A 72,089-nucleotide genomic window follows, 5' to 3' on the forward strand; every position below is an offset into this window, starting at 1 on the left:
GTCTTGTTGTCTATTGGTTAATACTTCAAGGAGGCCTCAAAGGAGACAAGTAACTTGCTCAATTAGTAGTTTGAGTTTAGAAAGACGAAGCGTTCGCGATGAACTAATGAGAGAGATAATTGAAAATAAAAAGTGTCATGATATTATACGCATGGGGCCTGGAGCTTTTTTAGATTTGTGTGACATGCTACGTAAAGAAGGTGGCCTCCAACCAACACAACGAGCAACGATTGAAGAACAAGTTGCCAAATTTCTTTACATATTATCACATGGTGTAAAGCATCGGGAAATATCTTTTTTTTTCCGTCGCTCTAATGAGACTATAAACCGTCATTTCCATGAAGTATTAAGATCTGTGATACAACTAGAAGAGAAGTTTCTGAAACAACTCGATGGATCTCAAACTTCAGTAGAAATACTCAACAGTTCTAGGTTCTTCCCATATTTTAAGGTAAAAAAAAACATTATTATACTCTAATAGCTTAATTGTGGTATATATAAAGATTTTAATATATAGAAGTAAGTACTCAACAGTTTTAGTTCTTCCCATGTCAGGATTGCATTGGGGCAATTGATGGAACACACATTCGAGCAAAAGTTCCTATTGAAGACGCAGCAAGATATCGTGGTAGAAAGGACTACCCAACACAAAATGTGCTAGCGGCATGTACATTTGATTTAAAATTTACATATGTTTTGCCTGATGGAAGGAACCGCGTCGTACTCAAGAATTTTAAAAATGCATTAAGTAGACGCGATAAACTAAAAGTCCCCCAAGGTAATTTTGTTAGAAAAAAAAATTTAGCCATTAGTGTATAACAACATAATGATGCATGTCATTCCTATAGGTAAATATTACCTTGTTGATGCTGGATTCATGTTGAGGAGCACACTTCTTGCACCTTATAGAGGAGTTCGTTATCACTTAAAAGAGTATTCAAGAAATCCACCACAAAATCCTAAAGAGTTATTCAACCTTAGACATGCATCCTTACGCAATGCAATTGAAAGAGCATTTGGAGTCTTGAAGAAAAGGTTTCCTATAATAGCAAGCTCAAATGAGCCGTCTTATGGAGTTCCAACCCAGAAGAAAATAATTTTAGCATGTTGCATTTTGCACAATTACTTACTTGGGGCAGATCCGGATCATAGAATTCTTCATGAGGTGGACGAAGAAATTTTCAACAATCCTGAACCCCATGAACAGTTTGGTGTGCAAAGAGAGAGAAATAATGATGATGCTGCCCAAGGAGAGATTTTAAGAAACTCAATAGCAACTGATATGTGGAGGGATTATACATCCAACCCAACTTGATGTTATTCTAAATTTAATAATTGTAGACAAATGCTTCTATTGGATTTCGAACTATGTCTTTGTTTTAATGGGCTGATTCTCATTAGAATTGTTTTATTATTTAATTTTCTTTTTATGGACTTGTCATTTTGTATTTGATACATTTAATTTGCTTGGGATAAACTATTGAATGAGTTTTGATTGTGACTTGAGAATGTGATTCTTCTTGTGAGTACAGTGATTGTATCAATGTTGCGTTACCTACATAAGTTGATAACTTTGGTTATATCACACTTTTGATGGTGTTCAATACTATATAGTTTCTTTATTGCGGGTCATGCAATCTGATTGGATTCTGATCTTTGATTTTTTGTGGTTTCGACGTCTGAGTTTTTTTTATTCCTTATTTGTTTGCATTTTCTGAAATGCAATTATAGATCTCTGTCAATATATATTCTGAAACTTGTTAAACAAGCCCACTGCATTCTGATGGTTTTGTTAAATATATTTATTTGCTCAAATATTTTTTTTTAGGTTCAAATATGTCAGAAAAAAGGACTATTGATGATGTGGTTAAGAAAGATAGAGAATATTGGACAGCTGTTATGGATGATGCGCTTATTGATGCACTCTTGCATCAACATCATCTAGGTAATAGAAATGGTTCAGTCTTCACCACACATGCCTATGACAATATTGTGAAGGAATTGCAAGAAAAATTTGAAAAACCAATAGACAAGCAAAAGGTGAAAAATCGCATTAAAACCATCAAGTCTAATTGGTCAGACTGCTATGATGTGTTTAAGAATGGATTGAGTGGTTTTGCTTGGAGTCCAATCACCAAAATGTGGAGTGCTGAACCGGAAGTTTGGGAAAGTCTAATCCAGGTTTGTCACTTATACTCTAGGAGTTCATATTGTTTCATTGAATTCTATGGTTTTTTTTTTTTCATGTTATATCAGTTTACAATAGGGTAAACTGATATGTTGTTTTTAGATTCAAATAGAAGGTATATATCATTACTCAGTAGGAGGATAAACATAAGCCAACTTTAGGAAGTTGATCCACAATTTCCATGTAGTAATGCTAATTCAAAATGTCAAGAAAGATATTCTTGCATGTAACAGTGTGCCTGCTTGCTACAACTTATTTTTTCAGCTTTTTGAAAATGGGGTTGTTTCAAAGAGCCATACCTAGATAAAAAGGAAGCTTAAAAATCTGTACTTTGTTTGAAATCACATGGTGAGGCAACTGCATTTTACATCATCCAAATGGGTTTAAGATAGAATACCAACAAAAAATTCTAGGGTTACAATAGCCCCAACTTTTATGAAATTTCATTTATACATGCACACACTCACACAGACATATGAATGACTGACTTATTTGCATTGCTTTGTAGTCATGCCAAAGTAACTTTTTTTTATATATGATCTGTTGTAGTTGACTACATGGTGGGACAACCGCATTTTAAATTGAGCAAATGGGCATCCCCTAATAATGAAAACTGCTGCTCTGGAGAAGAAAAAAGAATCTATGCAAGATTAAGTTTTATAAATTTCTGTTTCCTCTTTAACTTCTTAATATCTTAACTAATTTTTGAAGTTATCATTTTATATTTTGACATGCTTGTTGAGTTATGAACTTATGATTAGACAATATCAAACATTCCATGCCATGTATATTCTAACTCAACCTTGGTCCATATAGAGCAAGGCTATAACCATACTTGAGATTAGTAAGTGCATATATAGCAGGGCAAAAACCATACTTGAGATTATTACTAATGATACTGAATTTCACATTACTAACTTGAGAGTAGTGACCTTATTTTGTTGTCATTTTTTAATAGGCTAAACCTAAAGCAAAAGAGCTTAAGAACAAACCAATTCCAAACTACGACAAATTGGTTGAGCTTTATGGAAAAGATAGAGCAACTGGGGAACAAGCTAAAACTGCATCGGAGATGAGGCAACGGTGGGCTACTTCAATCGGAGAGAGCTCTATGGAGAACATTGAAGATATTGATCATTTAGTTGCTCAAAATGAAGTTACTTTGGAGAGCTATGATAATGTGGGTGATAATAATGTGGGTGAAGCCTCCTCAAAAGCCAAAAAGAGAAAAACATCAAAAAATGAGGACATGGAACAAATTATGGGAGCAATTCAGAATGTTGCTTCAGCAATGAAAGATGAAAATTTAATTTTTAAGAGGAGCATGGCACGTCTTCCCATTCCTGAGCAAGAAGTGTTTCATCTCTTGGATGAGATAGGAATTGATTCTAGATTGCAAACAAGGGCTTATCTCTATCTTATTAAGAGTCCAGATATGTTGAGAGCTTTCATTGGCTATCCAATGGAGAAGCGCAAGGAGCTATTGTTCACAATGATGTCTGATTCTTAAATTTCTCTAACAGTTAGATAAGTAAATGTTCTAAGACAGTTATGTGTTAAAGTTAATGCTTATTGGGTTTATACTGTTTTTGTTGTTCTTTTAGAGGGTTCTACTTTATGACCTTACTATTGCTGGTGTTGTGTGTTGTTTTAACTGTTAAAGTACCTTATATGCTTTATTGTGTTGTTGGGTTGGTTCTGGTTCTTGGGTTTTTATAGTGTTTTGTTGGTTCTGATTGTACGAGTACTGTTACTTTGGAGTTTAGGGAAAGAATTGTTACTGATGGTTATGTTAAAGCTTTTAGTGAATATATTCAGTGAATTATTTTCCATTTTCTGACAACAATAACAACAGCTCATAAACCTCTTTTGCTTTTTGTTCCAAGAAAGAAAGAAAAAAAAAAAAAGATTCATACTTTTTAACTCTATAAGCTGTACAGTTTTAGGCCATTCCCGGGACCATCTTTTTAATCAAAGTCCCATCAAATTGCTATTTCTTTCTGATGAAATTTAGAGCCCACCAACCCAATTTGTGACACTTTCATGATTGTGTGCAGTGCAGGTTTGAGTAATTAGACCATAAGTTGTAAAAAGCTCAAATGGATACACTGTCTAATTCTAATGATTATGATTTGGGTTATCAGCCTTCACTCTCTTCAGTGGATCAAAATGATCATTCAACCTCAGAAAAAAAAAAAAAAAAAAATTTTCTTATTTTAATTATTATCAATTTAGGATGGTTTTTTTTAGTACAATAAAAAAGGAGAAAAAATATTTAATCATAGACCAATGTTGATTATTTAATTCACATAAAAAAAAAAATTATCAAAAAAAAATATTGCATGCTATAGTCATAATTATTTAATTTAACAAATTAATCATAGACCAATATTGCAAGTTCTTTTTAAATAGGGGTAAATTTGTCAATTTAAAAATATTTAATCATTTCCTCTCCTCTCCATCCTAATTTTTAAAACATCCAAACAAGGGGAAGGGCTAATTACTCCCTTCCCCCTTACTAATTATAAAAACATCCAAACAAGGTGGAGGGTAATCATTCTCCTCTACTCTCCTCCCCACTACTCCCCTCCCCTCTACTCCCCTCTACTCTCCTCCCTCTCTAAACTCCCAAACAGGCCATAAATGCCCTGTAACGCTTCACTGTTGTATCATATGTCTCTAATAATTTTATTTAAAAATTCACTGCTGTGTCCTATGTTATAATCCTATTGCTTAAAATTTAAAGAGGAAAAAAAGTAAAGGTTTTGCAGGAATGTAGCAACCCAAATAATGTGTAATTTGTAGTTTATCTTTTAGAAGTTTGGGGAATGATTGTACTATTTTATTTACCTAAGTCGATTTACGGTTTGATATACATGTACGTTATAAGTTCTTTTTGCAATAATTTAATAAGAAATGAGAGGCTTGTAGGCCTTTTATATTTACGGTCAGCCATTAACAAATTCAGTGTAAAAATAAATTAAATTTACTTGTGCAATTCATTTCGTCCACTCGATTATTTGAAAATTAGGTCTAGTCAACAATATCTCTGTGCACCTGTTAATGTCGAATTTTTTTTTTTTGAGATATAGGTATAACATGCACTTGAATCTTTTTCTCTATAGATCTCGAAACACGTTATGTATGAAAGGATGTCAATTTAATTACCATGCCCCTGGCAATGTCGAATTTTATAATGCAGTAGATTGGTCTAATAATTAGTATTCTTATTTTTTACGTGGCACCAGTAGACGCTACCAAATTGCCAACAGCAAACCCCCACCTGGTAACGAACCCCTCAAAAGTCAAATCCAAAAGCATAATAAAGGTTTAATTAACCAGCCATTCATTTACAGATAAAGATAAACCAAATTTTCTCGTACACACAACACTTTTAAACAGTGTCATCAAATCAAATCAAATAAAAAAAAAGAAAAACGACATGCCGGCGACGGAGGAGGAGGACGCGTGGGTGTGGAATCAGATAAAGGCGGAGGCGAAGCGAGACGCGGAGGCGGAGCCAGCACTGGCGAGCTACCTTTACTCGACGATACTGTCGCACTCGTCGTTGGACAGATCGCTGTCGTTTCACCTCGGCAACAAGCTCTGCTCCTCCACGCTCCTCTCCACTCTCCTCTACGACCTCTTCCTCAACGCCTTCTCCTCCGACTCCAACCTCCGCTCCGCCGCCATCGCCGATCTACGCGCCGCCCGCGAGCGTGACCCTGCCTGCGTCTCCTACTCCCACTGCCTCCTCAATTACAAGGGCTTCTTGTCCTGCCAGGTCACCCCTCACTTTTTTTATTTAAAAAATGAAAAATGAAAAAGAAAATCACCATTTCTCTTATTTATTTATTTTTGAGTTGAACCCATTAATCAATTTAATATCTTGCTTCGCTTTGTTACATAAAGAATGATTATTGGTTTTAAATTATTATAGATTGGTTTTAAATTATTATAGATTAGGTATGATAAAGTTTAGTTACAAAATTAATTGTAATTCAGTACTACAATCTTATTCAATTTTTTTTTTTATTGGAGTATAATTTTGGCTAATCTACGGTAGGATTATATTTTCTTGTTATATCCTCCATATTTGTAAAATTTTAAAAAAATTAAAGACCAATAACTGTATCATTAATACATTATTTAAATTACAAGTTATGGTAGTTTAAAATTATGCATAAAATATAATCTTATAAATTATATATTAAATAATATTCGATCTAAATTGACACTGTATCAAAAGGTTAGAGGCCAAATTGACATAATTGAAAAGTTAGAGATCAAATTAAAGTATGATGTATAGGATATGAATCAAATGTATAGTTTACCATATATAATAATATTAATGATATTGAGTAAGACTGTAGCGTTAGGCTATAATCAATGTTATAGTTAAACTTTATCTGATTAGGGATTTTTAATGGATAATGGATTTAATTACATATATTTGTCTTATTTAGGGTGAAATTTTATTTTTTGCTAATCTAAAAATGTAGTTCTCTTATTATTAAATTTATTTATTATTAAAAAAAAGAGAGACCAAATTGTAATATGCATCTTAAAGTTTGGGATAATTTTCATTTTATCCCCTGAAGTTTCGAATTTTGGATCTTATAAAACTACGTCGATGTTGAGGTGTCACTTAATAGACACCTCATCATGGTGTATGAATGAAAGGGCTTAAACCCGAACAATATGTAATGTATAAGATACGGATATGTAATGTATAAGATACGGATCCAAAAATTGAAACTTTTATGGACAACATCAAAATAGCTACAAACTTTAAAGGTATAAATTGCAAAAAAAAGAAAAAGAAGAAGAAGAGAGAGTAGGTTTTGTATCATATAAGTAAATTAAAACTAGCCAAGAACCTTGTAGGTCAATGCTTTCCTTAGGAGAACCAAGTTCGAATCCTCCTCCCCCAATGTTGGAGGTAATGAATTATATATTTTTTTAATTAATTAGTTATAGATTATGTCTGTCTTTTGAAAATTTAAAAGAAAATTTAATATTCATTTACAACGATAATTACTACTTTTTAGTATGAGGAAATGTCTTGGTAGAAAAAACTTTAGGCAGATTTAATTGGTTTGTAGAATGTGGAATATAGAATGTAGATGAGAAGAATGTTTGCTAATAGTGGAAAAGATTGTTGGAAACTCTGTTAAATATTGTTACCAGCGAAGAAAACTAAGTTCAGTGCACTTTTGTTGGCTTATTTTAGAGTTTATACTAGTGATTAATTGCATCTATGTGTTTGGAAGCAACACAGACTATGTAGTTTATTAGTTAATAGTTTAGTGCATTGTTAAAAGATACATTTTCTTCTTTGTGGGTTTGTTTTAAAATTCAAATGACCGTTTTCTGGGACATCAAGCAAATGATATTTTTTGCTTTAAGAATGTGAGTGATTACAATGATCTTCTTCTTTTTAATTTGTTAATTAATATATTTTTTAAGCTGTGTAGTTTTGTTTTTGTATGTACTTTTTAGGCTCACAGAGTGGCTCACAAGCTATGGGCAGAAGCACGGCGGCCACTAGCACTGGCGCTTAGCTCCCGAATAGCTGATGTGTTTGCTGTTGATATACACCCGGCAGCAAAAATAGGGAAAGGGATTTTGTTTGATCATGCAACTGGCGTGGTGGTGGGTGAGACAGCAGTAATTGGGAACAATGTTTCGATCTTGCATCATGTCACCCTTGGTGGGACTGGAAAGGTTGGGGGAGACAGACACCCCAAGATTGGTGATGGAGTGCTGATTGGGGCAGGTGCAACCATTTTGGGGAATGTGAAGATAGGGGAGGGGGCAAAAATTGGGGCAGGGTCAGTGGTACTGATTGACGTGCCACCAAGAACAACAGCAGTAGGGAACCCAGCTAGGCTGGTGGGAGGAAAGGAGAGGCCGTCAAAGCATGAGGATGTGCCTGGAGAGTCCATGGATCACACTTCTTTCATCTCTGAGTGGTCAGACTACATAATTTGAGAGTTTGTTCCAGTTAATGTCACATGGAAGCTGTTAGGTAGTTCCATATTCAGTTTGTTTTCGTTTGAACTCCACTACATTTTGCTGGGTTTGAGACTGAGACCCTTGTGGATGAGGCTGTCTTTGTGAACTTTGTAATTTTTTTGGATTGAAATGCAGGCTTGGTTATTGTAATTGAGCTATGAATTAATCATTCATCTGTTCTACTGATGATACTGACCTGCAGAAATACCATCCAAATTTTTTTCCCTTTTGAATGGTTAATCAAGGAATCACCTTTCGGTCAAGATTTTACCCAAACACTAGACAAAATCTAATAAGTTATCAAGGACATTTCTTGAAATTGTATGTAAACCATTCTCGTATGCATGAAGAAGCATCATCAAAAGTCAAAACATGTTTTATAGAACAGTTTCTGAAAATAAATCCAATTAGGAATGATTGCATGAAAATTGTTTTCTAGTTTCTGAGTTTTCTTATTATTGTCGACAAACGGTTCTTTAAAAAATTACTAGGAAACATGAAATGAAAATACTACTAAGAAACAAGAAATGGGTATGGCAATGTTACAACACTCAAAAACTGTAAAGTTGGGTTTAAGTTAGACCTAGTGTAGATTTATTAGGTTATTGTACTTGAGCTATGAATTAATCATTCATCTATTCTACTGGTGATACTGACCTGCAGAAATACCATCCAAATTTATTTCCCTTTTGAATGGTTAATTAAGGCATCACCTTTAAGTCAAGATTTTACCCAAACACTAGACAAAATCTAATAAGTTAGCAAGGACGTTTCATGAAATTGTATGTAAACCATTCTCGAATGCATGAAGAAGCATCATCAAAAGCCAAAACATATTTTAAAGAACAGTTTCTGAAAATAAATCCAATTAGGAATGATTTCATGAAAATTGTTTTCTAGTTTCTGAGTTTTCTTGTTATTGTCTACAAACAGTTCTTTGAAAAATTACTAGGAAACATGAAATGAAAACACTACTAGGAAACAAGAAATGGGTATGGCAATGTTACAACACTTAAAAAACAATAGGGTTGGGTTCAAGTTACACCTAGTGCAACTTTTTTTTTAAAATTTTTTAGAGAGTTTCAATTTATGGCATCCACTTCTGATGATAGCTCTTTTTATCATCAGATCAAGACACCAATCAGTTTTTGGTATAGGCGGGGATTGAACCCCAGATCTCTTATACAACCATCAGAGACTTTACCATTTGAGCTAACTAGAACCCACCACTTAGTGCAACTTTAAGCAATACTAAACCACTTAATATTTTTTTAATTTGATGCATATTTTGACAAATCGACTGTTGAATTACATTATCTTTATATATTTTTCATGCTTGAAAAATTTCAAAGAAATCAAAGATCCAAAGCCATGCTATCAATCAATTGTTTAAATTTTTTTTTTTTTTTTGTAGTTTTAAATAATACATAAAAGATGAGTTTATAGGTCGAATGGTAAATAATATCTGATTGGCATGAAAATTGGCATGCATGTTAAGAACATATAGAACATGTAATCTAATGATGAGATTTTTAAAATATGAATTCAATAACAAATTATTAGGTGTAACATTGCTTAGAATTATACTAAGTGTAACTTTAAGCAATGTTACACTACTTAATATATTATAATTTGATGTGTAATTTGACAAATCTACTGTTGAATTACATTATTTTTGTATATTTTCTATACTTAAAAATGTTTTAAGGAGATCAAAAATTAATATCATGCCATCAGTCAATTGTTTAAATTCAAGTTTTATAGTTTAAAATAATGCATAAAAGATGAGTTTATGGATCGAATAATAAATAACATCTTATTTGCATGATGTAAAATAATAAAATATATCAAATATGCCCATATTGTATATGCAAGAACGTATTAATCTAAGTACAAGAGTTAACCTACTAATCATAAACTTGAATTTGTATTCTATTGCAGGAAAACCTTCTATAAAGATGGTTCTCCACATTTTTCAATGTTTGGTAGTACACAAAAAATCAATCAATGGAAAACAATTTTTAGTCAACGGAAAACTCTAATATAAATAAAGCTTATTTTCTATAAGTTATTTTCCAAAAAACTTTTTTGGAAAACAATCTCTCTTTCACTTATTGCATCTCATATAAATATTATATTCTTCTGTAGTCGCAGGAAACATAATTTTTTGGCGTCTTCTCTCTCTCACGGTAAGCTCTCTTACTTTTTTCTCCTCTTTGCCTTTTCTCCAATCATATATTCTTTGCTTTGAATTTCAAGCTTGATTTTTTTTTTCTCTAAGAAATTTTCGGTTTAATGGATTTCAAGCAAAAGTTACTTCTTTTCGCACATAAAAGTGCAAAAAAAAGAAAGAAAAGAAGATGAAGAAGTAGAAAGAATGAATGAAGTAAAAGACAAACATTTTAAACATAGTGTCTATATTGCTCTAAATTACTTTTACATGAGACAATATTTACGGTAAATTAATAATATTGTTATATAATGAATGATAATTGTCTAGGAGAATTGCATTTGTTGGTAGATACATTATGTAGAGTGATGATATATTATGCAGATACATTATACATTATGTAGATACCCATATAAGGATGAGACCCATTGCTTTTTATGCGCTATGTATGCAGGGGGGGGGGGGCTTAATGTATTTGAGGGTGTAAGTGCTCAGAAAATGAAGGCCCAAGCTTACTAAGAAAAGTGATGCCTTTTCCTACAAATCAAGCCTAAACAATAGAATTTCTATAGAGAGTGGGTAAACAATTCAAGTGCAATTCAAAGCTAATTTCAAGTCTAAGGCCAAAGAGCTCAATGCAATAGAGAGATGTAACTCAAGTAGTTGCTAAAAATAGTGCTCTCTTCAGGTTTGCCCGAGGACTTGTTTCTTATACATGAGTATTCCAGAATTTACACAAGGTCTCACACTATTTTCTTTACTATTTCTTTGAGGAAAGATGTTCAACCCTTTTTCTGGGAGGTTCCCCTCCCTTATATATTTTTCTTACTTGCATCCTAACCCTCCACCTGTATGTCTCATGGCTTTTCTCAAGATGCTTGTCCCATCAAAGTTTTACTAAAGGTGGTAGAAGGGGTTACTAATAGTGAAGTCACTGTTTAGGTGTCACTTCTTCATTAATGCAGCTAATAAGGTTGTTGCAAGATATTCAATGTGGAAGGAGGAGGTATACCTTTCCAGGAAGCTTCTCCCTACCATCTTTGCCCTCCTCATGGTCCTTTTTCTTCTCCATGTGCTTTCACAAGACACTCACTATCTTGTATTGACTCCCATCCTCTAGTTGGCGAAGTCCTCGGAGCTGATATACTTCTTCGGGTGGGACTATGCAAGATATTCCGTGTTCTAATCCTCTTCGGTCCTTGGACCTCCCATAGAGGGCTTTAGGCAAAAATTGAAATTAAGGCCCTTTATATATTTAAATATGATTTAAAAAAAAATTAAATATTACTTAAATTTTATTATCTTGTTTTAAATGCAAAAATTACTACTAATTAACATGAACTACACAAATTTTTTTTTTTACAAAGTCTATATACAAAAAAAATTGACAAAACTTTTCACATTTGTTGATGTGACAGATTAACAGTGGTAATTAAAAAAATGATGTTAGTGATAGACTTAGATAAGAACCAGTAAAAGTTCCACTAAGAACTAATAAAAGTTTACCAACTCAACTTGTGAAAAATGTTGTGAATTTTTTTATATTGCTTCTTTTTCTTATTTGAGAAGTGCTACATTTATAATATTTTTACAACAAATCCTAAGTGTTAAGTTATTATTGGTTCTAATTTGAATTCATCATTGAAATTAATTTTTTGTCATTAATAATAGCAAGTGTTGTGAAAAAAGTTGTGGATGTATCATTTTTTGTTCATTTGATAAAAAATATTATTTTATTTATTGAATAATATTTGAACTTAATTAATATTATTATTATGAAAAAAATAACACTATTGATTAAAATTTGGGGGCCCTAGGTGACCCCAACATTTGCTTCTAGTATAGAGTCACCTCTATATGTGTGTACTGTTCATATATATGTGTGTGTACATGTTATTGCCCATATATATGAACAAGATGAGTGGTAGAGATCATGAAAATTGAACTAATTTTGATTGTATCTATTGTCAAAATTTTAGTATGAAAACCAAATTGATTAGTGGTTTTTTATTTATATTGATTACATTAGTTGGTTTACATAATACACATGTTTTAAATTATACAAGAAATATAAAAAAAAAAATTGCATACCAAATACCAGAAAACATCCTCAAGCTTATTTTTAAGGTCATTACCAAACATTGGAAAATAAAATAATTATCTAAAAAATGCTCTTTGGAAAATGAACAATTTTCTAGAAAAAGAAAAATTTTCTAGAAAATGTTAAAGCTAAAACAAATAGAGCAGTCATGCATGGCAATACCCATTGGTAATCATCAAAGAATATTTAACACATTATTCATTCAAGTATATATTTATTTAAGCAATTATGAATACAAAAATAATGAAATTAAAAGAGAAATCAAATATTATACCTTGAAGAATTTAATTTTGATAAAGGGATATTTATTTTTAAAAAAAATTTCTAGAAAGATTTGCAGAATTTGGATATTTTATAGGTTTCTTGCTTGTAAAATACTAAAATCAATTGGGAGGGTTGTTGTTCTCATAAGGAGCATGTAACTAACTACTATATATATATAAAAGGATCATGTAACTAAATTTTCCACATAAACAATGAGCACAAAGGCCGTGAGTAGGGTTATGCTGAGCACAGGCGTTGGCTCCAAGTTTTCCAATTTTCCTACCTTGATTTGATAAAGTTTTCACAATTTTAAAAGTACCAACTTTGTGCACTTCGTTTGTTGGTTTTACCCAACTCCGCTTTGCATGTTCTTGGTATCATCGGAACGCTCGTGCAACACACTTTCTGGAAGTACAACCTTTACATAATTTGCAATGTACAAAAAGTTATTCAATATGGAAGTAGGGTGGTCCAAATAGGGAAATTTTCAAAGTTGATTTTTATTGTTTTTGAGCAAACTGAGTTCTAACAATTTGAAGATGATATTGAGCTGCCTTTTTTTTTCCTTTTTTTTCTTTTCCAAGATGTACATAATCGCTTCTATTTTATCAAAGTACCAACTTTCTGGACCATTTTGTGTGAATTTTGATAAATTGGTGCTCAAAGAGAGCACCAAAACTAGAAACTCTGGAAAGTAGTAATAAACTCAACTTTATGTCCCAAAATTTTTACTTTGGTATTTTCATAAATTCTCTTTGTTCAAGTGAGACCTTTCCAATGTCACATTATTTGTAACGACCAAGGTCATTTGATCATGATTTAATTGAGATTAAATCATGATCAACCTTTAGGACAATGCTTCTCAAAAAAGGCCAAGTGTTTGGCAAATTTTCATTGTTTTAAAGATATCTTGCACGTTAAAGACCAATGAGTAGTCGTTTAAAGAGAATTCAATTACATTTTATAAAGGCTTGAATTTATCCCAATCGAATGGTTAGATTTTTGATGTAGAACAAACCGTCATAACCTTTATGGACTCCTAAGCGCGCCCAAAATCGTGCAAGATAAAAAGGCACTTGTAGAAATCATTTGGGCGACGGAGTCGAAATCGCATGAAATTTGGCAGGCTGAAGCTCAATGGTCTTCTGAGCAATAGTCGTCGCTTTGCCACAAGTTGCTCCTTGAAAATGGTGAATTCCTTCATTTATGCCCCAAAAATTGCGATTTTGCTGTTTATGATAATTCTTGTTTCCTTAATAATGTTTTACTCAAAAGTCAGAATAAAATTCCGCTTGTTTTGAGATGACCCTTAAGGTTAGTAGTTTATAATTCTTCATTTAACTCAATTTCATAATTATTGGTAAATTTTAATATTTTGTCACCTAATCGCATAATTAGTGCGAATTAATGTTTCAGACTTTTTTCTTAGTATTTTTATATTTTGTAGCCGTCAAAGGTAGATTAGATTATTATTAATAAAATTACTGAGTTTATCTCCTTCTGGATTCCTATTTATCTTCTTGTGAATTTAGGGAACCTCTCGTGGGCTCAAGGTTTACTACCCTAAAACAAACAGTTTGGTTTTTATCTATTAAAGAGAACATCGTGTGTATTTTCTTCAAGTTTTTGCAACATCAATTTTTGGTCGAACTTAGGAAAATTGTTTTTTTGGTGTGATATGATGGAATTTGGTGGCAAAATGAATTTTCATTTTATTATTATTATTATTATTATTATTATTATTAGTCAATCCGGTCAAATTTTGGTCAATGAAGTCTATTTTAGTCATTTGGTTCTTGATCCATGATATTGGCTAATCCGACCTTCGATTGAGATAAATTAATCTAATTTTTGACATTTAAATAATCTCAAGCTCAAAAATATAATTTTTGGAATTTGTAAGCTTAGATCAAGATTTTTGCTCGTAAATCAGGGGTGAACAAAATACAGTATTTGATACCAGTGCAAAACAAGCAGTGACCAACTATGATGGCTTTTTTGCATCCAAATGAATCGATAGCCCAGTATCTTAACTCAAAGAACACAATGTTGTAGCTATATCAACAATCTTGATCACTTGTAAAAATGATGGAATTCTAACAACTTCCACGTCATTCCTAATATGCAATAAGGCTGGAAGGCAAATCACCTACAACCTAGGAAAAAGAACACATATTAATCATATATTAAGTGAAAGATAATATAACATATATAAATAAATAAATAAAAGTTCCAACAGAGTTAGTTTCTCTAGTGGTTGGCATAGCTAACTCTAATGTAAGAGAAGGGAACCTTAGGTTAAACCCCCCAAGGTTGCATTTTTTTATTTATGTATATTGTTTTTTATATATTTATTTTTGTATATGTTTATGCTTATGTTAATGTTTTTATTTATTTTTCTTTATCAATCAATTTTTTATTTTGAGAAACTTATCAACCAACTTTTTAGTTTTGGATTGAATAGGAGAAAAATATATTTGGGCATAGTTGAAATTACCTTAGTCATCATCAATTACATGAATTTTCTAGTTATTTAATAAGCAGGATTTGAATTCATCCACCAAATTGTACAAATATATGAGCTTAACGTTGTACATAAGTAATATATGTAATTATTTTTAATCATATGCAAAATATATGTATATATATACTTAAAGACGCAACAACATGCATTGAAGCTGAGTATTTTCATTCCTAACCAAATTATTAGGAATATTAAAGTAAATAGAATGGTGACGATGGACTTAGCCATTGCCCATTGCTGCCATTGTAGTTATAAAACTAGGTAGCTATGATGGATATACTTCAAAGTTCAAGGTGAAGGGTGTTAAAAAACAAAAAACAAAAAAAATGCATATTGTTGACCAATAAAAAACCCCTGAAAAGCTAGGCATAAGGCCAGATATGCTTAACCAATTGACTATCAAAGGATCAAAGCAGTAATTATATCATCCCCTTAGAGCCACTACTTTTAATAGTCTGTAATAACAATTTAAACTAAGTAGATTGCGTTTGTCTACATATTTGTTCATGCATCCTCAAAAAAGATAATTTACCTAAACATTACCCAATTCAATTTTTGGATGAATTTCTTCTCCTTAAATCTAAATCTTATGTAAAATGTATCGATGATAATTTCTATGACTTTTATTCTTTATATTTACCTAACAATCATTTTAAGTGAAATTTTGGTACCTTGACTCGGTTTTTGAGAGATCTAATCTACAAAAATACATGTGGAGATAAAATCAAGACTATTACTTCTCTTTTAGCCCCTTAACATATTTTTTTTTTTTAAATCAAAATTAAAAACCAATCCAACACACCAAAACTTAGTACTACTATTATATACTATTTACTTTTAAAAGAAGGCTTCAAAACATGTGAATGATTAGAATTTTAAGTTTTAAAAAAAATTTATCGAAAAGGAGAGTTTCAAAAGTTCTTTAATATATTAAGATATAGGTGATATAATAAAATGATAAAATTTTAATCCTTCTAAGAAAAAAATATTATATATAAAAAAAAAAAAGCTAGCCTAGTGGTTGCCATACTTGACTTTGATTTAAGAGAGTAAAGACTTTAGATTCTGAATCCCACTTTTTCACAATTGTAAAAAGTTGTTATGTTTATGGTCATATTTTTTTCTTTGTTTATAACAATCGTTTTTTTTTTTCCATGATATAATATATAATAGTTTATTTTTAGAAAATTTATGAATTCTTAAATTACTGTCCACCCGAGATTGAGACTTCAACTTGTGGAGAATTTTTTCGGATCAAGCTATTAGTTTTGGGTTTTTTCTTAGAAGATACCAGTTTTGGATTAGATAGGAGAAAACTATTTTTGAACATAGCCAAAATAGTTACTAGTCATAGATTAAATTTGAAATCATCTCGACTTACATGTTAGCCACCGATTTCTAAATGTCTCCACTTGCTTAGCTTTTTGATTTGGAGGCAATTATGACACATTGTAGTTGTGGTTATCATTTCCAACTTTCCAATTAATTACTAGACAAATTGTTATTGTGAAAGACTGCGCCCCCAACATATTAAACTTTGATTGGGCCAAACCCGTGTAGATGAGTGGAATTTCGTTGGTGCCTTCAAAATTTCAATTTGACTTATTTCTTCCCCCCCTCCCCCCCCCATATCAAGGGTTTACATGAAATCACCAAATATTTTATTTAACAAAAAAAAACTAAATAAGAAAAACTTCACTTTGTTAATTTGAAGAAATTAATATACATCAATTGATTAGGGCATTACTTGACTTTGGCTCTAAATACATTCGCCAATCTACGTGCCACCCATAATTTGACCCTACTTGCATCTCCTACTCCCACTACCTCCTTATTTACAAGGGCTTCTTGTCTTTCTAGGTGACTCTCTTTTTATATAAAAAATTCACCATTTCTCTATTAGCGTGAAAATTTGTCTCGCTCAAAGTGAACGGTTATTTTTTATATATAGATAAAAGTGAATATTTATTTTTCATGAACCTGACAATATAGATTTATTAGATAAGGAATAATAACGGATTTGATTGCATATTTGTCTTATACTACACTCTAGAGTGAATATTTATTTTTCACAAATTTAAAAATGTAGACTCAACTCATAAAAGTCGCTTGTCTCTTACAGTTGAGTAAAATATCTAAACCATAGATTAAAATATTATTATATAGAATGATAATCGAAAATCAGTAGGCTAGAATGCCTCGGGCTAGGGTGGCGGATGTACGACCTGAAAATGAAAGAAAGTACTATCAAGGGTGACCAGTATAATCCGGCCAAGGACTCTCCAGCAATTAAGTCAGTTTCTAGATTATAAGAATGAGAAACTGTGAATGGTAAAACTTACCTTAGGTGAATGTGACTTGATTCTTTTATAGAGAGTTGGAAGTGGGTCTACTTGTTCGGATCCACTATCATCGTAGGAGATGTGTAGAGTTAACTGACAGTGGCCCAATGACTCTCCTCAAAAGTGAAGGCCTTGCTTGGGAGAGATTCAAACAAGTGGTAACTGATAAAGACATTACCATCTGCTATGATATGTTTGTGAAGGAGTTTGAACGATCCACTATTCATGACCTTTTCAAGGTATTTTAACTCGTCCTTAATCTTTTTAAAGATTTGAGCTTTTTTTTTTTTTTTTTTTCTCACGTCCATGCTCTTGATACAAGCCGTGTCAAAGTTTATGGTGGTGTCCAGGCAAGCTTATGAGCTAAACAAGGATAAGGTTAGGCTTGAGGAAAAGATTCATAACATGGAGAAAGAATCAAGCCACATGTTGGGGGAGAAGATGAAACTGGAAGCTGAGGTGACAGAGTTAAAGAACCTAGCTGAGGAGTTGAGGACAGATATAGTGGAGAAAGATACTCGTCTGGATCACCTTCAGAAGTAGAATGAAGGGCTTAGGTTGTCCTTGAGCCAAGCCAAAGATGAAGTGATCAGGGAGTTCAAATCTTCCAAGGAGTTCACCGACCTTTTGGATGAGAACTATGTTGTGGGCTTTGAGGATTTTCATATGGATGCCCTTGAGTCGTTTCTTGGGGTGGACTTTGATTTCATCAAGTTTCATATTGCAGCTGAGAGTTCCTTATTTCAGACGAGTTCTGGGGATGTGAACATTGAAGACGATGCTTCCACTCCTCACCCTACTAAGGATGGCTCAAAGTCTAAAGGAGATGCCCCCAGTGGTTTATCCCCATAAGTTTAGTTTTAAGCAAAATTTGCTTTCTTTTTTTTTTTTTTTTGGAGGGTCCGTTGTTTTGGACTATTTAAATATCTTTAAGTACATTACCCCATCCATGTTTTAGGGCAAGGTCTCATACAATTATCTTTTCTAGGCTTATTACTTTAAAGGGTTTTTGGATGTTGGTCGTCTACCCTTAGTTTTATTTATGAATGCATTTTCGTCTATATTTGAATGTTTGTTCTTGGTTCTATTGCCAATTTTAATAACCAAGTATTTTTTGTCCATAGTTAGGATTTTACCTTGGAATGGCTAAATATTTTCCTTGTCCTTATCTTGGACTTATCTTTAGAATTTCTAATTGGCTGAGTTTTCCTTCTCATCCATAGTTTAGATTACTTAGTGGTTTGGACATATGCCGTCCGTAGAAATTCTTTTCGTGTTACATGCATGCTTTCCTTTGTCCTATGTTATTGAACAAGTGTACTGGGAGGTGTGTTCCTTCCCTTTATACTTGTATTTTTACCTTAAGGTTTTATAATAGTTTACCTTTTACTTGTCTAAGGATAGCTCATGACGTTACATCTCTACGTCTAGAGATTTTAGATGTCTTTTTTATGGACTTTAATTTCATAGAGAATCATCAACACTTAAGTTAGAAAATTCATATTGCTTTTTATACAATAAAGGGCTTTGTACATAACATCATCCATAGACATCATTCATGTCAATACCTAGCTCTTTTTTAGGGAATTTGAATTGCTTTATATACAAAAAGACTTCATTCATGACATCGTCCATAGCATTTGCTAGTAGCTAGTGCTTTTTAGGGAATTCAAATGCTAAAAAATATAAAATACTACTAGAAAACATAAGTGTTGAATGATAACATTAATAGACTACTAGTGGTCACTAGCAATCTCTAGTTTCGTTTATGCTGACCTTTTTCTTGACTCGTCCTCTTTACTAGTAGTACTTTCTCAATTGCTCCACATTCCACGAGTGCTCTAGCCTTTGTCCATCCAAGGCTTCTAGGTAGTACGAATCTCGCCTTTTGAAATTGATGACTTTGTATGGTCCTTCCCAATTAGCCCCAACTTTCCATGAAGGGGGTCCTTAGTAGCCAGGGACACAATTTTCAAGACGAGATCCCCAATGTTGAAATGCCTTGGTTTTACTAACGCATTGTGGTGCATAGTCATCAGGTTCTTGTAACACGCTACCCTCTGCTCCATGTCCACCCTAACCTCGTCAATGAGATCGAGGCTTAGAAGGACCTGTTTCTCATTTTTCTCATCCTTATAATGGGTCACCTTGCAGCTAGTCAGACCAACCTCCGCAAGTATTACTGCATCACTTCCATATGCTAGCTTAAAAAGAGTCTCTCCATTGGGAGTCCTTATGGTCATTCTGTATGCCTAAAAGGACATTGGGTAATTCATTTGGCTATATCCCTTTTGCCTCCTCAATTTAAGTCTTAATGATTTTCAACAAGGATAGATTTGCAACTTTTGTCTATCCATTAGCCTGTGGGTGGGAGAGTGAGGAATAGTGATTATTGATTCCCAATTTCTCGCAAAACTCTTTGAAGGATGTATTGTTAAACTAGTGTCCATTGTCTAAGACGTGAATCTTAGGGATTCGAAAACGGCAGATAATGTTCTTCTAGATGAAACTTCTAACGTTTTGCTCAGTGATCTTTGCCAACGGCTTTGCTTCCACCCATTTGGTAAAATAATCGATCCCTACCACCAAGAACTTCATTTGCCTTGTCCCCATGGGAAAGGGGTCAAGTATGTCAAGTCTCCACTGGGCAAAGGGCCAAGGGGCCATAATTGGAGTGAGGTATTTAGACGATTGTCTTGGTATATTACTATAGTGTTGACATTTTTCGCACACTTAGACATAAGCTTTAGCATCTGCCTACATGGACGACTAGTAGTATCTTGTGCGGACTATCTTATGAATGAAGGATCTGCCCCCTAAATGGTTTTCACAGGCTCCTTTATGGACATCTCTCAAGACATATTGAAACTCATCCGGAGTCAAACACCTCAAATAAGGTTGAGAGAAACCTCTCTTATATAACACCTCATCCATAAGGACAAACCTTGTTGCTCTTACCCCTTAGCTTCCTTGCTTCTTCTTTATCCTTTGGGAGGAGTCCGTCTTTAAGATAAGACATGATTAAAGTGGTCCAATTGGCTACCCCATGTATTTGATTCACTTCTAGAATGTATATACTTGGGATGTATTGGACTTTAATTTGATTACCCACCATCTCGTCTGCAAATGCTGCCTTGGCTAGGACGTTTGCTTCCGCATTTTCCTCCTTTGGTATCCGTTGAAACTGGGTTGTTGTGAAGCCTTTAAGGCACTACTTAACTTTGCCCAAGTACTTCTTCATTTGTTCTTCATTGGCTTCACATGTTCCATTTACTTGGCTTATCACCAACTGTGAATCCCCTTAGTCGAGAACCGAATTTGCTCCAAGTGATTTAGCTAACTCTAGACCCTGAAGTAAGGCTTCATATTTAGCTTCATTGTTAGTCGTCTGGAATTGTAGATGGATGGCATATTCTAGATGATCTCCTTTTGGTGATGGCAACACTATTCCAACTCCTTCTACATGTTGTGTAGACAAACCATCCACATGAATGACCCATTACTTTGCCCCTAGTCTCCACTCTGTTGATCATAAGCAAGAGTAAATTCAGCAATGAAGTCTGCAAGGCGTGGGCTTGAGCCTGTATTGCTTTCTTTAGCCGATATCTCATGTCAAATTCACTAAGTTCCACTACCCACTAGATCAATTTTCCTGCGGCTTCCAGCTTATTCATAGCCTTCTTTAATGGGTGGTCTATCGAGACGTTGATGAAATAAGCCTGAAAATAAGGCCTGAGCTTTCTCACTGCTATTACCAATGAAAAGCTAACTTTTCTATTGATGGGTACCATCCTTCAACTCCTCTTAAAGCTTTACTGGTGTAATAGACGAGTTTCTGTACCTTCCCTTCTTCTCTAACTAAGGCTAAGCTTATTGCATAGGGGGACATTGCTAGGTATAAATATAACTTCTTACCTGGTTTGGATGGGCTTAACAACGGAGTTGAAGTGAGATAAGCCTTAAGGTCTTCAAACGCTTGTTGGAATTTGTAAGTCCATTCAAATGCTCTCCTTAACACTCTGAAAAATGGTAAACACTTGTCAGTAATTTTTTAGACGAACTTATTAAAGGTTGATACTTGTCCAATGAGGCTTTGGAAGTCTTTGACATTTTTGGGGGCTCCATATTCAAAATCACTTGAATTTTATTAGGATTTGCTTTAATTCCTCTTTGTGAAACTATAAAGTCAAGGAACTTCCCTGATGCAACTCCAAAGCCACATTTGCTTGGATTTAGCTTCATCTTTTATCATTTAAGTGTGTCGAAGGTCTCTTGAAGGTTGTCCAGGTGTTGTGTCTCCCTCGCACTTTTGACCAACATGTCGCTCACGTACACTTCAACATTTTGCCCAATTTGTGGACGAAACATGTGGTTGACTAATCTTTGATAGGTAGCCCCTGCATTTTTCAGGCCAAACGACATTACTTTGTAACAAAACAAGCCTTGGCTTGTGATGAAAGATGATTTCTCCTAGTTTGCCTCGTCCATCTTAATCTGGTTGTATCTTAAGAATGTGTCCCTAAAACTCAGCAGTTGGTGTCTAGTTGTTAAATCCACCAATTGGTTAATGTGTGGAAGAGGATAACTATCCTTGGGACACGTCTTGTTTAAATATGTAAAGTCTATGCACATCCTCGATTTTCCATTAGCTTTTTTTACCATTACTACATTAGCTAGCCAATTAGGGTAGTAGACTTCGCGGATGAACTCTACTATTACCGATTTCTGAACTTCTTCTTTGATGACATTATCTTGTTCTAGGGCAAACTCTCTCCTCTTCTAACGGACTGGTTTGTGAGATGGGAATACATTTAGGCAATGAGTAATCACATTTGTGTAAATCCTGAGCATGTCTTTGTGCCTCCAAGAAAAAACTTCTGTGCTCTTCTTGAGGAATTGGACAAGGTCTTGCTTAGTCTTCTCTTCTATGCTTGTCCCAATTTTGGTAAACGTTTTAGGGTTAGACTTGTCTAATGGTATGTCTTCCAATACTTCAATTGGTTTAGCTATTGTTCTTCTTTCTTCAATGTTCATCGTTTGCATCTGCTCATCCATTGCCAACATCGCCAAGTAACACTCTTTAACAACTAGTTGGTTTCCCTGTACTTCCTCAATGCCATACTTCATTGGGAATTTGACAGACAAGTGATAGGTGGAAGTTGCGGCCTTCCAACTATTCAAAGTCGGTCGTCCTATAATGGAATTATATGAGAATGAACAGTCCACAACAAGGAAGTTCACTTCTTTATTGATTTGTCATGGGTAAGAGCCAACCACGACTGGCAAGGAGATAGTGTCTACTGGTAGAACCTTCATTCCTCCGAATCCAATCAAAGGCACACTCACTAGACGAAGTAACTCTTTGTTGATTCTCATTTGTTGGAAGGCTGGATAGTAGAGAATGTCCACTGAACTCTCATTGTCTATTAACACCCTTCTAGTTGTATAATTTACAATTACCAAAGTGATGACAATCGCATCATCATAGGGATAATGTAGTCGTTTGGCATCTTCGTCCGTGAAAATGATTGCAAGCTCGTCGTCTCTGATCAGTGGTCGTCTAGTTAGTTAAACATTCTGGACTACCCACAAGTAAGTCTTCTTAGCTTTGGACGAGCTTCTAGTTAATATACCCTCTACAATGACCTTTATTTCTCCAAGAGGCTGATGCACTGGTTTTTATGCTTTGTCTTTCATTGGTTGCCTTTCGTTCTTATGGTCTTGTCCAAGAAAATTTTTCAACTTTCCTACTTAATGAGAACTTCAATTTGCTGCTTCAAGTTGTAACACTCGTTTGTATCATGTCCGTGGTCTCAGTGGAAATGATAGTACTTACTTTTGTTTTGCTTGCTAGGATCTCCTTTCATCTTCTCAGGCCATTTTAAGGACGAGTCATCTTTAATCTGCATCAGCACTTAGTTAAGCGGGGTATTCAGGGGAGTGTAGTTGAAGTATCATCCCAAGGACGACACTGCCTTATTGCTATCTCGATCATTTTTTCCCCTTATCTTAGCCTTTTTTGGACAAGGGCCTTGCTCTGGATGATATATATAACTAGTTTCCACTCATTCAGCCTTCTTCTTCTTCTTGGGAATAATAATGAGTCCAAGATAGGCATTTTGAATTTAGAGGGTAGGGGGTGACTTGTGATGGACGTAATGAAAGGAGAGTCAATCTTGTGGACAAGGTCATCCACGTGATTTGGTCTCCTCATGGAGTCCTTCATCTCCTCCATGACTCTTTTCATTTGATTCATTTCTCTCTCCAAATGTGGTACCGTACGAGTGACAGTACCTCTAGATTGATCTCTTCCTTTAGCATCATTCTCAGCCCCTCCATTCTCTGAAATTTTTCCTTGTTCTTCGCTGCATTACTGCTGACTTTGCCTATTAATCTCTCTAGTTAACTCTTGGTTTATTGCGTTAGTTCTGCCATCGTAGCTGCCATGGACTGCAACTATTATTGGATGGAAAGTGGTGGTGCTAGTGCACGGTTTAGGTGGCTGAAGGCATTTCCACTCTCCTGGTGTTCTGGACTAGTGGCCATCGACCTAGTCCGAACCAGGCTACCTTTTTGTCTTGGAAAGCAAGAATGTTAGCACTTTGAAACTTTGCTCACTTTGCTCGCCATAAACAGCGCCAACTGATGATACTCAAAAATCAGTAGGCCGGAATGCCTTAGGCTAGGGTGGTGGTTGTATGACTTGAAAAGAAAGAAAAGACTATCAAAGGTAACCAGTGTAACCCGATCAAGGACCCTTCAACGGTTAAGTTAGTTTTCTCTCTAAAACACAAGGATAAGAAACTGTGAATGGTAGAACTTACCTTGGGTGAATGTGACTTGATCCTTTTATAGACAGTTGGAAGTGGGTCTACTTGTTCGAATCCACTACCATTGTGGGAGATGTGTGAAGCTAATGGAAAAAAATGGAGAAGATAGAGTACATGGAGCAAATTACGAGGAATCCTCTCTACGTTTTAGGAATAGTACACCATGGTTTGATTATATGGAACCTTTGAAAAGTTCTAAATTCACTAAGCGAGATCTTTGCCAGATTTTGAAGGATATGGAGGAATATTGGACAGATCTCGATAGATCCGGCCAAATCTGTCAAGATCCAGCAAGATTTCGACCAAAATTTGGCCCCCTATAGTGAACCCAAAACTGCCTGATATGCACCCGAAACTGACAAGACCCAATCCGGCCAATTCAAAGCTCCACACGGGTCAGTTACGGGTTGTGATTTCTCCCACCCAAGTCATTTGGGTCGAGTTTGGGTTGGGCACAAACCCGACCTGGGCCGACTCATGGACACCCCTACCTGTGACGCTTCCCTTGGGTTTCTTTCCTCACAAAACCTTCTGGATGTGATCTGGCCATGGACGACCACTATTGACAAACTACTTCAACTTGAACCCCATCAATATCTATATAAAAATATAAATGTGTTATATAAAGAAGTAATTTTAGTATCATATAAGGAATTAACGGGGTTTCAAATCATCCTTCTTATTGTTGTAATTATCTAATTATAAAAATAAACTAGAATGGGTTTTTAATTATAAATTACTATCCATCTTTAAAAAAATTAAATAATCATTTACAATGATAACTACCTTTTATAATGAGAAAATCTCTTGGTAGAAAAAAAATAATTAGTCAGATATAAACTGGTCGTTGATTGGGAATGTAGAAGAGAAAACTCTGTTATATGTTGGTTTTGCTTTTGAAGCAAAACAACAAGAGAGTAATGCGGTTTATTTGTTAGTTTAGTGCAGAGTAGAAGATACCTCTTCTTCTTTGTAGGTTTGTTTTAAAATCCAAATCATAGTTTTTTTTTGACATCAAGCAAATGATGATTTTTTAAAATCTTTTTTTTCTTTAATAATGTGTATGATTATAATAATCTGATTCTTTAGTACAGATTTTGTTTATGTAAGTACTGTTTAGGCTCAAAAGCCGTGGACAGAATCACGGCGGCCACTAGCACTGGCACATAGATCAGGGCCGGGTTGGCGTTGATTGATATGCCACCACGGGAACCCAGCAAGGCTGGTGGGAGGAAAGCATGAGGATGTGCCTGAAGAGTCCATGGATCACACCTCTTTTATTTCTGAGTGGTCAGATTACATAATTTGAGGCTTTGTTCTACTTAAGCTGTTACGTAATTCCTTGAATATTTTTTTTGTTTGAACCCCACTACATTTTGCAGGCTGAGTTGTGAATGAGGCAGGCCTTCAAAAATCTTCTGTATTGAAATACAGGCTTCTTTTATGAGTGATGGGTTTATCATTCATCTATCTACTGGTGTGATACTGACTTGCAGAAACGCCATCCATAATTTTTTCCCTTTTGAATGGTTAATTAAGGCATCACTTTTTTAGTCAAAATTTTTATTTAAACAATAGACAACATCTAATTAGACATTTCCTGAAATTGTATCTAAACTATTCTCGAATGCATGAAGAATCATCATCAAAAGTCAAAACATGTTTTCGAGAACAACTTTTCTGAAAATAAATCCAATAAGGAATGGTTTTATGAAAATTGTTTTCTATATTTCATGATGTTATCTACAAACCACAAGCAAATTTAAAAATTTGTAAGCTTTTGTTCCTTTATAAACACTCGAATAATAGGCTCAATGGACTTGAAAGATTCGTTATAAACTTAGAGATTCTGAGTTCTGTCCTTTGCGTTATCAAATTATGCAATTTTCAGGATATCTCTTGGATAGAGTGTATAAATAGTTATTTTATCAATCAATTAGTTAAATTTAAGTTTTTATAGTTTAAAATAATGCATAAAATATAAGTTTATGAATTAAATAGTAAATAATATTCAATTGGCATGAAAAATAGCATAAATATTAAAAATATATAGAACATGTAATTCAATAGTAAGATTTTTAAAATATGAATTATATAACAAGATATATACATCCTAGCGAGCGACCTGTCGTTTACTCAAAATTTCAAGATCCTGACCTATGACCGAGAGTAGATATCAAGCAATATATCTGCACCTAGAAGCTCTGTTCCAGAAACTATCCATTTTCCATTTCCAAAACCTTCTCTCTCTTCTCTGATATCACTTCCATTTCCAAACTTTGCAAATCGATGGCTTCTCTATTATCTCTTCAGGGCTCTGGAAACTCTATTATCGCTTCCCACTTGAGACCATTGGCTCAGCTCTCTCTCAACCCCACACCATCCAAACCTCTCTGCACCTACGCACTGCCCAATGCCAACAACTCAAAGGCCTATCGCCGCCACAGTGGTGGCGTCTCTCACCGCCAAAGCACCAACACTCAGTACAAATCCCACCCTGAACCTTCTTTACAGTCACAGAGTAACAGGAAGAAGAGCCACTCCAATGAGCAAAAAGTGAACGGTGATCAGCTTAACGATGAAAATGAGAGTAACCCATTACGCGGTGACCCACCAAATGTTGATTTGATGGGTTTGTGTGAGGAGGGAAAGGTTGAACAAGTTGTGGAGTACATGGGTCAAGGTGTTTGTGCTGATTATGGAGTTTTCTGTGCGTTGTTGGATTCGTGCGGGGATTCGAAGTCGCTTCAAGTTGGGAAGAGGGTCAATGAGTTCTTGAAAAGGTCTCCGTTTCGTGGTGATGTCGAATTGAGTAATAAGTTGATTGGGATGTATGGGAAATGTGGGAGTATGAGAGATGCACGCCGAGTGTTTGATAGAATGCGCGAGCAGAATATGTGTTCATGGCATTTGATGATTAATGGATATGCAGTGAATGGGCAGGGTAATTATGGATTGTTGTTGTTTGAGGAGATGAGAAAGGCGGGGTTGCAGCCCAATGGCAAGACCTTTGTGTTGGTATTGGCGGCTTGTGCTAGTGTAGAAGTTGTGGAAGAAGGGTTGATGTACTTTAATTTGATGAAGAATGAGTATGGGATTGTTCCAGGGATTGAACATTATTTAGGGGTTATTGATGTTTTTGGGACTTCTGGTTATTTGAAGGAAGCAGAAGAGTTCATTGGGAAGATGCCATTTGAACCTACAGGCGAAGTTTGGGAGACTCTTAGGAATTATGCAAGAATTCACGGAGATATAGAACTTGAAGACCACATGGATGAGTTGTTGGTTAGTCTTGATCCTTCTAAGGCCATTGCTGATAAGATCCGAATCCCCCCTAGGAAGAAGCATTCTGCAACTAATATGCTTGAGGAGAAGAATAGGGTGAGTGAGTATCGGAGTACTGGCCCTTACAAAGGAGAGGGATATGAGAAATTGAAAGGTCTGCATGGGCAGATGAGGGAAGCAGGTTATGTGCCAGATACAAGATATGTACTTCATGACATTGATGAGGAAGCAAAAGAGCAGGCCTTGCAATATCATAGTGAGCGTTTGGCAATTGCTTATGGTCTGATTAGTACACCGCCACGGACAACTCTTAGGATCATTAAGAACCTCAGGATCTGTGGTGACTGCCACAATGCAATAAAAATTATGTCAAGAATTGTTGGCAGGGAGTTGATTGTTAGAGATAACAAGCGGTTCCATCATTTCAAGGATGGCAAGTGCTCTTGTGGGGATTACTGGTAAAGTTATTAACACCTTGATGTCAGAGCTCATCTCATGGGTTGGCTACCAGGTTTTCCCTCAACACACAATTGAAGTTCCTTGTAAAGCTCCTTGCTGCGGCGAGAAAATTGATGAAATTTTTTATAAGAGATTTGCTTGTAAATGTAATGCATTTTTTTCATTGTACATTATGTTTGTATGGAGATTCAATTACCTAATAACTAGAAACAAGTTCGAATTGACCAATCTGTCACATGTTAACTTCGCAGTAGCATGCTATAATATATTAACGTTTATGAAGCCTGTTTTCCTTTGTTCTGCTCCACGCTATTTATGCACCCGATATTTTAGGATGGCAGATAATTGAGATGGTGCTGTCAGACTTTTTAATAAGATTCAGACTGGGCATTCACCATCATCTGGTCCAATGTTGGCTCTTTAAGATTGTTCAGTAATCCATATTTCATCAGTGGGACGGTACCTTTCATATTGGCAGTAATTACAGTTGATCAATTAGAGTTACATGCGTACTGAAATCATAAATGTTCCCTATGGAGTTCCAAGGGTACTGAAATCAGAATGTATGTTCTTTGCTGTTCCTTCAAATGAACATAAACAATTAAACATCATCCTCCTAGATTTCTATTACCCCTTCAAATGATTGCCTCCAGTATCTGTCAATTTTCCAGCACTAAGGATATAACAGTTGATTTTTATTACTAAACAAATAGCAGTTAATACATTTGGCCAAAAAAATAAATAGATAAAGTCATAAAGGCAATTGAATCCGTTGGTTTCAATAGACTAATGGCTGAAAAAGAACATTACTGTATAGAAAAAACTACTCAAGGTAGTTATCATTATTCATTTATAGCAGTACATCAGAGTTGATTGTTTATTGATCTTGTAATACGTACACCGTATAGTGATTCTGTTGTTGAAAAACACATCATGCTTTATGGAAACAGTGCATGAGGTAATCTGAATTCTAATCATGTTAGCTAACTTAAGGATCATACCCTCATATAATCTGCGAAATTAGACCTTGAAAGAGGTCTTTTTGGAGGGATTAATCCACATTATATGATATAATACATCTTCAAAGAATGGAATGTACCAATGAAAAATGACCTATCAAGCTCCTGATAACCTGTGTGAGAAAGACTGGTCTCAAGTTTAAAATGGCTAAGAATGTTATCACGAGTGAAGTGATGATGATTGGCTAGTTCTTTTATTGGAAACCACATCAATTACATCATCTCGTGATGGAACTCTCAGGTATGCTTTCATAAGATCATAAACAGTAAATCCAATTGCCACAGATGGTACAACCTGAAGTAGAATAACAAAACTTAAGTATCCAGAGAGACACGATATGATAGAGAAAACACAAAGACAAGGTTTCCCACCTTCAAGTAGTTGATGCTCAGCCCTGAAAATAAATGCCTCCATCCTTGTTTTTGAGCAATCATAACAAGGGTTTCTATTGTTCCTTTCATCTCAGCACTCTTTGATGCTGAGAGCCGTTGAACCTGTTATAATGATTGTTCAATAATAAGTATTTATGTCCCACTTTAAGATATAATTCAAAAGAGCATTGAAGTGATTAACCTGCATTTGTCTCCTAACAACATCAAGGGGGTATGTGAAGGTCTGACCCAACAAACCTGCAACAGATCCACATACAAGCTTCACCATAATATTCTTCTTTTGCTCCACAGGGACATGACGTTTCATCTCCTCATAGAAGTAAAATTTCAAACCAGCATATGGAAAGATTCCATAAAGTGATGGAGCTGACAATGCAGTTCACATGTTAAATGTAAAAACCTCCCAAGGATGTTAATTAAGCAGAGAAATGGAAAATGACATTATAACTTAATTCAAGCTATTTAGGAATGCATACCCACACCACGATATAGACCTCTAATCCCAGCCTCTTTATATGTCTTTGAGAAACAATCAAGAATTCCTTTATAAACTAGTTCATTTTTAATTAGCATTTGAGCATTCAACTTTGATGAACCAACAACCTGCATCATCAAATACAACATGGTTGACATCTTTTCACAATGAGTGTAAAGAGCAATTAATGCTTATATAATCTAGTTGTCCTTCTGACCAAAGTTCACATGAGAGGAGCCAGACACAGTGGTTATCTGTTGCAGCAATTTTAAGTCCCAGAACTTGTGCTAAAGGATTTTGGTGCCTCTCCAGTGACCTCCAAGTCATTTAAGGTCAATTTCCATGAGTGCACATATGCATGCATGCATGAGAGAGAGAAAGGGAGTTTACTTTTTATTTTTAATTATATTACTTACCTGATAAGCCAATTTAGTCCGAACTAAATCAAGGGGATAGGTAAAAAGCACAGCAGTTCCTCCCGCAAATGATCCGGCCACGAGATCAAGCACAGGGCCTCTCCCTACGTCAGGAAAAGTGACTATTATCCATCTGCGGTACTGCTCATAAGTCATGTAATGCAGCGCTGCATAGGGAACAATTCGAGCAACACTAGCCCCATTCCCTCTGTAGATAAATGCCACAAAAGAATTTGTTATAAAAAAAAAAAAAAAAGTTCAGAAAACACCCTCCACAACAAAATGACAATGACTCAGAGATCCACCTGTAGAAACCCATAACCCCTTCCGTCTTTGCAATCTTTTTAAAGGAACCCAAAAGCCCTATGCTTTGGAATTCTTCCCTTCTGGTCTGAAAAAGGGTCAATGAGTAAGTTCTTTTTCACTTTCAAGGATTGTCTATTTATCACTGGATCCAATCCAACATTCCCCCAAAAGGAAGAATCGATGAAAGTATCCTGATATCTATCAGAAGATGGGTGAAGTAGGTAGAGGGGGAGAGAGAGACAGAGACAGAGACAGAGATGCCCGAAGAAGCTTTAAAACTAGTAAAGCACATTTTACTTATATGGTTTGAATTAGTCTCCAGGACTTCATTGAGCAGCTCATGCATAGACAATCCTTAAGTAAATTTTGCATATCAGCCTCTATTTTATTACAAAGAAAGCACATAATACCCCCCCCCCCCCCCCCCCCATTCCAGCCAGGCTGTACAGTTGGATTATTTTGTTTTAGCATTTTTTTCTCTGCTTGATTCTAGTTAATGCTCACAATGTGGTTGGCCCCTTGTAATCGTTTCAATACAATATATATATATATATATTTTTTTTTTTTGAAAAGAGAATCAGATTATTCCAAGAAAAAATTACTACCTCAATCACACACCATCATTTAATTTCAAAAAACCCCCTACATAATCCATCTTCTTAACTTATTGAATCCCACTCCCACAGGTTTCCATTAGCTCAACTGGACAAGAAGTCGTCGAATAAGGGACTCAAATGGAATCCCACCTACACGAAAAAGAAAGCCATTGGTGGCTTGGTTTGATGGTATAGAAGAGCAGCAAATGCCTTCAAATCCTATTGCATTGTTAAAAGAATAAGAAGAAGAAAAATCATACAGTCTCAATTCAACTCCGGTCAAACCTACTCATAGTCAAACATGAGTCGGAAATTCAGACAAAAACCCATCAAAGAAAACCAAATATATATAAAGAAAAACAAGAAAACCAAAACCCCAATAAGCAAAATAAACATTATTAACTGCCCATGTACAGCACAAGATAATAAAGAATCATAGTGAAACCCATTGCCAAAGAGAAAAAAAAAAAAAAAAAAAAAAGGTTGAAGTCAATTAAGTACAAACCTGAAACAAAATCTTGACACGCTCGAGGGGTGCAACCACAGTCTTGGCAACTCCACCAGCAACTCCACCAGCAAGTAGCTCCTTTGCAAACACAGGCATGGCCTCTATAACCCCATCAAAGAACATACCCATCTCTCTTTCTTCTCTCTTCTTCTCCATTCACCAATTATTGTTTATGGCAGACACACACACACACGGAGAGAGAGAGAGAGTGTTTAGAACAGTGGCAGCAAACAGAGGATCGGAAAAGAAGGATTGATGAAACGTATCTGTAAGATGAGGCGTGTGAAAAGTTGTGGTTTTTATATGTTTTGGACATCTGACAAAGTTTTTAGTTTAAAAAGTTTAGTTCTTCAGAGCAGCCCACCACGGCTTCCTAGATTTAAGATTTTTTTTTTATTTTGCGTCAAAATATGACAACTCTTTTTTTTATTTTTTTTTTTGAGAAGAAAAAAGCTGACAGCTCATTGGTTGTTAAGGTTTTTTTGTTCCTATTCTATTTTTAGCCTACAATTATAGTGGCCTCCTTGATTGGTAGTCAGTGAAGGATCTAACAATCTCAACCGTCCATATTTTTCTCTTTCAACCAAAAAACAAAAACTCAAAATCTTTTTTTTTTCCTTTTAGAGTTTTATAATATTTTTGCTATAACTTTAACGTGATATGTAAACCCACATTTTTTTTTTCCTATCTCTTACACTCTATCACATCATAATCATCTATTAAGTTTCATCTCAAATTTCTTATTTAACAACAAGGGTATACTAATTGAATTTAAAAAATAAATAAAATTTGGGACCCTTGAACATTTTATGCTGATTGGGTTCCTCCACTAAAGCACGAATGTGGCAAAATTCCTTAGGTATATGTAAACAGTACTCTGTAGTTGTAGCCATCACAAAAGAATTTTTAGGCACAAACAGAAGTCAAGAATCGTGAGGTTCGTTGGCCTTATCCAATTCTCTAGAGGCAAAAGGAACTAAATAAGTTCCGTAGTTTGGTTTCTCTCACTCTCAAGAAAAAAGGTTCCGTAGTTAGGTATTATCCAATTCGGATTCCTTTGGTATCTCATATTTTTATTAATTTATTTATTAAATGTGAGACAAAAAAAAAAAGACAAAAAAAAATTGATTACTTTTAACCAAACACGCAAGTCTTTCAATCTTTCTCTACTACTTATTGTAAACAAAAATAATAAATAAACTAGCTTCATCTCACGCCCGAAGCACGTGAGATGACGTTTTTTTTTTTAGTGGTAGTAGCAACAAAAAAAAAAATTTTGTTTTTTATTATATATAATTTTTATTTTGAGAATATAATTTATAAGTAGATAAATAAATTTGAAAATCAATAAGAAAGTGAGTCTATGTTTTAGGCAATATTTTAGTAGAAGTTAGGTTTTTATTTTTACCGAATTGTTCTTTAGTTTTGTCTCTACCTAAACATAGGAATGTAATGGTATTTTAGAACAAAAACAATCCGAATTGTCTTTTAGTTTTTTTTTTTTATATATATATATTTAGATTTATTTTTGGATAAATGTAGGGTGTTTAACTTATTTTTTTATTTAAAAAAAAACAATAAACTTATAGTTACTTTTGAAGAAATGAGCTAGTGAAAGAGTGTTCTTATTTTATAAGCAATATTTTAGTGCAAGTTAGATATATATTTTTACTAAACTATCCTTTAGTTCTATCTCTTCTTAAACCTATAGCTATAGGGGTATTTTGGGAAAAAAAAACCGGTCTAAACAGATGCAACCGTTTAAATAATAGTCTCCTTAAGACGAAAATAAATCATACAAATTTTACTTTTTAGAAATACAGACAATATTATTAACTGCCCATGTACAGCACAAGATAATAAAGAATCATAGTGAAACCCATTGCCAAAGAGAAAAAAAAAAAAGTTGAAGTCAATTAAGTACAAACCTGAAACAAAATCTTGACACGCTCGAGGGGTGCAACCACAGTCTTGGCAACTCCACCAGCAACTCCACCAACAAGTAGCTCCTTTGCAAACACAGGCATGGCCTCTATAACCCCCTCAAAGAACATACCCGTCTCTCTTTCTTCTCTCTTTTTCTCCGTTCACCAATTATTGTTTATGGCGCGCGCGCACACACACACACGGAGAGAGAGAGAGAGAGTTTAGAACAGTGGCAGCAAACAGAGGATCGGAAAAGAAAGATTGATGAAACGTATCTGTAAGATGAGGCGTGTGAAAAGTTGTGGTTTTTATATGTTTTGGACATCTGACAAAGTTTTTAGTTTAAGTTTAGTTCTTCAGAGCAGCCCACCACGGCTTCCTAGATTTAAGATTTTTTTATTTTGCGTCAAAATACGACAACTCTTTTTTTATTTTTTTTTTAGAAGAAAAAAGCTGACAGCTCATTGGTTGTTAAGGTTTTTTTTGTTCCTATTCTATTTTTAGCCTACAATTATAGTGGCCTCCTTGATTGGAATCAGTGAAGGATCTAACAATCTCAACCGTCCATCTTTTTCTCTTTCAACATTAAAAAAAAAAACTCTAAATAAAATCTTTTTTTTTTTTCATAGAATATCAACTTATATATTTTACAATATTTTTGCCACAATTTTGACATGATGTATAAACTCACAATATTTTTTTTTTACTTCTTTTGCATCACAGTTAATCTAGTAATGGTTCATTATCATCCAACAAGCTTCACCCCAAAATTTTTTATTTGACAAAAAGAATTTACTAATTGATTTATTAAAAATAAAATTGGGACCCTTGAACATTTTGTGCTGATTGGGTTCCTCCAATAAAGCATGTTGTGGCAAAATTCCTTTGGTATAAGTAACAAGTACTATGTAGTTGTAGCAATAGCAATCACAAAAGAATTTTTTGTCTCAAACAAAAGTCCAGAATCTTGAGGTCAGTTGGCATTATCCAATTCTCTATAGGCAAAAAGAACTTAATAAGTTCCGTAATTAGGTTTCTATCAAGAAAAAAAGTTCCGTAGTAGTTAGGTATTATCCAATTCGGATTCCTTTGTTCTCAAAAAAAAATTCGGATTCCTTTCGTATCTCATATTTTTATTAATTTATTTATTAAATGTGAGACAAAAATAAAAAAATTAAGACAAAAATAAAAATTGATTACTTTTAACCAAACACGCAAGTCCTTCAATCTTTCTCCCTTTTTTAATGTTGTTTTGGCAAAATTATTTTTCCCAACTTATTTTACTATTAAACTTATTTTTTCTACAATTTATGGGTCCTATTGCATTTTTTAGTACTATTCATAGGTCCTGCTGTACTATTTCAACTAACTTTTACCTTTATTTACTGAACTTTTAACAAAAAATTTTCAATTTCAGCAAAATAAATAGATTCCAAACCCTTATTGTAAACAAAAATAATAAATAAATACATCATATCCTTTAAGATGAAAATGAATCATTTCATCATAAAAATTTTACTTTTTAAAAATTTAGAAATGTAGATGATATTTAACCTTTAAAATTTTAATGTGCATGTTCAGTAAAATCTTCACGCTAGAAAGACTTTCACATCCAACGGAGATGATAAGAGCATTCGGAGCTTGTGCAAAATTTTTTGTCTATTTTAATATAAGAACCGACTTTACATACTCTATTTTTAAAAAACCACCCATCAAATTATCTATTTTACATTATATTTCATTAAAATATATATATTTTTAATTGTTTCTCTGTCGTCATACACAACAACTACCATCTACTCTCTTCCTTCATTCTCAATATACAAAGAAAAAAAATAAATAAACAATTAAATTAAAATAAATAGTGTCAGTGTAAATTTACACAATTACTATAGCAAATTTGTAAATTTACAAAATTATTCACGGTGATATTTGTCATTTTTAGGTAAAATTATGTAAATTCTATACATTTTTCTATTATACACGAACTACCTTAAATGCTCTGTACATTAAAAAATTCATAGTGCATTTGCATTAGATTTTTTCCATTAACCCATTAGTGTATTAAAAGAACCTCAAAAAAAAAAAAAAAAAAAAAAAACCGTAACAACTGTATTCTTGCCAACTTTCAACAAATAATCAAATAAGTTTTTCAACAAATCAAAACTTACAGAAGCCAGGACTTTCCAAAAATTTTGCCAAAAAGGCTAAGGTAGGACTTGTCAATCTACTCAACTGGTTCGTTGGCATTATCAGATTCTCCAGAAGAATGTGGTACCAAACACCAAAGAATCAAATCTCTTTAACAAGAGATTTTCGTAACAATTGCAAAACTGTTTTTAAGAAAAAAAAACTAACAAAGGAAATAAGTACCACTCTTTGCTTCTACAGCTATTTCAACTCCTTTTTGACACAAGTTAAGGTGAAAAGAGTGGCCTCTAGAGCTTTGCATTGCTTTAACATATATTTTCTGTAAACATCTTCCTATGAATTGTGTAACAAAAGGGCTGTTATTACGACAATCCTGAAGTCTTAACAAGTTCAATAGAAGACATTATAACTTCTTTCTGTGATTTAATCATCAAACAATGAAGTTAAACAGGATAAACAGTCTCCTACCACTAAATGACCTTTGACTGCCATTGAAAAAATTCAAAAGTCCAATTGATAGTGAGGAATAAAGAGAGTTTGAGGGAATGCTTCCTGGGTGGACTGGCAATCGGATCAGTTAGACTGACTGGCGTTACCACTAATGATTTTATCTTGAATGGGATTTGTATCGATAAGGTGTAGTAGGATCCTCTCCAGCTCCTCTCCAGTGCTCCATTCATGGACTTGTGCCTTGATTAGCTTTGGGTTGCCATGAATGTGTTTCCACAGAGGATACTTCTTCCTTGGCATCACAAAATCATTTTCCCCAAGCTTCAAAGTTGGGCAGTAATCACCATTCCCATCTCCAAGGTAGATAATTCTCTTCACCCCACTATCAGAAACAGAAGCTTGGATTTGGTCAATCACCAGACCCTATAGTGTAGGCCACCATTAAAACCAGTTTTAATGGAATAAAGATACTGTGATCAGAAAATAAAAGCCCCTATTCCCAACCCCCCAACACCAAAAGAAAAGGAAATAGCAACAATGAGGACTAAAAGTAGAACCTAACTGTAATATCACCTGACATCATTTTTCCACTGTGGATAGTAAACTACTTGCCAGAGAGATGACAGAAATGATGTCAACCCACTTGCAGGCCTACTTCTTTTAGGAGTGGACTTGATACAAATAGATGATATTCAGTCAGAATGCACGAATTTTTGGGTATTCAAATGCCACTAAAAACAAAATTTAATGGCCACAATTCCATTGGCCTCCTAGGTATCCTAATCTTTTACCAAGAAAACTTTTGATAAGTAAATATAACACGCGCTACTATAATAAATTGTACCCATAACCTCACCTTTTACAAAATATTTAAGGAAAGAGGATATGCCATTTGCTCCACAATTACTACACCAAAAAGAATGAATTCAAGTTAAAGAGAGAAAGGGCAAGGAAAAAGGGGTTCATTCCACAGAAGTGTATGTAGGTTTGATTCAAATAAATCCCTCAATGTGGAAAGAACCATGATCGAAAGTGTTTCTTAAGTAGATCAGCCATATTGGACTCTCCAGGTCAATGAGAACCCATTCTCTAAAGTTTCTCAGCAGTACAGATACAAACTCACCCTTGTTATGTTTTATCAAACAAACTTCAATTACGACAGCCAACAAATCACATAGTCAATAAACTTGGCAACATAGTGACATAATGTAATTCTCTATTTTCAATAAAGCATCTAAAATAAAATACAACTCCTAGCTACAACCAAGATTGTTATAATACCTTGCACATATTTGGGGGGCACAATTTGCAACCATGAGGAGTTGAACTTAAATCATGAAAAGGTAAGATTCTAAGCCGTCCCTCCTCATCCACGAAACTCGGATTGGTATCTATCCGAGAAAAGCATCCCAACACACCTTGATGTTCCAAGATTGTCTCAATGTAAAACAAATTGGCATCGCTGATTATCCTCAACTCACATCTGAAACAAAAACAACATTTGCCACCCACAACCATTTTATCAATCAGCAATGAGTAGCAACTCACTAATAACAACAAATAAGCTAAAAGCTAGTCAAGAAAAATTTACCCAAGAGCATGGGCTGCTTTAATAGCAGCAATTATATGCTGATCCAATGGAGTTCCTTTCAGGCACTCTGTTATGTCCTCTACTGTTTTGCCTTGTGAATGAAGCTCCTCCAGCATCCTATCCTACAAATAGTTGACCAAAAACAACAAAATAAATAAATGAGTTAATGATAAAAAAAATACCCATTTCTTTTTACTGCTAATAAATTCATTGATTCATTAAAAACAAAATTATCTAAGATATTAAAGCTCAATACCTAGTCAAGGCCCAAGTCCAATTATTCTTGGTGTGCAAGCAAAAACAATCCTAATCCAACTTCGTGTTCAAGCAAAGAAATCCTAATACTTGTATTGCAAGTCGTGTAATCCTATTAGTTTATGGTTTAGTCTCCTATAAATACCTTTCTATGGGTTCATTGTAATACACAATGCTTAATAGTTAAAGTATAGCCATCAAGGCTTCCGCCATGGGTGTAGGCCATCAGGCTGAATCACGTTAATTCTCTTTCTTCCTCTTTCTTCTGCTTTAGCTCTCTACATTATTTTATTTTCTTCTTTCTATTTTCACATGGTATCATAGCTGTGTAGTATGTTCTTTCTTTTCTAGCACAATATCAGAGCCAAAATTCGATCATCTACTTAAACTCACAATCCAATTTTTTTGCAAGCCATACCATCATCCTCTAACCTGAGTGTTGCCGCATTAGTGTCTTCAAATTTCTTGGCATCAATTGGCTTGTTCATACATCACAATGAAGAAGCTTTCTTCTTGGCATGTCGAAGGAACCCACTGTTGTGTGGTTCTTTTTTGCAAGCTTCTTTGGTGGCACATGATTTGTGGTGGATGAACTATATAGCCTATATTACCATTAACAATAGCTTCAACTTGGGTTAAGGACGTTATAATCAAGGCTGAAATTAAAACGGAGAGGCTAAGGATCCTGCTTTTGTATACATGGAAATCACCTATTGAATTGATACGCCCAGGGGGGCATTATGATTTCCTTGTAAAGTATAATGTGAAGGAACTTGGAGCTCATACACTGGTCTGCACTAAATTGTACAATGATGGTGAAGGTAAATGTATATATCTTCCACAGTTTTTTGAGTTGATTGTCGCAAATCAGTTTGACAAAAGTTCATGTGGTTTGTAAAACTATATATGAGGATGCTTGCGTTTAAAATCATACAAAATCAAACCTTTTTATAGACCAAGTGGACTTTGAGCCCACTCAAGATTGGAGCAAAACAATATTAAAAGCCAATGAGCACACCCATTTACCTTCAACTACAAACAATCTCTTCTTTAATGCAACACAATTGTATCTATACTCTTCAGCCTTCCTTCCCAGCAGTTTCTCCTCCAACAGTATTCCTACAGTTGTTTAAGCACTATTCCTTTTGGATCTTTGCCTTCTGAGCCTCTTTTCAAGTATTTAAGAACACTAGTACATTAGTACAACACTATTATTTCACATCTTTAAACTGTTATATCAAGGTTCTCTCTTTCACCATCGCTACTGGCCACTCTGCAGATCATCCTAATTTCTTACCTACCGTGGACAATCAATCTTTTGAAATATGATATTCTCTCACAAGGCAATCTTGGTAGTTTCAACTATATTAAATGCACACGTGCATCTTTCTTTTGCACCTGGTTTTCAGCATTGCTTCTGATCAAGCATCCGCAATAGCTTGGCTAAGTATCACAAGCCACACTACTTGGTAGCCTCTTTTTATCAGCTTTCATTCTGGTCATGCGTCTTTATCATCTTTAGGCCACGTTACTCAGCCACACCTCTGATCAGTAGTCTTTACTGGCTTCTTTCTATCATGCGTCTCTATACTCTTCAGGCAATCATGCCTCTAATCATTAGCCTCCACATGTATCACATGCATTGTACTCATCATTCAAGCCTCAATCATGGCGCAAATCTGTCCTTCCTAGCTTGTTGTCAACACTTCATTCAGTCTACATCAAATTCGGTCATGATTTTCATCAAGGTTTTAGTTTTTCTTTTTTCCTTTTTCAAACTCAAGTTGTCTTCAAGTCTCCACCTTGAGTTTGACGGGGTGTTAAAGGTATCAACGGTCAATTCCTAGTTAACACCCAAGTCCAATTCAACCTAGTATGCAAGCAAAGAAATCCTAGTCTAACTTGGTGTGCAAATAAAAGAAAACTTAATTCTACTTGTATTGCAAGTCATATAATCCTATTAGTCTAGAGTTTAGTTTCCATGCGTGAATATTGTTTTTCATATTTTTCAGTATTTGATAATATCATAAAAAATGAGTCAAAGGAAAACTATATTTGATCAACATAAAAAATATGACTTATTTTTTTTTAGAGATTGTTTCCAAAATTTTTTTTTGGAAAACAACTCTATTATATAACAAGCTAAATAAGAGAAGTTAGGAGATCGTTTTTCAACTTATTTAAGGTTGTTAACAAAAGTTAGAAAATGATATAGCTTTATAAAAAATAGGGTAAATTACAAATTATACCACTAAAGTTTAGGGGTGATTGGATTTTACACTCTGACGTTTCAAAATTTGAATTTTACCCTCTAAAATTTGGTAATGTTTGGATTTTATACCTTGACGTTTCAAAATTTAGATTTTACCCTTATATTTAAGAGTTTTTGGATTTTACTCCCTAAAATTTTGAAGTGTTTGGATTTTAAACCCTAAAATTTTAGAATTTGGGGGTGTAGATCCAAACAATTCTAAATTTTAGGGGTAAAATTCAAGTTCTGTTACGTCAGGGTGTAAAATACAAACATCCCAAACTTTAGTAGGTAGTATCCAAATTCTAAAATTTCATAGCTTAAAATAAAGTCAACCCTAACTTTAGGAGTGTAATTTCCAATTTACCTTAAAAAAAAATATGACTCGGAAAATAACTCATTCTAGAAAATATTAACTTTAAAACAAACAGAGGGTAATTATTTAGTTTTCTATAAATAAATTCTCTGCTACGAGTTCATTGTAATACACAATGCTTAACAACAAATATGTAGTCATTAAGGACCTAAGCCTAACGATATAATTTTCACACTGTTTCATAGCTATGTTCTAGCCATGTGGGTCTATGATTAATGGAACAAACCCACTTCTTTTTTTCTTTTTATGCGCTATGAAATTCATTCATGCATCTCAAAAAACAAAAACAAAAAATTAACAAAACCCAGATGGGTTTTTGATAAATGGAACAAAGAAAACTGAAAGATAATGAAAAGAGTGAAAAGTAGAGAAACCATGAGAGAGTTCCAAGGCAAGTTGAAGCGAAGCTTATTGAAGAGGCCAGTGAGACCCATCTCCGTGATAACCCGATTGTCGCTGTCACCGTCGATGATCGTACGGTCAAAGTCAAACAGCACAACTGTATTTCCCGCCATCCAGAGCGCCGGAGCTGGATTTTCCCGCTACAAGAAAAAAAGAGCGGGTTTTAGCTTATCTTTACTTTGCTGTTTGTCTCTTGCAATGAGTTATTTTTGATATAGAGTGAAACACCAAACGCGGTACAAATAAATTGTATTCTAAGGTGGAGTTTGGATAGCGCGTCCAAGTTTCCTGCGTCCGCGTTTTGCTTCTTTTTTTTTTTTAACCCAGCCGCAAGTTTGGACTTTTCAGCTATGAACAGTGCACACATGCACTGTTTATGGGTCCCACAAATTTTACTTTTCAGTAACTTTTTCATTAAAAATGGGTCTCACAGCACTATTCACACATTTAAAAATTATTTTGCTACAGTGTTTTCAGTTTTCAGTTTCAGCAAAATAAGTTCTATCCAAACGGACTCTAAGTTGTGGATTTTTTATTTATTTAAAATTACTATAAAAACCAAACTATATTATTAGTTAGCCAAAGTTTGAAACTAATTTGGTATATAATAAATTGAGTCCTCTGGACTCGATTTTGAAATGTTAAATCGAATGCACTAAACTTGATTTCAACGTCGTTCGTAGTTGATGTGAAAATTTGGTCCACGTAGGCATAGAACTCGAATCTACGGGACTCGAGTTCTGTCAAACTACGGACTCGATTTCGTTTTGCTCATCATCTTCTACCTTCGTTTTTTTTTTTTTTTTTTTTTTTTTTTTTTTTTTTTTTTTTCATTTCAAGTCCCGTTCTCTTCTTTCTCCATTTCAGGTTTTGTTCACCATCTTCTTCCCTTCTTCCAAGCCTTCAAAAACCCAAGCCAGTTCTTCCTCCTTCATCTAAATCCATTTCTCAAAATCCAAACCCATTTCTCAAAATCCTAAACCCAAAACCCATGAACAAAACCAAATACAAAACCCAAAACAAATCAAACCCACTCTCCACTCCAACGTGTTCTTCTCCTCCATTGGAGCGGTGGCGAGAAACTCCACTCCGTCGCCTGAAGCTTTTGCCACCCCTGGGTTGCTTCGTTATTGCTTCTCTAGTTTGCTGGGTTTTGCATCATTGCTTCTTTCTTCTTCGTTGTTGATTAGCGTTTTGATCTCAGGTTGTTGATCTCAGCATTTTGATCTCTGCGTTTTGCTGATCTTTGGGTTTTGCTGATCTCTGCGTCTGAGTTTTTCCTTTTTTACTGCGTTTGGGTCTGGGTCTGTGGGTTCATCTGCAGTTAAGCAAAACTAAATCGATTCCTCTGGACTCAAGTTCTATGCCTGCGTTGGCCAAGTATCCACATCAGCTACAAACGATGTTGAAATCGACTTTAAAACAGTTGATTTAGCATTTCAAAATCGAGTCCTTTGCACTCGATTTCTTAGATACTAAAATAGTTTCAAACCTTGGCTAATTAATAATATAATTTTGATTATATAGTTATTTAAAAAAAAATCCAGAAATTTCAAAGGATCAAGTTCCACAAATGGCCACCTAATTAATATGTTTTAATCTTGGTTACACGATTAATATGTTTGTAAAATTAACAGGAATGTCTTTCCTTTTAGTCCTTTCTAAAATTTAATAGGTAAGAGTACATTTATTTAGTATTATGTTTATTACTGAGGTATTTAAGATTTAAATCCTATATTCTCAAATATTGAATTAAAAAAAAAAAAATATATATATATATATATATATATATATATATAAATTCAGTGTTTTACCTATTATTATTTTGCCCCAAAAAAACAAGGTGAACATCCCAAAATAAGTTTAGTACACAACTAAGCGTACTCTGTGATCACTTGATTGTCCCTATCATCGTCAATGATTGTACGGTCAGAGTCAAATACCACTTTTTTTATTTTTATTTATTATTATATATATAAAGAGTTTCAACTTAGAGTATTTGCTTTTGTAATTTTGCTTTTTTATCATTATACTAAAATGTTAATTAGTTTTTGGTGTATATAGAAGTTAAACCCTAGATCTCTTATTTAATTATCAAATATTTTTCTAGTTGAGTTAACTAGAATACATAAACACCACCTATTAGTTTCATAATATTGAGCTATAACTTGGAAGTTATATGAGCTATTGGAGTTGTATTTGATTAATGGAAAAGAATGAAGGTCAAAAAGGAAACAACACTAAGAGATTTGCAAGCCCAAGCCCAATAAAAGTTCAACACACTACGAAGTGCCAATCCCAAGCTTGGATATTACAAAGAGCCCAATGGTCGGCCTGACAAGACAGAGTCAGTCGAGATATCTTACCAATGGTAATGATAAAGAAACCATGGAAGGATAGATCCTCATGATGGAGCAAGACAAAACCATGCAGGACGAAGTTCCATTCTGCCCCATAGTCATCCCTGCATGACCATTCTAACCGCATCAATTAGCTGCCCACACTTGTCACAGGATGCCCGCACTCGCCTTATCAAATCTGTTGCCACCGCCATCCCCTATTACCACCACAATGGCCTCTACTTCCTCAGTTCCTTGTCCCTCTCCAAAAATCTGAGTGGATCAAGTTATGGTGATTAAATGAGAGACACAAAATTCTGATTTAGAAAATTGCTTGGGTTATCCTCCCAACTAGAGCTATTCTCTCAAGGAAATTTGAAATTGACGATATAACCTGCCCCCTTTCTCACAACACCAATGAATCTGCCATACACTTGTTTACTCAATGCCCTCTTACACTCTCAGTTTGGGAAAATTCAGGTTGGCCAACATATATGTGCAAATAAAAATTCTCTTCCTTTAACAGATTGGGATCTTTTACTTTCTCCAACAGAAAACGAGAAAATCAAACTATCATTAGGCAGTGCCAAATGTACAATACTTATTAGTGCCTTAAGCTAAAAAAGAAAAACCGAGATAACTATTAGTGCCCCCTCTCGACCCCCACCTCTGGCCTCCGCCCTTGCCTCCATTGAGAGCTGGTGAGACCTTTGCATTGACGGTACTGACAGTCTCATCAATGATTCAAGGTCCATATTCAAGTATCCAACAGAGGACCCTCAAGATGCCGGCCAAAGATAATAAAGTGCCATTAATATTTTTCAATATGATCGGTTTGAGAAATTGTCCGGCAACGAAAAAAGTGTAAAACTTCAATATGCCAACCCCAACCCCAACCCCAAGTAAGAGTCCAGATATCCTTAATATCCATAGAATTACATTATGACAATATAACATTACAATGTTTGTTTCACTAATATTTTACCATAAACATTTTAAGAATGTGATTGTGTTCTTTACAATGAATTTCCAAAAATGTCCCTTTAAAATTATTAAATTTTTTTAAAATAAAAAACCACAAAATAATTTTTTATTTTTTTTACTTTCGTTCACTTTCTCATCAACTAAACAACTCAAATAAACCTAAAACAAGACAACTTTCTTCCATTTTCTCATCATCCAAACACTTAGTTTTACCAAAAATAAACAAAATTCTGAACCTTTCGATCACTAAAGCTCCATGAATACACACTACAACTCAAATCCACAAAAGCAAATTCAAATTAGATCCATTGTGTAGCACCAAATTCAAATCACCTACATCAATTCCCAACTAGCCTAGTCTCGACTCATTGATCTGACTCAACTTAGATCCCAACTCCACATCTCTCCGACCTCAAAAATCTCGCTACCAAGTCAAAGCCTCCATTGGAGAACCACAAATGCCACCGATCTTGCTCTTTGGTTTGGATTTTTAGGTCTTAAGCTAAGTGGTCGACCTGGTTTGTAGTGTGATAGCTTTAGGTTTGAGAACGATCAAACGTCTAGGGTTCCAGTGAGTTAACTCGACTAGATCGACGAATGAGCCTTGGTTTTTTGGTGGCTAGAGTTCCTAATATGAGAGAGGGGCTAGGATTTGGTCCATAGAGAGAGAGAAAGAAAAATTATATATTAGGATTTGTAAATAAAATTTATTAGTATCGTCAATTTTGTCAATTGAACAAATTATACATTCCTCACTAATTTGTAATATAAGATTACCCCATTTAATAAGGTAATGGGATTTGGGTAATGTGAAGTATTTTATAATCTTGGATTACTGTAATCTTGTAAATAATAAAATGAATCAAACATTGAAATGTTCACATTATGATGATGTGACCTTGATGTTATTTAAATTACTGTAAACCAGACCTTTACAATATTCTCTCTATTGCTCCTCTACATGCACAACGTGACATAAAATAATTGATATTTCTCTAAATAATTAAACCATTGTTGAGGTACAAAAAGTCACGACATCAAGGCCCAAGGTAGCACAGTGAATACACCCTAAGAAATCTTGTCTTGCTACTTATGGCAGCAGATACAATGCTAGCAGTGGGGAGGGATCGACGCCTATTGGAAGTTGGAACAGAGAAAATATTAGGACTGGAAACCCTCTCAATCTTGCCAGAACTGACAAAATCAGAAAAGGACTTTTGAACCCTTCTCCAGTAACCAACAAAGCTGCTAGAAGCAAAGACTCCCTTTCAAGAATTGGGCACAACAAACTAAGGACTCCTTTGTGACCAATAGGAGAGGGCTTGGAGCCTTAGGAACAGGTCCAGAGAAGGGAGAGAAGGAACTATATCTTTAAATACTGGCAGAACGTCCTGGTCAAAACCAAATTGCCGGAGTACTCGATGTGCTGAGTAGTAGGTGTACATGGGGCCACTTAAGGAGGGCACTAGAAGCCATGAAGGGCTAATACAAGCCAAGTAGGCCAAGCTGCCTTCATCACCACGACGAAGATCAAAGGTGTTCCCTGGGGAATTAAGAAAGGAGGCCAGTACAGAATCGCAGAAGAACCCAGGGTTGAACTCCCGAGGAGAACGCCAACTTAAGTGCCCCGCCTAATCAAATAACTCAACTAGATTGAGGCAACCATCTTTTAAGTTAGCCCAACGAAAAATAATGGGGTGACTGTCAGTAGAACTACCACACAAACCCTTAATTACATCAGAGGATCCCTGGAATTTATCTTTCATAAACTTCAAATTCCTACACTTTCCCAAAGTAACAGAAGAGGGGTCCCACATGAATACCTGGTGAATGGCACAGTGGAGAGACGAGGTGATAGCATAACAGGAATCGCCTTCAACTTCATCTCCATGATGCATATCCAGTTGAGAGTAAACGTGGCCCAAAAACATGGGGGCTAGGGGATACTGAGCACCCTAAGCCAGTTTAATTGCCAAGGGGAAGAAAATAGACTTAACCCCGTACCCGAGGAACTCACTAAACAAGAACTTACTTAGCCAGAGTGCCAGGAACCCAGCTCGCCTAACTTCCTTGTCCTTCTCTCGCGAAAGGTTCATGACCCATTTGCCCATTCTGGCAGGTTTCCAACCAAGAGAAGCAGTACACCCCCCAAAATGGCTGAATAATTTGTCCTCCACTTCAAGATCCTTGTCAGAAAGGCTGATGTTGAAGGGATCCTCATCTCCAAACATCGAAAGGACGAGATTATTGACCACATCCTCCAAGGTAATGGTAAGCTCGCCAACAGAAAAGAAGAATGTATGAAGAGAGAGGCACCAGTGACGTACAAGTGCTTGAGGCCTTTGGCATCTCTAAAGCCTTCGAGGTTCCTAGAAATCGACACCGCTGTCAGGATCTCGGTACGCTCCAAACAACCAACAAACTCCCTGTCAGAAAGTTCCTTGTCCACCCAAATGGGCCAACCTATGATCTTCCCAAGAATGAAGTGGGAAAATAGGTACTGCCTCTCGGGATCCTTGCCTAATTTGGAGATCTAAAATTTCTCTTAGATTTGGAACTTGGGTGGAACTGGCAAAACCGGACTGACCAAAGAACACCCAGGTGTGAGGGGAAGGAGGGGCTTCACTATGAGACACCAAAGGAAAAAACAGGCTGGGAGTGTACCAGGGGTCCCGTAGAGGGAAAGCTGGGCGCTACGTGACCCCCTGTGACTCACCCTGCACAGACCCAGAAGAGCCCTCACCTTCGGAGGGAATTGGAGTGCGCTCTTTCCTTTTTCGTAAGGAAGAAGAAGCCATAGAATGGCAAGTGCCTTGGGAAATAGGGATTGAAGAACAAAAAAAAAGAGAAGAGAGAAAAATAGAGGAATGAACTAACCGGAGAAAAGAAGATGAGTTTGGAATAAAGGATTTTGAGAAGTCAAAAATAAAATATGAGGTGATGGCAATAATGGCGCAAAGAGAAGTTAGAGAAGACGATGTATGGAAAGACACGCCAGTTACCAAAAATTTAATTTCAAAAGAGAAAGTTATTGGCAGTTATTAATGGGAGTTACGGGGAACGAGAAAAGTGGGTGGAGGAAGTTTTTTATCCCAAAATTCACTGCCACGTTCCGTGCAAAGAGGGGGAGTTACAAAAGACAGGATACTCACCACTGGCGGAAAAGATAGGAAAAAGAGGAACTCAGAAGATAATTAAAGTAGTGAAAAGCGAGTTCCTATGGAAATTGAAGTTCCGGTCTACTCACGCTTGGGCTGCAGGCAACCCACGAGCTCGGGGGGCTAAATGTTGAGGTACAAAAAGTCACGACATCAAGGACCAAGGTAGCATAGTGAATACACCTCAGGGAAAATAATAATAAAAGGGTCAAAGCTTCCCACAACAGGGAAGGGAGTAAGCCCAAGACCATTAAATAGGATTTTAAGCCCAAGTCCATTAAGAAGGATTTTAAGCCCAAGATTCATGGAGGGATAGGCCTTAAGGCCTATCAAACAAAAGAAAAAAAGAAAAGGGCCCAGCTTATCAAGATCAGAAAATCAAAAGAACCCAGTAGTAAGTATTGAGCCGGGATACCCAGAGGCTGTCAGGGGCTCGGGGTCCTCGGGATGCACGGAATAGCTAAGAATGAGATTAAGACAGCTTAAGAGGAGTACTAAGGAACATGAGAAACGAAGAGCAAAAGCATCTTTCCCAATCACCTAATGATGCAGAAGGGAACCATAGGGATTGGAAAATAATAACTCAAGAACAAGGAGGCTGGTACCTCGGGGAGCCCAGGAAGAAGAACTATGAAGGGAAGTAGCCAGGGGGACTTTCAACCTGACAGGGATAGAATCAGCCCACTTAGGAAAAATGACAAAAGGGAAGGGCGGCCAAAAAGCTGGGTTTAGAAAAGGAAGATAGAGAAGCCTTAGAGGAAGAGAAATTGAAGGTCAGCTCCCCCGAAGACACCTTAGAATGGAAGGTCAGCAAGGGACTTTTGGAGAAAATGCACCAAAAGAAGAAAACTGTGAGAAACAAGGAATGGGCCAGCCACCAAAGCTGTTGGCATGCCATGGGCTCTGTTAACCAAGGAGCAAAAAGAGGGAACCAGTGGTACTTTAGAGCCCTAAGGTGACACTATAAAAGGAGAAAGCAGCAATAGTGAAAGACATTCAGCAATAGTGAATTAGAATAGAATAATTGAGAAAACCCTATTAAAACACTCAAAGAAAGTAGTAAGGAGAAAAGAAATATTGCTTGATGTACCAAGGCAGCCACTATAGAACGTACTCAGATTCATAGGGGTTCAAGCTTTGCAAGTCTTAAAGGCTAAGACGGCTATCTAAGTCTATAATTTTTGAGTTCATTTGGACCTTGTAACATGTCTTAGTGAGCACTTTGTGATTCCTCAATTAAAAGCAAGGAAATATTCCTCATTGATTTAAGGATCCTTAACTTTCCTGTGTTCTTCTTTAAGTATTGTTCATTTACTGTTTTGCTTGCTGTTCAATATATATATATAACCCTGCTTATTAGAATATATGCATTGTGGGATCCCCACTCTGTGCACCACTTGGTTCGTAAAATAGCCATTTTAGTTGCGGTGAACCAAGCCCAGTTCCTTAACACAACAGCAAGGCCCAAGATCCTCATTTCTATTGCAAGCCTGGAAATTTTGTTGAAAAAGGACCCTCACAACCATCTAGTTTTAAAAATCTTAAACTAAAATAAATCACAGTTGAGAGACATTTTAAATAAATGAACCATCCAGTTTTAATATTTAGTGTAAATGTCATTAAATTAGCTGTCATTTGAAATACTTGAGAAAACAAAAGCATTGCAGTAAACTTACTATTGCATCAAATGTCAGAAAATTAATTGTCATTTGAAAGAATTGAGAAAACAAAAGCATAGCAGTAAATTTACTATTGCATAAAAAATTTTAGTACATTTAATTAACCTTAAAAAAAAGTGAAAAATTTTAAAATCAAGATCCAAGTTAATTTTATTTATTTCTTAAAGATTTACAGAAAATAGCCCTAAGATATTCTCCTTAGATATTTAATGCCAAAATTGGGAACGAGAAGTTGATTTTAGAGACCCACTAATTTGTATTGTAGCTTAAGCTTTCAACTTGGAAACTACTTGGAAGGGATCCGACTGATAGCCTTGGACAATTATACACAACTAGTCAATATCCTCAGCGAAGCACGGTGCATTTTGAAAGATTTTATTAAAAAAATATCTTATAACCTCTTGGGTTCATCAATATTATTATTGTTAGTCATGATTAATTTACAAATTTTTAATTGTAAAACTAAATTCAAACCAAACCCTAGTCCTAGTCATATTATTAATTCCAAGCTTTGATATCCTTTTTCATGAATAGTAGAAGGGTAAGGAGACAAATATATTTGAAATGTTTAATTAATAGTAGACATCAACATAAAATAAAATATAAAAAAGTACTCCTATTTCAACATCAATTTTTAACCAAATCCTATTAAAGCTCAATATTAAAATTAAAGATTCTGGTGAGTTGTAGTTAGTCAAATCTGTCAAATTTAGATTTGGCAACATTCTATGTTATTTTTCTTTAAGTATCTCAAACAAATGTCAACAAAACCATTTACAATATGCAGTCATTTATAAGTCAAAGACAACAATGGTTAAAAAGTAATTCCAAGAACATATATATTTGGATGCCCCCTTAAAGCTTTCAATTCTAAAATTCTTCATCATACATAGAAAACTTCATAAATTTACATAGCAAACTACCACATAAACATTTCCATGCCTTAGAACTATAAATTATTATTAAATAAAAAAGCAAAGTTCCTTCTAGTGGGAAAACATGAATGGAATTTACATTCTTTAATGTTTTATTGTGTCATTGTCTGAATAATCCACTTCCTGCAGAAGACTGCATAAAGTTCATCTCCTGCACATGTAAACTTAGACCTTTTAATTCACCTTCTTGCACAAAGTACATTAAGCAGCACATAAACTAACATGAGGTCTACTGTATTGATGCTTAACTACATCCAAATAACACTCAAAATTGATCAAGAATAAAAATATTAATATCCAAATGTTTTATAGAATCACTAATTAACAACAAAGAATGAACATTGATTGAGAGCTTAGTTAAAATCAACAGAAAAAGAAAACTAAATTAAAATGTGCACGAAAGTGTTATGTTGATATCTAGCAAGAATATATAGTTAAACCAAAAATTCTCTATAGGGTCTTTGAGCACCGTAGCGACAATAGGTGGCTAATGCATAGTAGCAATTGAAATGAGTTTTTAACTAGGATAGTCATTATTCAGCCCCGTATGGTTTCATTACATGAATGGAAGTTGGAAAGGAAGAAAAGGCACCATATCAATACGGTAGAATTTCATACTCTCTTATGTGAGGTCTTTGTGTATATATATATATTGATTTGGTTGTCTTTCGTTGAGACTTCACAAAATGATCAGTGTTTCTAAAGAGAACTACCATGATAGCGGGATGAACGCATAGCTCGCCTATGGGAATATATCTTTTCCTTAAAAATGTGATTGCAACGAATCAATTATTTGTATGAACTGAAATTTCATTTTACAATATTAATCTATAGGGATTAAATGAAAGTACAAATATTGCCTTCAACGTTCATGGGAAAAAACACCATATATTTATATATGCCAATGAAGTGAATTAACTGACAAAATAAGTTAACTAGCACATATGTTATATAAAAATCATTAAAATATTGATTAACGTCATCGCATGACATTTGCACAAAATATTAATAATCTTAAACATTTACTTACAATGAAACAACATCCTTGAGCTTGTACCACATCTGATCCAGAAATTGGAAGTACATCATTCTCCATTGCTTGTTGTATAGTAAAGGACCACATACAACCCAAAGCCCAACCACAAAACCGAGTAAGGGGCTCACATAGAACCAATCTACCACAAGTCCACCCCTATCTTTAGCTCCTATGTATCCATTGTTGGGTTGTTCACCACTTATAGTACAATTATCAGTAAGTGGTGGTCCACAAAGTTTGTTTCCATTAAAACTGGATGCATTGAAGCTTTGTAGTTGAGTGCTTAAAGGAATTTTCCCTATCAAATTGTTGTTTGACAAGTTCAAATGATTTAAAAATGTCAAACTTGATATGCTTGAGGGAATTTGACCAGAAAGTTGGTTTACGGAGAAATCGATCGATTCCAATGATCCCATATTACCTATATTCTCTGGAATTCTTCCAATCAAGAGATTATATGATAGATTCAGTGATTGTAATCCTTGGAGATTGGTAACTTCTTTGGGGATCTCTCCAGATAAACAATTACTGGAAATATCTATACTTTTGACTTGCTGGAGAATGGTGCTATACTCAAAAACTCTTCCCTTTATCACAAGCAATGCACTTTCACGAGGGAGAATTGCATCATAAGAAGATGTGAAGCTAAAACTCAAGTCATGATTTGAATTATTTTTTGTGGCCATAGCGCTGAAATTTTTAACACATGTAGGCATGCTTCCAGATAACTTATTATGTGACAGGTCCAAAATTTGGAGTGAAGTTAGAGCACAGAGTTCTTCTGGTATGTGACCATGGAAATTATTTGAGCGAAGGTTGAGAATCATCAAGCTTGAACATTTATTTCCTATCCATGAAGGTATGCTTCCAAAAAAGTCATTTTCAGCAACATCAATATTCTCCAACTTTTCACAATTTTTCAAAGATGATTGTAATTTTCCAGAGAGTTTGTTGTTGTGTAGGCGCAAAGACTTTAGAAGAGTCAAGGATCCGATGGATGCTGGAATGCTACTAGTAAAATTGTTGTTCCCCAAATTTAAGAACTCCAACTTCTTCCACTTTTTCCAACAATCAAGTATTTTTCCCGATAAGTGATTTTTTTCAAGATTGAGAAATCCTAATTGTTTGGACTCATTCACCTTGAAACACAAAAGGTGTGAAATAGATCCAGAAAATGAATTGTTAGAAAGATCTAGCAGAATCACATTAGAGGATATACAAGGTAAAGGACCATTGAAGTGGTTTGAACTCAAATCAATCACTGAAGTAGACAAAATCATGGGACAATTTGGAATCTCTCCATGGAATAGATTGTTTGCAAGATTTAGATATTCGAACTGAGAAGATGAGTCCCAAAATGAAAGAGGAACCACATCTAAAACGCCTGTGTGTGATATGTCCAAATGACTAAGATAACTTTGTGAACAAAGCCATTGAGGAAATTTTGGCCCTAAATTCCATGATTGCAAGTTTAATTCCTCAAGCTGAAAAGGAGGAATCCAATCATGACTTACTTTTAAAGTCAGTCGGTTTCCAAATGCAAAAAGTTTAGTCAATCTTGTCAAATTGGAAAAATGAACTTCGGACACAACACCTTCCAACATATTTGACTCAATAAATAAAGAGTCTAGTTTAGAAAGTTGTCCAAAACTTTGAGGGAGAGATCCTTTGAATTGATTATTTGCAAGATCCAAAAATCTCAAAGATGAAAGATTCCCTAAAGAAACTGGAATTGGACCTGAAATTGAATTATTCCAAATAGAAAGTCTGACAAGATTTTTAAATTGCCCAAAATTTTGATGGAGAGTTCCATTGAATTGATTATGTGAAAAATCCAAGACTGCCAAAGATGAAAGGTTCCCTAAAGGCACTGGAATTGGACCTGAAATTGAATTCTTCGAAAAAGTAACTTTGACTAGATTTTTCAATTGCCAAAAGTTTTGATGAAGAGTTCCACTGAATTGATTATTTGAAAGATCCAGGAATTTTAAAGATGAGAGATTTCCTAGAGACATTGGAATTGGTCCTGAAATTGAATTATACACAAAAGTAAGTTTGACTAGATTTTTAAACATCCCAAGTTCACCTGTCAAATGACCCAGAAGTTGAGCATCAGTTAATTCTAAGATCTCTAGTTTCTCGGAAAGACACCCTGATAAACTTTCTAAGATTTCAGATATCTCTTGACTCCATTTGTTGGATGACAATTTGATTTCCCTTAAGTTACAGAGATTACCCAACGATCTTGGTAACATTCCTCCAAGTTCATTGTATGAAAAGTCAATACTAATAGCAGATGTTAAGTTTTCAATGGCACTAGAGATTGTACCTTGCAAATTATTGGAGTGAAGGTCAAGAAACTTAAGATGACTAAAACTATACAACCAAATGGGAATTGGATGGTTGAAATGGTTCCCCGATAGATAGAGGTGTTTAAGAGAAGTCATGTTTTGGAGATCATCAGGGATTGGACCTTGAAAGCCATTGTCAGATAGATCAAAAGAAACTAGATTTGGAAGACTGAAGATCCATAATGGAATAAAAGTGTTCTCAAAAAAGTTCCCAGAAAGATCAAGGGATACAAGAAATGAAAAGTTACCATTGGTTGTGGATGGAATAAAACGAAGTTCGCAATCCGACAACCTTAACTCTAACAAGGACATGAGTTTGCTTGTCACTTGTAACCAATCAGAGGCTTTTCTAAGATTTACATGACTCATATCAAGATGTTGTAGTGAAGGAAGACTAGAAAGCCATTGAAGGTTATTGGCATATAAACCATAACCTTGAAGATCGAGATAGTACAAATATGAGAGATTTCCTAGTTGATGAGGTATCACACCCTCAAATCTCGCATTAGAGAGATTAAGATATCTTAAACTCCCCATTGAGCCAAGGAATTTGGGAATTTGAGTACCACTGAAATCATTGTTGCTCAAGTCCAAGTAATTTAAATGCTTCAAATCAAGCAGAGAAGGATTTATCTTACCACCAAACATTGACTGCACGTAAGCATCATATTGTACGCTGTGCTGGCCCTCATCAGTTAGAAAATCTCTCGAAGGAGGAAAGCTTCTAAGATGGAGTTCGTGGACATGAGCAGTAACATTGTGGCAGACAACACCCACCCATTGACAACAATCCCCATCACCAGCCCATGAGGCGAGCCGGTTTAAGGGATCTTTAAGATGTTGCTTGAACTTGAGAAGGGCATGTCGCTCACTTTCGATGCAATGAACCTCATAATCTCCGCTGCAGAAGAAGTTGGGATGAATACTTGCAATAATGAGCAAGCCAAGGAAAAGGAGTCTAATGGATCCTAAGGAACCGTCCATGATCAGTTGCTAAACTAAAAGATTATGTAAAATAGCAGCAACCCACGAAAATGATACTAATTCGATAGTGATTTATAGAAGACTGATGAGGGTCTTGTATTGATCAGTTTCTACAACACATTATCTCCGACTCTGCACAGGAGTCAAGCATTGGCTGCAGTATTCTAAGTAGGACCCTCGATTTTGTTGGGGCCTTGTGGGAGAAGTCTTTCTCCATAAAGCACTTCTCAAAAAAGCAGCTTCTTACTAGTTCCAAATCTATTCCCGTTCACACTAATTTTACATTGAGTCAATAGGTTTTTCTCAATGTACTAATGTCTATATTCTATAATATGTACTGGATACCAAAGACTATCGCAGTCGGAGACCTGAAGTCAATATTACATTATTACTTCAGCAACTTGCAAGTCCTTTCACTTTCCACTTTCTTGGACGGTCTTCGACTCTTCGTGTCAAACAAGGTAGGCGGCCTAGCTTTTCAATTTAACAATTTTTTTTTTCCTTCCACACCTGTATACACGTTAAGAGTAACCACATCAATTCTTTCATTTTAGACATCTATTTTTACACTAAAAATCTACTTTTTCTATTTTACACATTCAATTTTACAAAACACCCATATCAGTTCATCTATTCTACACGTCTTTTAATTAAATAATCAATTTCCTCACAAATTTTTATTATTTCTCTAACTACCCGATATATATACGCGCCTCTCTCTACCCATTTCTGTTTGTTGCTCTCTCTCTCTCTCTCTATACCCATCTCTCCCTCTCGTTCAACTCTCACTGTCCCTCTCTATTCCCATCTCTACCCATCTCTCTATACCCAACTCTCCCTTTTGATCAACTCTCCCCAGCTCCGATCAACAATCACCGAGCTCCGATCCACAAGCTTTCCCTCTCGATCAACTCTCCCCAGCTCCGATCCATGAGCTCTCCCTCTCGATCAACTCTCCCAATCTTCGATAAACAATCACCAAGCTCCGATCCACGAGCTCTCCCTCTCGATCAACTCTCCCCAGCTCTGATCAACAATCATCGAGCTCCGATCTGATCCGATCCACAATCCACGACCTCCAAGCTCCGATCCATGAGCTCCGATCCACAAGCAAGACCCACGAGCTCCAATCTAGTCAAACACCGATCTGTGTTTGTATGTCTCTTTTTTCTTTTTCTTTTTTGAGCAAGTGTATCTCTGTGTTGTGATTTGTCTGTATGGATGTGTTTGTGTATGGGTGTGTTTGTGTTTGTGTTAGTGTGCATCTGAGGAAAAAGAAGAAGATGAGGAGAGACTAAGTTTGTTGCTCACGGAGAAGAGAGAGAAAAAAATGAGTGAACGGAAATCAATAAAATATTGTATAGATAGTTTTGCACAATTTTAGATAGTTTTACACCCACTGATGTAGGTGTTTTTTTGACCAAAATGTGTAAAATGGAGGGTTTTTTTTTTTGTTTTTTGTTGGTATTATAGAAGATTTTAAAGGGATTAATGTGGTTACTCTAACTGGACCTTATGCCTCTTTGAGCATTCACCTCTAAGAGCATTCACACCAAAGTATGATAAATGCTAAAAGCTATTTTTAACAATAAAACTCCACTAAAAAAGCCCCTACATCAGTGGTGCTAAACTTTAAAGTTTTTAGCACCTTGCTATAGTAAGATGTTATTACTAACACCTTATTGTAGCAAGTTGCTACTTATTTTTTATTCCCCTTCTCTCTCTCTTCTCAAATCTCACACTCTCTGCTCTTTCTCAAATTTCTCTCTATCACTCTCACCCTCTCAACCACCTCTCTCCTTCAAAACCCGACTCACATATAGGGAGATTGCCAAATCTTGAAACCCAAATCGACCCACATCTCTCTCTCTGATTTTTTATGGTGGTTTGAGCTTTGATTGGCTTTTGTTTTTGTTTTCATTTTTGTTTTTGTTTTTTTGATTGTTGTTAGTAGTGGTGGAGCTCGAGGGGGCACCTCCCCCCCCCCCCCCGACTCCATCTAAAATTTCCTTGTATATGTAATTGTAATCTTTAGAGACTCTGACACAAGAAAAAGAAAGGAAAAAATGGGATTTTTTTTAAATAATCAAATTCCTTAAACAATTTCATTAGTTAGCCAAGGTTTGAAACTATTTTGGTATCTAACAAATCAAGTCTGTTTGACTCGATTCTGCTATTTGAAATTGTACTTGGAAATCGAGTGTTTCACACTTGAGTTTTTTTTTTTTTTTTATTTATTTAAAATAATCAAATTCCTCAAACAATTTCATTAGTTAGCCAAGGTTTGAAACTATTTTGGTATCTAAGAAATCGAGTCTGTTTGACTCGATTTTGCTCTTTGAAATTGCACTAAACTCGAGTGTGAAACACTCGATTTCCAAGTGCAATTTCAAAGAGCAAAATCGAGTAAAACAGACTCGATTTCTTAGATACCAAAATAGTCTCAAATCTTGTCTAATTAATGAAATTGTTTGGCTTTTATAGTTATTTTCAACAAAAAAAAAAAATCTGAAAAAATGACTCCAATTGGTTAAAACTTGAAAGTGAATCTAACACAAGAAAAAGAAAGTATAAAAAAAGTTTTCTCAAACATCAAATGATATCCCCTTTTCACCTATTCTATTGTTCTTGTAAGCTTTTGTCTTGTTCCACGTTTGACACCTATTTCACAATTTTTTTCTTTTTTAATTTCTATCATTATTTTCACTATTAATGATACTTTTTGCAGTATTTTATTGTTAAGGGTTGTTAGAGATATTGCAAGTTTTACTATTTATATCTTAGAAATTGGCATGTCACCAATCACAAAAAATAATCACAAACATCTATTCATTATATTGTTTAAATATCACTAATCACATTTTTACCACATAAGTTTGTAAACTTTTTGTTGTAGATTTTGTAGTAACTATGAATTAGTTAATTTTTTATTTTTTATTTATTTTAATGATATGAAATATATTTATTTTCTTATAATTGTTTATTTATTTTGTTATTATTATCGATTAATATTTTTTAGATTAATTTTACTTTAAATGTTGTCTTTTAATTTTGCCTCCTCTTAACCAAAACCCTGGCTCTACCACTAATTGTTAGTGATGCGGTTGTGGGTTTGAATTTGAGATTTGGTTGTGATTTTGGTGGTTGGGGGTTGAGGTTGTGGGTGGTGGTGGTGATAGTGGCTGTGGTTGTTGTGGCTATGGCGGTAGTTGAGTGGGTTTTGTGGTTAGTGGGTTGTGGTGGTTGGTTTTTTTTTTGGTGGTGGTGGCTATTTGTGGCTAGTAGTGGGTGTGGGTTTTGCTGGATTGAGAAGAAATAGGTAAGTTTTTTGGTTGGGTTGTTTTTCTTTTTCTTTTTTTGGTTGTTGGTGGTGATGAGGTTGTGGGTTTGTGATTTGGTTGTGATTTTGGTGGTTGGGGGTTGTGGTTGTGAGTGGTGGTGGTGATAGTGGTAATTGTTGTAGCTATGGTGGCTGGTGGTTTTTGCTTCTTTTATTTTTTATTTTTTATTTTATGGTTGGGCTGGTGGTGGTTAGGGGTGGGTGTGGGTGTGGGTTTGCTTGGATTGAGAAGTGGTGGGGTTGCTTCAGAGAACGAGAGACACGGTGGACGTGGCTGGTGGAGGTGATGGTAGAGGCTTTTTTTTTTTTTTTGTGGTTTGTGATGGTGGGTGGATGTGGCTGGTGGAGGCGGCGGTGGGTTATTGTTGGTTGTGGCAGGGTGGTAGGTTTGTGGTGGTTGTGGCATGGGTGGTGGGTTAAGAATGAGAGAAAGATAGAGGGAGAGAGAGGAAGAATAAAAAATAAAAAATAAAGAATAAAGAATATTTAAATGAAGTGGTAAAAAAAATATAAGTTTTGATGTTGGGTGTATTGTAAAGTGATGGGTTAAATGTTATAAAATTTGTTTTTTAGATGCTAAATGCTAAAATTTTTAAAACTCTTGATGTGAATGCTTTAAGATTGCTAAAAAAATATAGTTTTTAGAACACTCACTGTAAAGTTGCTAAAAATTATAACTTTTAGCAACTCAAAAAGCTACTTTATTCATTTTAACAACTCACTTTACAATACAATAACCATTAAAGCATCTAAAATTTTTAGCTTTTCATTTAAATATTCTTTTTTATTACTTTTTTAATTCCTGTTTTCTTGTTTTATTACTTTTCATCTAAAATATTCTTTCCTGTGAGAGAGGTTAAGCGTGTGGCAGACTAATAAAATATTATTTGTAGCAAATAACTCACAGCTACAGTCGGCTGCTAGAGATAGCAACCCACTGTAGTAATGAGTTAAAAAATTATAACAATGAGTTAAAATAACGACTTTGCTATAAGTGTGTTTTTAGCGTATGGGTTGCTAAAATGACTATTTAGTCATTTTAGCAACCTCATTGTGAATGTTGAGCCTTCATATTTGCTAGTCATTTTAGCAACCTCATTGTGAATGTTGAGCATTCATATTTGTTATCTTCAAACTATTCTATTTCACCATCTCAAAAACTACTTTATCAATTATATCATACCATTTTATAACACACCCAATGTTCAAACTTTTATTTTCCTATACAGCACATTAAAATAATATATTTACACAAATATACAACACAAATTTTATTTTCCTAGAGAGTGAAAGAGATGCAAAGAGTGAAAGAGAGAGAAGTGGGAATAAAATATATTAAAAACTTATACTATTTTGCTACGATACCATCATAAATTTTTGATGGTACTATAGCACTATTGTAAAAAATTTTGCAATTAGAAGACTGGGTAATGGGCTTCTTTTGTACTTTAATGCTAAAATTCACCAACATATACCATTAGCAAGACCCAATGCCAATGCTTAGTAACTCAAACTACTACTTTATCTATTTTAACGCCACACTTTACAAAACATACAATATCAATGGTTTTATTTTAGCATATAACACAATAAAATAATATATCCAACACAATAAACAACAACTATATCCACCAAATTTGCTTTGTTTAACTTTTGTGGAATAAAATATTAGTTTTAATTTTAATTTTGTGCTACTGTAAGGACATCCCAATAAGGTTGCTAAATTGACTTGACTAAAAAGTCAATTTAGCAACCAATACTCTCAAAATGTCTTGAAAAACAAAGAAGCAAAACTCAAAATAATTTGAGTATTAGGTACAGTGAGCTGCTATAAATTGCTGCTCACTGTAGCTTAAAACTTAAAACAAAAACAAAACAAAAAAATTTAATGTGTGGTGTTAAAAAAATAGTATTTTAATGTGTTGGTGGTTGTGATTGTTATTTATTATGTTGGATGTATAATTTTAATGTGTTGAATGTTAAAATAAAACCTTTGATGTTGGGTATATTATAAAGTATAGCGTTAAAATAGATAAAATAATATTTTAAGTTACTAAAAACTATATTTTTTAGCTTTCTTACCGTGAATGCTCGTTGTCAAAGATAATAACTTATTGCAGCTCGATTGCTATTTTTTAAAAACTATAACATCTTTGTTGTTGCTGGCATTTCGGTGATTTTGTTGCTAAAATAGCTTTTTAGTATTCATCACACAAAAGGTGTGAATGCTCTCCGTTAGTCTTTTGGTTTTAGGGAAGTGTCATTCAAAGGAAAGTAAAGCTAATTAACTGGACCCTACACTTACTAGCATTTTTCTCCGTGTCTTTTGGTTTTAGGAATGTCATTCAAGGAAAATAAAACTTGTGGTTGTGGGGTCCCAGAATCTTGACAAACAATATTTTTGTGAAGAATTTAGTTAATGGAATAGGAAACATCGACATCTAATACCGTATGCATTAGGTTTTCTTTGCTGATTAGGTGAAATTTTGGTGGGTGTACTAAAAGTCTACTAGCATTCACATCAATCTGTGTATAATAGAAAAATTGTAAAATATACATAATTTTCTCTAAAAATAACTTACATCATTCATGTATAATTATGTAAATTTACAAATTTATTACAATAATAGTGTAAATTTACACTGGCATAGTGGCACTATTTATTTTGTATTTAGTTGTTTATTATTTCTTTACATATCTTGGGAATAAAAAAAGTGAATTGTGGTTGTTGTGTATGAAGAAAGAAAAAAAAATTTAAAAATTACAAAAATTTGATATTTTAATGAAAATAGTGTAATAAAGTAGATAATCTCATATAGGGTGTTTTGAAAAGTGAGTATACAAAATAGAAAAAGTAGATTTTTATGCTAAAATAGATTAAAAAAAATTCCACTGATTGATGTGAATGCTTCAAGATATATGGGCTTTTATTTTTATTATTATTATTATTTCAAGTATTTAGTTTTTACAATAAATATTACTGAAAAACCTTTTCCCAAAGTTAGGAGTGTTCATGATTCATTTGATTTGATTTTTTTTTTTCAAATTTGTCACCAAACTATTGGGATAGTTTTCTCCATAATCAGAACCACTGCACATCGCAAGTGGTCGGTTTTCCAACCTATAGCGGTGCAGTTTTTCACAATTAATTCAATTGGTTTAATTTGTTTGAAACATTTTTGGATTGGGTTAGAAATTTAAAAAAAAAAAAAAAAAGGGAGGCTTTTTTCAAGCCCAATATCTAATTTGATTTCATCAACCTGCCAACTTTTTTGAATTTGATTTCAATTAACCTGCCAAATTGCCAATTGCCATTCTGCCAACTTGTGTAAAAAAATATATAATCATGCTATCAGTGAGCAAGCAACCTATTTAGTGTCCAGCTGTCCATACATCATACATAAAAAGTCCAATTTTTTGCTCAAATCAAATGAGCTACCATACATTTCATAAAACATCTTCATACATAAAACTATTCATCATTTTAATCACCAAGTAGAAAAGTTTTGGAATTACCTCAGCAAAAGTCTCAGCTCCAAAACACCATAATGTAGCGTATAATATCATTAGTATCATTCTGTGTGTTAGTGTCAATAACAATAAGTGTCAATGTATCCACTTAATAACATGTTACACAACCATTTGTTGTTGTCCACAAATGCCAAAAAAAAAAAAAAAAAGATATTCAAATTCAATTAGCATATAGGTAAAAAAATGCTAATTGCATGTATCCTAAATCCCATACATGGTTAAGGACTAGGTCTCCAACTTTGTCGTCGATGTTGTGATAGTTACCATCTTGCTGATTAGCCATTAGACCAGGGTACAACTAATGTCACGGAGCTTAAAAAAAGCATACATGATGCTCTTTTTTATAGAACATAAACTAAACTGATAATTTCTTATAGTAAACCTCGAATCCATGATGTGTTCCTTGAATTCGCAAGGTGATAGATCTGAAATTCACTAGTGAAAATTAAGAAAACCTTTGTTTTATATAAATTTGAAATAACAATCCAAAACATTTGCAGATTTGGAGGCCTATTGAAAGGCTTTGCAAAACTTGACAAATAAAAAAAATATTCTAAAATAAGTCTTAATTAATGCTTGACCCCAAAAAACTAAAAATGTGTGTGGATTTTGTTTGGGCTAAGTTCCTCTCATAGGATATGGAAATTCAGAGGAAAGAGAGTGAAGAAAACTAAGAAAAATGTGTAGATGATTGAAGGATGTCAATATATCTCTAACTCTCAAATGGATTTCTAGAGTTTTCTTTTTGAAACGCTCTTTGTAAATTTTATGGATAATGAGGGTATATATTGTGTGGATGAAGGAACCCAAGAGACACACAAGAAAACGACTGTCAAAGAGTCTGGTGGCTTGTTGGCGAGTTGGCCTATCCACGAGTCAATCACCAACCACCTGCCATAACAAATTTTCAAACCCCATGTTCCTCATGTGCTCCTCACATGTCATTTGGTGGGTTGAACCAGTCACCAACTAGTAGCCAGAGCTTTTGACTAGATCAATTCTTCCTTTGGTAAGTTGACCTAATCGTTAGCTAGTTGCTAAAACTCCTGACTTTAGTAATTCTTCACCAACTTGAATTCTAAACCCATGCCATTACAATAAACCCCACTTAAGTACATGTAAATAATTGAAAGAATTACTATCAAATTGACACGGAATTAAAACCAGCAAAATTGAATATGAGAAATACATAAATTTACACACTGGAACTTGATGTTAGCAAACTTGAGTGTGAGAGATCGCGCCTCCAGCCCATTTTGGAATTGGGCCAAATCAACTTAAATGGGTGGAGTCGTGTTATTGCCTCTTAAAATGGAGGTTTGACTATTTATAGTTTCCCCATTAGATTAATTGTTTTACAATGAAGTCTCCACTTATTTAATTAACGAAAAAAAATAAGTAAACCATAATTGAAAAATTCATCATTTTATTAATTTGAAACTAAATTTACATTGATCATAAGAAACTTACATGACTTTGGTCCTAGATACAATCTAATATAAAGTACATGGCTTTGTTTCCTAGTTACAATCTAGAAATTGAAAATTACATGGCTAAGCACTGATCTATCAACCCTTGATCTAAGTTTGGAGGATATGTTACAAGGTGGGAAGGTTTTAGGCACTCACTTTGCTCGGTGAAACCAGTCTTCTAGACAATGGTGGCCAACATTTATATCATATCATCCAATATGTTATCAATCAATTTGCAAGTTGAATTTAATGTGTGTACATGTGATAAACCTTAATCCCACTTATTAATCATTGCATTGCGATTGAAAAGATAAATTCTAATACATGTGTGTGGATGGTGATGTCTTAGAATCAAGGATTTGAGAGAATTATGAAGCTAACATTTTTTTTTTCTTCATATTTTGGATGTAGATTTAAAATCAAAACTAGTGTCATGCATGAACATGTGATGAACAACCAAGAACATGTGAAGAGCACATATGAACATTTAAGAACATTCAAACATATTCAAGAAATTTAAATAATCACTAGCATTCTTTAATCTTAAATTCTCATCATAGCGATATAAAAATCAAGTTAGGGAAATGGATTATACTTGCATGCAAGATCCACATGGTGGAGGAGGAGGCTCTTGGTGGAGTAGAAAAGAAGAACTAGGAGAGGGAGAGTGAGTCTCACCCAATACCTTGAGTCTTAGGAAGACCAAGATATGACAAGACTATTCTACTTCACTAGAACTCAAGAGGAGAGAAGAAAGGGTGTTTCTGTGTGCTTTGGAATGGAGGAGAGGGGGAGTTTATATAGTAGTGGTGGAAAAAATATGAATGGAATGACATTTAATGAGGGTTGACAAAGGATCAAAGAGAATCATGAAGCTAAACGCTATTTTAGTATTTAGAGAGAGCTGGTGCAGTAAATTTGGAGGTTGGTGGGACGTGGGAGTGATAAGCAAGCCAAATGTCTAAAACCTCGATTTTTCCCGTAACTCCTATAACAATTTTTAGAGCTAACTTCGAAAAATCATATCTTCCTTAATTATGATCGGAATTGCCTCATTCTTGTACTCAACTTGAAGCCCCAAATGCCTAGTTCTAGAAAAATTAACCACACTCACAAATAAAAAAATATTCTGAGAGATATCAACGAAATAATGAGCAGAGGTCATTTGTTAGAAATAATTTTAGTATAATTAACATTAATAGGCTTCAATTACTTCCATTTTAGAATTAATCATTCCTAAATTTACCCTAATTAAAAAATATAATTACACAAATTACTCATTGAATATTCAATGTTTAATTATCTAATTAATCGAATGTGTACAACATTACCATAAGTTGTAGTCCTAGCCAATCAAACTATGACATGTAATTAATTTCAAATTGATTATAATTATAACCAATTGGAATCAATTATTCATAATTACGTATAATCAGACTCAATTTGTGATAGTGCATTTTGACCATTAAAACTTGTTTTAATGATAACTTTCAATCTAATGGTCCGATTAAGACTTGTAACCAGTTAATTTGATCATTACAACATCAAAATCATTTTGATAAAACAAAATTAATGATCTAATGGCCAAAATTAAGATGCATATTTCCAAGTGAAATTACTCTTTTACCCTCCATATGAAGTTAAGTGCGGGTTGAAAAACGGGGTATGAACATCAAGTTTCATAAGAGATTACATAACTAATTAAATAACTTCAGGTAGAAGCTTTTCAATAATATTTTTTTTTCAAAAACTAAATATTTATTTGACAAAAAAAAAGCCTAAATATGTGAGTCCCAAAGTCTAAGGAAAAAAAAATTCGGTTAAAATGTGTAAGTGTCAATTAGTTAATGCATGAGGAGTATAGACATCTTTGATGTTGTTGATACCCATTTTTGTGACACATTTTTTTTTATAAGCTCAATTCATGTATTGTATTATATATTATTATTTTAAGTATGGCCCAGGCCCATATAGTGTCTGTTTGGCTAGCTTATTTTTTGCTAACTTATTTTACTATTTAGCTTATTTTTACTACTATTTATGGGTCCCACTGCACTTTTTGGTACTATTCATGGGTCATACTGTACTATTTCAACTAATATTTACTTTTATCTACAGTATTTTCAGCAAAAAAATTTCAGTTTTCAGCAAAATAAGCAGATCTCAATTAGACCCATAATATATTGGGAAAAATTGAAAAAGTGTGATTTGGAGGGTATTAGTCGGTTTTTTTTGTACCTTTTGCATGAACCCAGCACATGCGTGCTATCAAGTGGGTAAGGGACATGGGTAGCACCTTAGGCTCATGGTGGAGGTCTTGTACTTGAAATTTTCACCCAAAATAAGCTTTTATTCTCTGGCGAACTATGGCACAAAGTTTTTGCCTTGACCAATTTTTGCCTTTAAACATAGTTGGCCCTCATTGGCCGACCCCAGCTACTAGCCCTCACTTAGGTGAGCCTCCCAATGGTCTGAAACAACTTAAAAGGGCGAGCAAATGGGGGTTTAGTCAAGCCTTTCCATTAATGATGATAAAAGTAAGCCTTCCTTTTATCCCAAAAAAAAAAAAAAACAATCAAACCTGAAAATTACTACTTGCTTAACACCTTAGGGCCCAAAAAATTTTCTATTGACCAAAAACCAGTCACTAAAATCACCCAAAACTCAATATAAAAAGCCCACAATCAGATTCAAAATAGAGGAATCACGTTTTACTGACAAAGCTGAAACTTTAGAGCAAAAGCTCATTCAACCAACCAACATCCTCACAATTCTGAAGCTTAGGTAGGGGGGGGGGGGGATGGAAATATGGGTACAGGAGAACCTTTCCTCTCATCTTCACAACCTCTCTCAATTTCCTCTTCTCGCTGATTGTGGGTTGAAGTTGTTGACCTATTGTGTACTTTTTCTGCATTTTCTCGCATTTCAGTTATGGCATTTTGATTTATCTCTTGTTAAAGCACCATTAACCTTTGTTCATTATACATTTGGAATTTTGGACTTGATTTTCTACAAATAAACACTAAAGTACCCAAGGGGAGATTTGGACTAATCTTGCATTTTTGGCCCTTATCGCAAAACGTCCCCGACTGATGTTTTACATTATTTGTTTTGGTTTAAATTGATTCATATACGATTCTCAAAACAAAACAAAATTAGACTTATATACCATTAATTTAATTTAATGAATTTGATTATAGTTCTCCTAATTTTTCAAACAATTTTCTAAGTTGCAGATGGATTTGGTCTCTAGTTAAGCTTGCTTTTAGAAATCTTGGGTAATTTCTAGGGGTCTTATTGAACTTTTCTTATTTTTGAGACACTTAAAAAGAGAAATAGCTGTTTGCTTGAAAAATGAGTGTTGTTTGACCTTTAATTTGTTAGGAATGAAATGCTTTTGAAGTCTGAACTAGGAAGATCGAGTTTGCAAGGGCAAAGAGTTTTAGGGCCTATTCTAGAAAAAAAGGGTTTTTTGAAATCGAAACCATATATTTGTCTCTACGTGGACAGAATTAGTGGTTCTAAAGCATACAGATACAACTGTACAAGGTATTTATTAGAGGTAAAATAAACCATTTTTTATTGAATAGTGAGATTACCAAATTTGATTTTGCTAATGATTTAAACCTAAGTTGTAATTCCGGCTAATCCAAATTTAAGCTAATCTACCAATTTATAGCCCAATTGTGTACATAATTTTTTTTTGAGAGTCCAATTGTGTACATAATTACCCAATTAAAAATAGTAAGAATGGATATACAATAATTACAACTCTCTAAGTTCCAACTAGCAATTAACTTCGTCGAGTCCTTTCTTCATCTAGTTTTCAGATCCACAATTGAGCTCCAATTGAATACACCAAGTCTCCTTGGATTAATAAATAAGGGTACGCTCCAATGATTCCCAACATCAACTCTCAGCACTCAAGGGTAGTGTAGATTGTGATGGAAATGATCTCCTCTCAAGGATTTGACTATGGTGAGAGAGAGAGAGTAGAGAAAATGGGTAAATCTTTGGTTCTCTCAATGGGTAAGTTTCTCTCAATTCTCATATGAAAATTAGGGTTGAAATCCGTGGGAAATGATGAATACTTAGGATGGATATAAGTTGGTACTTGGTACAGTAGAGAGGATCGTTACTGATTTTTCTTAGTTGCGACATTTTCACTCAAGCAAAACCCTAGTGATAGTCTCAACAAAAATTTAACATGTTGTCACGTGTCCAGCCAAAATGGGCTTTTGCCCTTTTTGCGAAAAAAAAAATCAGCATGTTGCCCAATTTCCTAAACTAATTAGGGAAATGCCCCTCTTTTGAAACTCGATTTTCTCAAAATTGAGTTAAGCCCTATAAGAACGTTTTAAAGAGGCTATAGTGACGTTTTTAAGGACCTATAACGGCGTTTTGTAACTCGAACTCCATAAAGTCGAGTTATAGGTAAAAAAAAAAAAAAACTTGCATGTATAGAATAGTCTTGTTGGAGCGACATCCAATTTCGCTTGCATAGAATAGTCTTCACAGCAGTATTACTTTTAGCACTTGGACCTCCATCCAATCAACAAATAACCCCATAAAATACAATGTATTTTAATTTAATTACAAGCAAATTTGACATAGAAATAAGCCAACACAAATCAAGACTTGATAAATAGATAAACCAATTTACAAGTCTTGAAACTTAACTTTGTTAAATAAGGGAATAGATTTTCCAATCCCTATTGAATAATCTATTCTTTATTTATAATTAGATGATGTCCCACGCAATGCGCAGACTAATTTATAATTTCATTTAAAATAATTTTTATGTAGATTAAGATTTGTATATAATACTTATTTTGTTGTATAATATTAATGTTTGCCCACAATATTGTTGAATACATTGAAACTTTATTTTCTTAATTCATGTTTTATAAATAAATAAAAAATTATATAACACTATAAGACTATAACATATTATGATATTTACTATTAAGATTAGATTTTATTTTTTAAACTGATTAAATGATTTCGAAATCTATACATAAGAATTTAAAGTATAAAATAATTTTATATCCTAAAATTACATAAATTTAAGCAATCTCCCAAACATTTCCTCAACCATTCTATTCTCACAACTAAATATGGAGACCTCAATCGCAAGCACCTAAATCATTATCTCAATGAAATTAAGGAAATTATTCGTAAGTATCAACATAAAGAGAACGTGAATAAACAAAGAGAAATTGGCTAAAAACACATCAATTTATCATAATTTAATTTTCTTAATTGGGATTCCATATCATTTTTTTAAAAGCGAAAAATACTTTGAAATCATTATTGATGGGGATCAACACTAAGTACTACTCATCCTTTTGTCATTGTCTAAAGCGCAGCCAAAATTATATCAACTCATCCAATAGTACGCGTCCATGGATGACTAGGTTATATAGCATAGAGAGTTCTCTATAAACGAGATGATCTATGGACGACTAGTACATGGACGACCAAATTATACTTGGTGACTTTTGTGAAAAATCGTCCATTATATTTACATAAGCAAAATACGACGCGTGGAAGGAATTCCACATACAATGCTCCATATAGCCCATTTTCTTTATCAACCACCAACATTACCTACGATGGTGGTGGCTCCAAACAATTAGACCCACGTCTACTCTCTATAAAATGAGTAAATCCAATTCATCCAAGGTAAGATTCATAGCCATTACTGTAACCCGAAGTATTTCAGCCTACTGATTTTTGTGCTTCATCAGTTGGCGCTATCTGTGCAGAGCCTTTCCTACAACTTTGAAAGGTCCAGCTAGAGTATGGTTTAGTAAACTACCACCAAACACCATAACTTTCTTCCAAGAGTTAAGTAAGTTGTTCGTCAACAACATTGTAGGGAGACAAAGGCAGAAGCATTCCTCGTCCAGCTTGTTGAACATAGAGCAGGGAGAAAATGAGAGTTTACTTTCATTAGCCATTTTAATAGAGAAGCCTCATTGGTGGACGAGATGGATGACAAGATCCTCTTAGCAGCTTTCTGCAATGGAGTCAGTTCGGACTTGTTCATTCATAAGCTGTATGATCAGGAGCCACAGACGATGGCTAAGTTGATACATTCAGCCGAAAGTTTCATGAACGCAGAAGATGCCATTATTGCCAAAAAGAAAGGGGAAAGGTTAGAAAGTGGTTATGTGCACCATTCAGAGCAGGGTCCTCGTCCAAAAAAAGCCAAAGTTAGAGAAAAAAAAGATCACGATGGCAAGAAGGCAGGGTCATCTTCAGGATGATACTCTAACTACACTCCTTTAAACACTTCACTTGATCAGGTGTTGATGCAGATAAAGGATGATCCATCTTTGAAGTGGCCAGAAAGAATGAAGGAAGATCCTAGCAAGCAGAATAAAAGAAAGTATTTTTGCTTTCATTGTGACTATGGGCATGATACAAACGAGTTTTATGACTTAAAGCAACAAATTGAAGTACTCATCAAACAAGGGAAATTGAAACATTTCCTTGGATGAGATCATAAGGATGAGAGACAGCCAATGAAAGGCAAGGCAGAGCAACCAATATGTCCACCGTTTGGAGAAATAAAGATTATTGTAGGAGGCATGACAACAGGAAGCTCGTCCAAAGCTAGGAAGACTTATCTATGGGAAGTTCAAAATGTTCGGATATGTGGACGACCACCAAGGATGATCAAAGAAGATGAGCCGACTATTGTTGTCACGGACGAAGATGCTAGATGATTGCACCATCCTCATGACGATGCGATTGTCATCACTTTGGCGATTGCAAATTATACAACCAAAAAAGTATGAATAGATAACGGGAGCTCAACAGATATCCTTTATTATTTAGTCTTTCAACAAATGAGGATTAACAAGGAGTTACTTCGTCCAGTGAATGTGTCATTGATTGGGTTTGGAGGAATGAATGCTCTACTAGTAGGAATATTCTCCCTACCAATTGTAGTAGGCTCTTATCCATGATAAATCAATAAAGAAGTAAATTTCCTTGTGTGGATTGTTTGTCTTCATATATGCCATCATTAGACGACCAACTCTGAATAGTTGAAGAGCTACAATGTTCACTTACCTTTTATCAGTCAAGTTTCCAACAGAATATGGCATTGGAGAAGTACAGGGAGATTAGTTAGTGGCTAAAGTATGGTATTTAGCAATGCTAGCTATGGACAAGTAGATGCAGACAATGAATATTGAAGAAAGAAGAACTTTGGTTGAACCAATTGAATTATTGGAGGATGTACCATTAGATGAATCCAACCCAGAGAAATTTACCAAGATTGGGACAAGTATGGAGGAGAAGACAAAGTAAGATCTTGTTGGATCCCTTAAAAGAAGCACAGATGTTTTCGCTTAGAGTCATGAAGACATGCTTGGAATTGACCCAAGTGTGATTGCTCATCATCTAAACGTATCTCTGTCTTACAAGCCTGTTCGTCAGAAGAAAAGAGTGTTTGCCCCAGAACGAGATAATGCTACCAAAGAAGAAGTTCAAAAGTTAATCACCACAGAGTTCATTCGTGAAGTCTATTACCATGACTAGCTAGCTAATGTGGTGATGGTCAAGAAGGCTAATGGCAAATGGAGGATGTGTGTAGACTTCATAGATTTAAACAAGGCATGCCCCAAAGATAGTTATCCTCTTCCACGCATTGACCAGTTGGTGGATTCAACAGCTGGACACCAACTGTTGAGTTTTATGGATACATTTTCAGGGTACAACTAGATCAAGATGGATGAGATGGACCAAGAGAAAACATCCTTAATCACAAGCCAAGGTTTATTTTGTTATAAAGTTATGTCGTTTGGGTTAAATAATGCAGGAGCGACCTACTAGAGGTTGGTTAACCACATGTTTCGTCTACAGATTGGACGAAATGTTGAAGTATATGTGGATGATATGCTGGTGAAGAGTGCGAAGGAGACGCAGCATCTAGACGAAGACCTTTGAGACATTTAAGTGATATAAGATGAAGCTAAACCGAAGCAAATGTGCTTTCGGAGTTGCATCAAGGAAATTCCTTGGTTTTATGGTTTCACAAAGAGTGATTGAGGCAAACCCTGATAAGATCCAGGAAATTTTGAACATGGAACCTCCAAAGAATATTAAAGACGTCCAAAGCCTCATTGGACAAGTGGCAGCCCTTAACAGGTTTGTTTCAAAAGCCACTAACAAGTGTTTGCCATTTTTCAGAGTATCAAGGAAAGTGTTCAAATGGATGGACAATGTCAATAAGCCTTTGAAGACTTATCTCGCTTCAACCCAGCTATTGAGCGCGTCTAAACCGGAAGAGGAATTGTATCTCTATCTAGCTGTGTCTCTCCACACAGTAAGCTCAGCCTTGATTAAGGAAGAAGGGAACAATGGAAAAGTTAGCATTTTCATTGGTAATAGTAGCAAGAAAGCTTAGACCTTAAGAGGAGCTAAAGGACGGTATCCACCAATGGAGAAGTTAGCATTTTCATTGGTAACAGTAGCAAGAAAGCTTAGACCTTATTTCCAGGCCCATGTAATCAACGTCCTAACAGATCATTCATTGAAGAAAGCTATGAATAAGTTGGAGGCCGCTAGACGATGGATCCAGTGGGCAATGGAACTCAGCGAGTTCAATGTGTGATATAAGCCAAGAGAAGCAATAAAAGCACAAGTCCTTACAAACTTCACTGTTGAATTTACTCCTGCTAATAATTGGCAAGATGGAGACCAGGGGCAAAGCAATAGGTCGCCCATGTTGATGGATCCTCCATTCAACATGCAGGAGGAATTGGGATCATTTTACAATCACTAGAAGGAGATCATTTGGAGTATGTCGTTTGTCTACAATTTCAGACAACCAATAATGAAGTTGAATACAAAGACTAACTTCAGGGTTTGGAATTGGCCAAATCACTTGGGGCGGAATCAATCCTTGTCCAAGAAGATTCGCAGTTGGTGATAAGTCAAGTAAATGGGACATGCAAAGCTAAAGAAGA

General features: G+C 34.8%; 6 protein-coding genes across 8 annotated transcripts; 3 read left to right on the forward strand and 3 right to left on the reverse strand.

Annotated features, from left to right (window-relative positions):
• Window positions 1-1,836: 1,836 nt before the first annotated feature.
• On the forward strand, window positions 1,837-3,698 carry LOC142630272 (uncharacterized). The gene is made up of 2 exons (XM_075804260.1): window positions 1,837-2,181; window positions 3,147-3,698. Exons 1-2 carry the CDS (start codon window positions 1,837-1,839, stop codon window positions 3,696-3,698), a joined length of 897 nt encoding a protein of 298 aa, XP_075660375.1.
• Window positions 3,699-5,365: 1,667 nt separating this feature from the next.
• LOC142621791 (serine acetyltransferase 5) lies at window positions 5,366-8,356 on the forward strand. Its single transcript, XM_075795155.1, has 2 exons — window positions 5,366-5,972; window positions 7,691-8,356. Exons 1-2 carry the CDS (start codon window positions 5,631-5,633, stop codon window positions 8,180-8,182), a joined length of 834 nt encoding a protein of 277 aa, XP_075651270.1. The 5' UTR covers window positions 5,366-5,630; the 3' UTR covers window positions 8,183-8,356.
• An 18,205-nt stretch (window positions 8,357-26,561) lies between these two features.
• LOC142617834 (pentatricopeptide repeat-containing protein At2g15690, mitochondrial-like) lies at window positions 26,562-28,463 on the forward strand. The gene has a single exon (XM_075790797.1). It carries the CDS (start codon window positions 26,727-26,729, stop codon window positions 28,182-28,184), a length of 1,458 nt encoding a protein of 485 aa, XP_075646912.1. The 5' UTR covers window positions 26,562-26,726; the 3' UTR covers window positions 28,185-28,463.
• A 508-nt stretch (window positions 28,464-28,971) lies between these two features.
• On the reverse strand, window positions 28,972-34,143 carry LOC142617844 (mitochondrial carrier protein CoAc2). Of its 3 annotated transcripts, none has more exons than XM_075790805.1 (8): window positions 33,823-34,143; window positions 31,892-32,044; window positions 30,790-30,875; window positions 30,485-30,692; window positions 30,070-30,196; window positions 29,775-29,959; window positions 29,573-29,695; window positions 28,972-29,495 (listed from the first exon to the last, which is right to left on the reverse strand). In XM_075790805.1, exons 1-8 carry the CDS (start codon window positions 33,946-33,948, stop codon window positions 29,361-29,363), a joined length of 1,143 nt encoding a protein of 380 aa, XP_075646920.1. In that variant the 5' UTR covers window positions 33,949-34,143; the 3' UTR covers window positions 28,972-29,360. The 3 variants fall into 3 exon arrangements, with proteins under 3 accessions (XP_075646920.1, XP_075646931.1, XP_075646942.1); XM_075790816.1 differs by having other exon boundaries at window positions 31,892-32,041; window positions 33,823-34,142; XM_075790827.1 differs by having other exon boundaries at window positions 31,892-32,160; window positions 33,823-34,140.
• Window positions 34,144-36,311: 2,168 nt separating this feature from the next.
• On the reverse strand, window positions 36,312-41,511 carry LOC142606016 (thiamine phosphate phosphatase-like protein). The gene is made up of 4 exons (XM_075777435.1): window positions 41,269-41,511; window positions 38,013-38,134; window positions 37,703-37,904; window positions 36,312-36,844 (listed from the first exon to the last, which is right to left on the reverse strand). Exons 1-4 carry the CDS (start codon window positions 41,407-41,409, stop codon window positions 36,545-36,547), a joined length of 765 nt encoding a protein of 254 aa, XP_075633550.1. The 5' UTR covers window positions 41,410-41,511; the 3' UTR covers window positions 36,312-36,544.
• Window positions 41,512-51,417: 9,906 nt separating this feature from the next.
• LOC142606024 (receptor-like protein EIX2) lies at window positions 51,418-54,820 on the reverse strand. The gene has a single exon (XM_075777440.1). The coding sequence runs from the start codon at window positions 54,760-54,762 to the stop codon at window positions 51,418-51,420; it is 3,345 nt and encodes a 1,114-aa protein (XP_075633555.1). The 5' UTR covers window positions 54,763-54,820.
• Between the last annotated feature and the right edge of the window lie 17,269 nt (window positions 54,821-72,089).

This window comes from Castanea sativa, chromosome 1 (genome assembly GCF_040712315.1).
Source record: "Castanea sativa cultivar Marrone di Chiusa Pesio chromosome 1, ASM4071231v1".
NCBI lineage: Eukaryota > Viridiplantae > Streptophyta > Magnoliopsida > Fagales > Fagaceae > Castanea > Castanea sativa.

Bases quoted from the DNA above. Each gene is read 5' to 3' on its own strand.
- LOC142630272 (XM_075804260.1), top strand. From the start codon at position 1,837: ATGTCAGAAAAAAGGACTATTGATGATGTGGTTAAGAAAGATAGAGAA. The intron at 2,182-3,146 runs GTTTGTCACTTA...ATTTTTTAATAG, and splicing joins TTTGGGAAAGTCTAATCCAG to GCTAAACCTAAAGCAAAAGA.
- LOC142621791 (XM_075795155.1), top strand. From the start codon at position 5,631: ATGCCGGCGACGGAGGAGGAGGACGCGTGGGTGTGGAATCAGATAAAG. The intron at 5,973-7,690 runs GTCACCCCTCAC...TGTACTTTTTAG, and splicing joins AGGGCTTCTTGTCCTGCCAG to GCTCACAGAGTGGCTCACAA.
- LOC142617834 (XM_075790797.1), top strand. From the start codon at position 26,727: ATGGCTTCTCTATTATCTCTTCAGGGCTCTGGAAACTCTATTATCGCT.
- LOC142617844 (XM_075790805.1), bottom strand. From the start codon at position 33,948: ATGTTCTTTGAGGGGGTTATAGAGGCCATGCCTGTGTTTGCAAAGGAG. The intron at 29,960-30,069 runs GTATGCATTCCT...CTGCATTGTCAG, and splicing joins AGGTCTATATCGTGGTGTGG to CTCCATCACTTTATGGAATC. The intron at 29,496-29,572 runs GTGGGAAACCTT...ATTCTACTTCAG, and splicing joins TGAGCATCAACTACTTGAAG to GTTGTACCATCTGTGGCAAT.
- LOC142606016 (XM_075777435.1), bottom strand. From the start codon at position 41,409: ATGGCGGGAAATACAGTTGTGCTGTTTGACTTTGACCGTACGATCATC. The intron at 37,905-38,012 runs GTAAATTTTTCT...TTTTTGTTTCAG, and splicing joins AAAGCAGCCCATGCTCTTGG to ATGTGAGTTGAGGATAATCA. The intron at 36,845-37,702 runs GTATTATAACAA...CCTACACTATAG, and splicing joins GCCCCCCAAATATGTGCAAG to GGTCTGGTGATTGACCAAAT.
- LOC142606024 (XM_075777440.1), bottom strand. From the start codon at position 54,762: ATGGACGGTTCCTTAGGATCCATTAGACTCCTTTTCCTTGGCTTGCTC.